The 72,089-nt window shown below is 36.3% G+C and overlaps 1 protein-coding gene and 2 long non-coding RNA genes across 12 annotated transcripts; 1 reads left to right on the plus strand and 2 right to left on the minus strand.

Annotated features, from left to right (window-relative positions):
• Window positions 1-1,708: 1,708 nt before the first annotated feature.
• LOC115714342 (crossover junction endonuclease EME1B) lies at window positions 1,709-20,701 on the minus strand. 10 transcript variants are annotated; one of them, XR_009687348.1, is made up of 16 exons: window positions 20,274-20,635; window positions 20,068-20,184; window positions 19,834-19,974; window positions 19,458-19,622; window positions 19,235-19,314; window positions 18,320-18,499; window positions 18,072-18,225; window positions 17,844-17,953; window positions 17,124-17,299; window positions 16,948-17,011; window positions 16,747-16,865; window positions 15,831-15,920; window positions 15,396-15,510; window positions 11,457-11,653; window positions 2,809-3,003; window positions 1,709-2,096 (listed from the first exon to the last, which is right to left on the minus strand). XR_009687348.1 is itself a non-coding variant. In XM_030643014.2 (15 exons), exons 1-14 carry the CDS (start codon window positions 20,506-20,508, stop codon window positions 11,474-11,476), a joined length of 1,902 nt encoding a protein of 633 aa, XP_030498874.2. In that variant the 5' UTR covers window positions 20,509-20,701; the 3' UTR covers window positions 1,709-2,096; window positions 11,457-11,473. The 10 variants fall into 10 exon arrangements, 9 of the variants coding, with proteins under 9 accessions (XP_030498874.2, XP_060970092.1, XP_060970090.1 ...); XM_030643014.2 differs by lacking the exon at window positions 2,809-3,003 and having other exon boundaries at window positions 19,858-19,974; window positions 20,274-20,701; XM_061114109.1 differs by lacking the exon at window positions 2,809-3,003.
• A 12,173-nt stretch (window positions 20,702-32,874) lies between these two features.
• On the plus strand, window positions 32,875-36,734 carry LOC133036495 (uncharacterized). Its single transcript, XR_009687122.1, has 2 exons — window positions 32,875-32,939; window positions 36,470-36,734. It is a non-coding gene; the product is annotated as an uncharacterized LOC133036495 (long non-coding RNA).
• A 16,691-nt stretch (window positions 36,735-53,425) lies between these two features.
• LOC133036496 (uncharacterized) lies at window positions 53,426-65,619 on the minus strand. Its single transcript, XR_009687123.1, has 3 exons — window positions 65,540-65,619; window positions 53,654-53,694; window positions 53,426-53,574 (listed from the first exon to the last, which is right to left on the minus strand). It is a non-coding gene; the product is annotated as an uncharacterized LOC133036496 (long non-coding RNA).
• Window positions 65,620-72,089: the final 6,470 nt, after the last annotated feature.

Consider the following 72,089-nt stretch of genomic DNA (forward strand, 5'->3'; position numbering starts at 1 on the left):
CTTGTAAATATATCCCAGATTTCAAAAACATAAATACTGCCAAAATCACTCTATAACTTTATCGTTGTAAAAGTTTAAATTCTAATACAATAAATTTGTGAACTAAGATTTTATTAAAAATTTTAACCATGTAAAATTAGTATGTGTTGTCCATTTTCATATTCATTCTCTCTTCTCCGATTTCTAATTTTTAATTTTGTAGAAACCCCAATCAATATTTTAGTATTTTCATTGAGAGTTTGAAGAGAAAATTTTTCATTTACAAGCCACATCTAATAGTGTCTCACCCTTTGGCCCTAAAAATAGATCACTCCATCTAACAGATAATATCCACGTACCCGCGAGAGGCACTGATGTACCACCGCCAACAACTGGAGAAGATGAGATCAATGATGAATACATCTATAAAGGTAACAAATATGGAGGATATAACTATGACTAGGGGGAATGTTATGAAGAACAAGAGAACGAAGAGTCCTTCACTCCCACGCCGCAAGTCATCAACTTGAGAAACTAAGGGGTTGTTTGGCTTCATAACTTAAAAACTATTTTTTTGTTTTAAAAAATAAAAAACAGTTTTTAAAGACTAATAGGAACCAATCTTTTAAAAAATTGAGTTTTAAAAAACTAGAAAACCTGAAAATATTGTTTTCAATTTCCAAAAACAATTTTTTTGTCTAAAATATTATATTTTACATTTTTGCTAACATTCTCGGACGCTAGGCCCGGAACCAGATCCGAACTCGGACCCGAACTCGGACCCCGAACTCAGAACTGGACTCCGGACCCCAAATCCAAAACCCCAGACTCGACCCGGACCCGGACCCCGACCCCAAACCCCAACCCTGGACGCAGACCCAAACCTTGAACCCTGAACGCTAGACCCCGGACTCGAACCCCGACCCCAAAACAAACCTGGACCCAAACCTGGACCCGAACCCAAACTTGGACCCGACTTAGATCCAAATCCTGACCCCGAACCCCAGCCCAGACCTTGGACCCTAGACAACGGACCCAGAGCCGAACCTAGACCTCAGACCCGGACCCCCGACCCCGACCCTGGACCTCAAACCCAGATGCAGACCCAGACTATAGACCACAAACCCTGACCCCAACCCCAACCCGAACTCAAACGCAGACCCCAACCCGAACCCGGACCCCGACCCTCACCCTGACCCGAACTCGGACACGGACTCCAACCTGAACCCGAACCCCGACTTGGACTCGGATCTTGAACCCCGACCTGGACCCAAAGCCCAGACCAAGACTCAAACCCAAACTCCAGACACAGACCCCGACTTAGGCCCAAACCTGAATCCCAAACCCAGATCCTGGACCCAAACCTAGACGTCAGACCCCGGACCCGAATGCCAGACCCCGATCCTGACCCAGATGCCGAACCTCGACCCGGACCCCAGACCTCGGACCCCGAACCCAGACCTGACCAAGGACCTCAGACCTAGCCCCGGGTTTTGGATCCAAATTCGGGTTCGGGTTCAGGGTCCGGGGTCGAGGTCCGAGTCTGGGGTCCAAGTCTAGGTCTGAGGTCCGTAGTTGGGGTCTGGGTCCGAGGTTCGAGTCCAGGGCCCAGAGTATGGTGTTTGGGTTCGAGTTCAGGCTAGGGTCTAAGTTCGGGTCGAGATCGGGGTAGGATGGGTTCATGTCATGGTATGGTGTAGAATATTGAATTTTATTTTAGTAAGAAAAAAATTTAAAATAATTTTAAAAAACTTGTACCAAACACTATTAAATTTTTCAAATGACAATTTTTTTTTTTCTATCCTCACTTTTAAAAACACAATTCTGGAAAATGAAAAGTAAAAACACAGTCTAACTGCCTTCAAGTGGCTACTCGATAGACGGAGTTAGCCACTCAAAAGGACACCTTCAAGATTACAAGAAGTAGTTCGAGCAATACATGCTGCCTTCACCACCCAAGGACTTGAGATAGACCTACAAGCCAACCCTCCGCGATGCTCCCACCTCATGATAACCAACCTCCGAGTGCAACTACATATAGACCCGAAAAGATCCTAGAGAACAGTGAGAACCGTTGAGTTCCCCATAGACAACCTCCACAAGGGGTTCTCATTTCTCTACACAAACAAAAAAAAAAAAACAAAATAACTCATTTTCTAATTAACAATATCAATTACTATACCACTACCATGTACAATTATACATTAGCCCACTATTTCACTACTCCTTAACACTAACTTCAGTTCTCCATATTATCTACTACCAAACCAAATTAACACAAAAGATTAATATCCCAAACTCATAAACCATAATTATTTATTATCATATTAGTTAGAAGGATGTGGATAACATTGTAGTTATGACGCATGGCGACAGCCCTTGTACACTAGAAACAAATTACACATCACAATCTAATCTGATAATACAGGTCAAGGATTATAACTATTGCAAATCCACCTTTTCGAACTTTTATGCCCAGAAAACCAAGCACCAATATTATAAGTCATATCAGTAAGTTAATTCAAACCATTTCAATGTTGGATTGAATTTGAACATTAATACAAGAAATCATAGGCATAAGGAGTCTTAATTCAGGAACCTTGTTTTGGAACATGTTTGGACACTGTAAACTGTACAGAAAACAATGAAATTAACTTTTTCTGATAATCTGGTTCCCAATCTCAAGATCAAGAGAGAAAGAGAGAAGTTAGTTTGCTTCTCTCAATGACAACAATAGCTTTTTGATGAGTTCTTACTCATCATAGTAAGTGCCGACAAACTTGCTCTTGATCCATTTGAAGCTATTGCGCAAAGAGGACTTGAGCTTACCTTCTGTTGCATACATGTTATAAGCTGCAACCCTCTTCCTCCTCTTCATCTCAGGATTACTAGAGGAAGTAGCCAAGTCATCGTCACCATTAAAGCTGTAAGACTTGGACCGTTCCTCGAAATCGAACCGGGCATCTCCATGAAGATTGGAGTAGTGGCTTGGCAATGATTTGCTTCTGTCCATGGTTTATACTTCTAAGGCCCAAAAACAAGTTGAAGGCGTTTTTAAGTTGTGAGAAGAACTAAGAAACATGCATTAATGTTATAGCTAGCTAAAGCGGCACTTGTGTATGGAAAAGCATGCAAAAAACATTTGCAGAGATATGTATATGTTAATGTTAGTGGAGTTTGCATGGGCCACTTGCGTTTGGTGTTGATGAGTAAAGAATTGAATTATCATGATTTTGTGCTCGGTGACTGAATTTGGATAGCAAATTTTTTTATATATTTTTTTTTATGTGGCAGACATGATTTCGGCTTAGGTCACAATTGTTTTGAGTAGTTTTAGGTCATGTCAAAGCATATATATAAATATATATATGGCGCATCAGATAGGGATAAATCATAAATGTAGTTGACATTGATATGTTTATATAAATCTTTTTCCCACTTTACTATAGCACTGTAAATGGTGATCGATTGATGTCATGTATGGCAAAGTTATCAACTTGGTATGGAAAAGGTAACATCAGTCGTGTAAATTGTTAAATTTAGTATATCATTGTTTGAAAATAAGAAAGTATAATTATGTGACAAAATGAAAATTTTTGTTATTGCCATACAGTGGTACGGTAATAAGATTAAACTTGGTTTATGTTGATTTCTCTCAAAAAAACAAAAACTTGGTTATGTTGACATGTGATGTTGCTACTTGCTAAATAGCATTTTTATGCCCTAATAATAAGTTTTTGTTTAATCTTCAAATCTTCTAAAATAATATAAATAAATGAATAAAAACAACAAATGTTCTCAAATTTATTTAGCTGTAGGGGCAGCAGGGCGATTTTAATTAAGAGTTCATAGCAATGGAATAAATGACTGTTTGGCAATTCTGAGATAAAAAAAAATTGGCGATCAAATCTTTGATTTAATAACAGTAACAATTCAGTTTTTTCATTAATTTTGTCACAGAAAATTTAGTTTTTGAATAACTCGCTCAACTAAATAACACAGGAGGCATTGATGGAGAAATGAATTAAGGTGTGTAATGAAGCAATTTTTGTTTAGTTAGGAGGAAAAGAGGCAAAGGAAATGATTATAGATTGCTAATTTCTTAGGCCCACAAAAAATAATCATTCTGGGCAAATTTATTGCACAAAAAAAAAAAAAAATAGAGTACTGTTTTAAATACTTAAAAAGAATAAATTTAAATGTTATTTATTTTCAATTATAATTAACCTTTTTAAGTAGGGTATAACTGGTATAGGATATTTTTTATTTCTAGTACTTAGAAATTGTATTCTATTTTTTTAATGATAATATATATCCTGCTAGTTTTTGGGAAATTCTAGAAAATATACAATGTCAAAAACAAAATTCCAAATAGTCATTACACGAGTGCTAGTGCTACTGCTACTTACTATGTGAATCTGCTTTTGGCACCATAAGTTATTCCAAAAAAAGAAAAAAAAAATCTTACCTACTATAACCATGATGTACATCATATAAAGAAAATTAACTTACAATTCTCACCTAAAATAGGAAATGTCCAGTTGGGGCAAAAATGATGCACAATTTTCTAATAAATATGTACATACATACATATATAAAAGATTATTTTATTTCCTTGCTATTATACCAAACAAAAACAACTCTAAAGAAATCTCAAATCTATCATTCCCTTCACTTTTCCATAACTCATACTTTCATCCGTTTTACCATTAGTTGTGATACCCTCGATAGTATTCATACAAACATTAATCTAATTTTATTTTATTTTTTAGGGAAAAGAGCGACATTAATGTATTTTGAACTTCGCACGTTTTGCTTTTAATTTGAATACTATTATAATTGGGGAATTGAATTGATACAAGAATATAATTACCGTCCCCTTCAGTGAATTTGACATTTGAAATTGAAAGTTCACAGACAAAATACTAGAAGAAAAACATATTCGAGTATCAAAATTTAGGACATTCTGAAAATCAATTCCTAAGATTGAACTTCTATTAAATTCGAGGGAACTTCCTTTCAAAAATAAAATAAAAAAAATTGGAGGGAACCAAATAATATAAATACACTTATATATACGTAATGCGTTTCTTTTCTAACTTATTCCTTAGTGGGGAGTTTGGTGAGGACATCATAGCTGCAATTAGAATAAGGCCTGGCTCATAACGAGGAATCCTGTTGGCAATAGCATCTGAATAATATATTCCTCCCCTTAATAATAATAATAATAAATAATATATTCCTCCACTAAATCAGTATAAATGAGCTACAAAGATTCCATAGATTGGTGGGGCCAAAATATTGTTGTGGGTGAGTGACCCTCAAAGTGATAAGGCACATAATATGACACATCACACAAATTGACCAAAGCACACCACAGCCTATCACCATTTTCACTTAATACGGTTTTTATAAGCTATTGATAAGTTTAATGCATTTCAAATTGAACTCTTTATCTAATAATTTTTAATTTACAGCTGTGATAATGTCAGCAATTTAGAAGTGGAGTATATTCATGCAAAATTTATCTCTGTGATGTCAAACATAAACTGGGTGTGCAAACTTAACTGTTAGTTGACAAAACTCACCCAATAAATAGAAAGTAAATAGATAAAACTTCCACTAGTTTGTTATAATAATAATAATTAGTCCGACGAAAATTAGAAGCAAACACTATAATAAAAACAGTTGTAGAACTTTAAATTGCAAAACATTTGCGAAGGACAAAAGCTTTAGCCCTAACAAAACTTTAACCACTTAAACCTAGCTCAGGTCAGTAAGGATTCTGAGTTCACCTTACCTAAATCATACTAATGTTTATGCAGTGAAGAACATCATTTGAAACAAGAATTCAAACAAATCACTTGCTTAATTATATTAAATGAAGGATGACTATTTTTTAACTCCTTCCCCTAATCCTCTTTGAACACGTTCCGTTTCCAATAATTCTGATAGGCCACCCTTAACTTTTGTGTATGCTAGGAAGAATAGGAAGGGTACTATGGTCAACACCTTAGGGGATTGACTACTGCTGAGGTGGCAAAAAGTGGTTAGCTTGGGTGTTTGTGTGAGTGTTTTCGGGCACAGCTTTGGCTGGAATAAGAGAGGCAGGTTTTGTCTTTTGTGAGTGTGAAAAATATCCATCTTCTTGTAACCATTTTGGGAGAGAACCAGGCTCTCGAATTCCTGGGTATTCAATTGAAGGCTATACTGCCATTTTTCATCTCTTCAACTCCATTTTCTTCTATTTCTTGCTGTTATTTTACTGGTTTGACAGGGAGAACCTATCAAATTGGTATCAGAGCGGTACGATTCACTCATGGGACCTAAGAAGGATGTGGTGCTGGAACAAATGGATGAGTTCATGGAGAACTTACGATCGGAGGTGCACAAGGAAATCGCAGAAGTGCGATCTCAGCTGGGCAAGGAAGTCTCGGAAACAAGAGCTGAAATCCAACGACTGCCGGAGTTGTTGATGACCCAAATGACCCGATTACTTGCAGCGGGCAAAACGCAGATCGAGATACCGGTTGCGGGCGGCGATCGACATCCCCCAGTCATGCCCAGAAATGGTTCGTCTTCGTCGGAGCCAGTAGAACCCGAGATGAGCTTTTCCCACACCCCACCGCAGACGACTTTTCCCCCACAACCTCCGCCCCACCCGAATCCTTATTTTCAAGCTCAAAATCACGGTGCCGATGTCCGGCCGCCGAGAATGGAGCTGCCTGTGTTTTCGGGTTCCAATCCCGAAGGATGGATTTACCGAGCTGAACGGTATTTCCTCATTTTCCGTCTCACTGAACCGTTAATGCTCGAAACAGCCATCATCGGACTGGATGGGGATGCCCTCACCTGGTTCCAATGGGAAAACCAGAGACGGCCCATTACTTCTTGGGAAATTCTCAAACGAATGGTGTTGCAACGGTTTCGCACGGCTCCGATCGGGTCACTGTCTGAGGAGCTGTTATCAGTGACACAAACCACCACCGTGCGCGACTACCGACTTCGATGGGAGGCAGCGGCGTCGCGACTTCCAGGGGTGCCGGAGTATATCCTGGAGGGAAGCTTTGTGAAGGGCCTTAAGGAGGGAATCAAGGGGACTCTCCACATGTTACAACCCGTGGGTTTGACCCACATCATGGATACAGCACAACGAATAGAGGAGGGGAATCAACTAATTCATTTGGGTCAACCAATTCGCTCCACTAAACCCAACTTAAGTCCCATTGTTCCTAATCGCCCAACCCAGAATGTGTTCCACCCAAAACCCCATACAGCCACACTAACATCACCACCTTCGCAAACAACTATGGTGACTTCAACCGGAAAACCTCCTACTGTGCGTAGAATGTCAGAGACCGAGTATCAAGAGAGAAGAGCGAAGGGGCTGTGTTTTCGTTGTGACAAGAAATATCACCGCGGCCATGAATGTGACCAAAAGCTCCTACAAGTGTTGTTGTTCGCTGATGAGGACGAACCTCAACCAGTTGTGGAGTCACCACCACCATCTCCGGCGGCAGAGGAAGCTGAAACTACGGAGGAAACACTGGCGACACTCTCATTGAATTCTCTAGTAGGTATTACTTCAGCTCACACCATGAAACTTGCTGGAAAAATAGGGCAGCAACCTGTAGCAGTGTTAATTGATAGTGGAGCTACACATAATTTCATTTCTCTTGAGGTGGTAGAAGCTACGGGGTTACCAATCACTCAGACAAACGGGTATGGCATTCTTTTGGGTACCGGGGATAAGGTAAAAGCTGAAGGAGTTTGTGCTAATGTGTCCTTGGAGTTGGGAGCTCTTCGAGTAGTCACCGATTTCTTGCCCTTAGAATTGGGAGGTGCGGATGTGATACTAGGAGTGAAATGGTTGGAGACCTTGGGTAATATGCAAGTTAATTGGCGTTCTATGGTGATGAAATTTGAAAGAGATGGAACTTGGGTCACTTTACAAGGAGACCCCAGCCTTTGCAAGTCCCCAATTACCTTAAAAGCAATGGTTCATACGGTGGAACAGGAGGGCTATGGATTTTGGGTTCACTTGGGGTCTATTCATGGGCACGAAAATCAACAAGAGATCAAAGTACCCGCACCGGTGGCTGGTTTGTTAGAAAAGTACAGAGAGGTGTTCAATATGCCCCACGGATTGCCCCCAAAGCGAGACAAGGAGCATCGGATCGTGTTGAAGGAAGGGGTAGGGCCAATCTCGGTCCGTCCCTATAGATATGCTCAGATTCAAAAGGGAGAGATCGAAAAGATGGTGCGAGAAATGCTGGCGTCGGGAATATGTGTGCCGAGTACAAGCCCTTTTTCAAGCCCAGTTCTACTAGTCAAAAAGAAGGACGGTGGTTGGCGGTTTTGTGTTGATTATCGGGCACTGAATCGTGAGACAATAGCGGACAAGTTTCCCATACCCGTGATTGATGAACTCTTAGATGAACTCCATGGAGCCAAGGTATTCTCTAAGATCGACTTGAAGTCCGGATATCACCAAATACGAATGGCTCCTCAAGACGTTGAGAAGACGGCGTTTCGCACCCACGAAGGCCACTATGAGTTCCTTGTCATGCCATTTGGCCTCACCAATGCTCCGGCCACGTTCCAAGCCCTCATGAATACCCTATTTGGGGATCTCCTCCGCAAAAGTGTACTGGTTTTCTTTGACGACATCTTAGTGTACAGCTCCTCTTTGGAGACTCATGTGCAACATTTGGAGGAAGTCTTACGACGGCATAAGAAGCACCAGTTGTACGCCAACCAAAAGAAATGCTTCTTCGGGCAAGATAGTGTTGAGTACTTGGGCCACATCATCTCAGCACAAGGAGTGTCCGCAGACCCTTCAAAAATAACTTCTATGGTACAATGGCCGGTCCCAAAGACTTTAAAGGAGCTCCGAGCCTTTTTGGGATTGACGGGGTACTACCGAAAATTTGTAAGGAACTATGGAACTATTGCTCGGCCACTAACGGACCAACTCAAAAAAGATGCTTTCGGATGGAATCAAGAAGCTCAACATGCGTTCCAACAGCTCCAAGAAGCTATGTGTTCGGTACCGGTTCTAGCTCTTCCAGATTTCTCAAAGCCGTTTGTTGTGGAGACAGATGCCTCGGGGGTTGGGTTAGGAGCGGTGTTAATGCAAAATCAGCAACCCATTGCGTACTTTAGCCAAGCATTGTCTCCAAGGTCGCAAGCCAAATCCGTCTATGAACGTGAACTGATGGCTATTGTGTTGGCTGTCCAAAAATGGCGTCCTTATCTCCTTGGGCGCCGATTCGTGGTCAGAACAGATCAACGAAGCCTAAAGTACCTCCTTGAGCAAAGATTGGTGGCGGACGACCACCAACGGTGGATGACTAAACTCTTGGGTTATGACTTTGAGATCCAATACAAACCCGGTCTAGAGAACAAGGCAAACTCGACGCCCTCTCAAGCAGTCAACAACAAGACGACATTGGCGGCCATTTCGGTCCCTAATATCATCTCCATTCCGGAGTTGCAAGCACAAGTAAAGAAAGATCCCTTGCTGTCCAAGGTTATTTCTGACTTGGAAAAGGGTCATGACGGGGGAGGATACACCTTGATTCAAGGGGTGTTACGTTTTCGGGGCCGACTTGTGTTGCCATCCACTTCACCATGCATTCCATTGTTGTTACAAGAATACCACACCGGTAAGATTTGTGGCCATTCGGGGGTATTTAAAACATTTCAGCGGTTGGCAGCCGATCTTTATTGGCCGGGAATGCGAAAGGCGGTTCAACAATTCGTAGCTGAATGTGCAGTTTGCCAACAGAACAAGTATCTAGCTCAATCCCCTGCGGGGATGCTTCAGCCTTTGCCTATTCCGGAGCAAGTTTGGGAGGACATTTCTATGGATTTCATTGAAGGATTGCCAATGTCTCACGGGTTTGACTCAATCTTTGTGGTGGTGGACCGTTTGACGAAGTATGGCCACTTTATACCTCTACGACACCCGTATTCAGCAGCAACGGTAGCTGAAGTTTTTGTTTCTGAGGTGGTGAAACTTCATGGCTTTCCGCGGTCTATTGTATCGGATCGCGACAAGATCTTTCTAAGTCTCTTTTGGAAAGAACTTTTCCGTTTGCAGGGCACCAACTTGAAGCACAGTACAGCCTACCATCCCCAATCCGATGGCCAAACGGAAGTTGTCAACAGATGCTTAGAGACTTACCTACGTTGCTTTGTTGGTGAGAACCCGAAGAAATGGGTTAAATGGCTCGCTTGGGCAGAATATTGGTATAATACATCATATCATGTGTCGACTGGAATGACACCCTTTAAGGCTCTCTACAATCGTGATCCACCGCCCCTGATACGATTCGAACCAGCTAGCACAAAAGTCTCCGGGGTAGAACAACAGTTGCAAGCTCGTGACGCCACTTTGGTGTTGCTCAAAGAGAACCTTCATCGCGCTCAGCAGAAAATGAAGACTCAAGCAGACAAGAAACGCAGGACACTTGAGTTTAAGGTTGGAGATTCGGTCTATGTCAAGCTAAGACCTTACCGACAGCGTACAGTGGCCAAGCGCGTCAATGAGAAGTTAGCTCCACGGTATTTTGGCCCATATCCAGTGGTAGCTCGTGTTGGTTCAGCTGCCTACCGCCTACAACTCCCTCCTGATGCCACCATACATCCGGTCTTCCATGTGTCTTTACTTCGTGCTGCTCTGGGTCCGCACCAGCAACCAACTCCACTTCCTCCAAGCCTTACAGCTGAGTTAGAGTGGCTGCTCGAACCAGAAACCGTGCTAGCTATACGTCCAGGCACCCATAAAGTACCACCACAAGCCTTGATCAAGTGGCTGCACCTACCAGCTAGTGAAGCAACTTGGGAGGACTTTGCGGTCATCAAAGATCAGTTTCCACACTTTCACCTTGAGGACAAGGTGAGACTCGTTGGGGGGGGTATTGATAGGCCACCCTTAACTTTTGTGTATGCTAGGAAGAATAGGAAGGGTACTATGGTCAACACCTTAGGGGATTGACTACTGCTGAGGTGGCAAAAAGTGGTTAGCTTGGGTGTTTGTGTGAGTGTTTTCGGGCACAGCTTTGGCTGGAATAAGAGAGGCAGGTTTTGTCTTTTGTGAGTGTGAAAAATATCCATCTTCTTGTAACCATTTTGGGAGAGAACCAGGCTCTCGAATTCCTGGGTATTCAATTGAAGGCTATACTGCCATTTTTCATCTCTTCAACTCCATTTTCTTCTATTTCTTGCTGTCATTTTACTGGTTTGACAGGGAGAACCTATCAAATTCTTCCTTGCCAATTAGTAAACATGCCCTTAATGTTGGGATTTTTGATTTAAAATCTACCTATAATAGTTTTACTTGTAGTAATAATAATTTAGAGAAATTTGAACAAGTTAAATAGAAAGACACGGATAAAAGAAAAAGACATTAGCACTTCTCTTGCAATTAAATATGAAGACATGGATAACAAAAAAAGACATGGATTACTTACAACGAAGAATGAACATTTTAGGATGATTGATGTGCAAAAAAAGCAGCACCATTCTCTACATCATCAGTTTTGATAGATCCACTTTGTGCCATAAGAATTCTATACACTCTCTTTGAACAGACCTCACCTAATCTTCTGTCATCACCAATTAATCCTTCAACAGTTAAATCCTTGAGCAGAAATTCCTTTTCATGCACCTGTCATGATAAAACAAGAGTTAATTATTATTATTATGATTATTGTTATTATTATTGTTGTTTCTTTTTCTAAAATATTAATCCCCACTTCAACTTCCGTGTCCAAATGAAAGAAAAAAAGCTATGAAGAGATAGAGACCCAAGGCAATTATTTAAGCAGTCATTGTACACAATTCAAAGTCAAACAAAGAGTAACCCCTAAAGACTTCAACATTCACAATAACATTCACAGTTCCTATTTGATTTACGGATACACTTGTTAAATAAACTAAATTTTCTGAAAATTGATATTTCTTTCTCATAGGTGCTCAACCTTAGTCAAAGTTTAGCAAAGTCAATGTGTTGTTGTGTTAATGGAATCTGATAACACATTACACATACAAGGAACATAAAATCTCTTCAATTTTCTAGCAAACAAAGAACAGACCAAACTATGTTTGGTTAGCTAGAAAATAGGGTCCAATGTTTAAAAAGGCGTTTTTGAGGCGCGCCTTGAGGCGCGCCTCAAGCTGAGGCGTTTGAACAGTGCCTCAAGGCGTGCGCCTTGCTGAGAAGAAGTGAGGCGTACGCCTCATGTGGTGAGGCGTTGAGTTGAGGCGTGAGGCGTTGAGGCGTAAGAGGCGTGCGCCTCAAATTTTGTGTGTGAAATGGGCTATTTCAGCCCTAAAAAAAGGCCCAAATTGGTATTTTAAATTTAGTTTTCTGCTGCATAATTTAAAAGACTTGAAAAACTATAAAAAAGCCCAATAAACATTAATAAAAAAGCCTAATAAAATACTTAAGTGAGCCCAAATAAAACTTAAAAAATAAAACCCTAGTTTTATCTTCTTCATAGCAGCTCATCTCTTTCTTCACAAGAAGACACAAAGTGGCATATTGCTTCAAGTTCAACCCACGAAAAAAAAAGCTTGCTGCTTCTTCTTCCTCTTAGGTGCTCTAAAAGTATTGATTCTATTAATTTTTGAGGCTTACGCCTCGCCTTACAAAAAAAAAACGCCTCAAGGCTCATTTGCGTTTTTTTAAACATTGATAGGGTCAACTGTAATTTTATCATTTCTTATTATCTCTCATACTTTCCTATTTTAGTTTCTCCTAAGTTGTATAAATATATAACATATACATGAATAAGATACACAATTCAATTCACCATTCTCTACATAATATAAGATCAATACTTAAAATTGTGATTCGAAATTCGAAATTAAGGTTCATTAAAAAAAAATTAAGGGTTTGAGTTAAGGGTTCCTTTTTCATAAACCCTAATTGAAGTGCGAGTTTATTCTCACTGCCCAAATAGATAGATTGCCCAGCCGACAACCTGCAAAACCCCGAAGTCCAGCAGTCAGATTCACCACGCATGGACCCCATGCGCCACCATGCCCCAACTCCCGATCAGCGCGTGCGGGCACACCCGACCTCTTTTCCGGTGACGGTCAACGTCCGTCACGCTCCTAGCCCTTCCCTGTCCTCCTTACATCGGTCTCTAACGGTTCTTCTAATTTTGTGGTTTGAAACTTTTGTCTTCTTCGTGTTTGGGTGTTCAATCTTTGGTGTTCACTTTCTTCTTTTTCTCTTTCAATTCTTTTCGGCTTTCGAGAATATGGCAGAGACAAAATCAAATTCAAAATTAGTGAAAAGTTGTTTCTAATGGTGAATAAAATTAGTGGCTTTCGAGAATATGCATTTTAATTGCTTCTCTTGATTTTATCACTATTTTTAAAATTGTTCGTGAAGCAATGTCTCATCCTGGTTGGCTTGCTGCAATGATAAAAGAAATGAATGTTTTAGTTGCATATAGTACTTTAGAAAACGGGTCATAAGGTGCAAATGGGTGTTTACAGTTAAAGTCAATCCAGATAGCACAATTGCTCACTTAAAGGTCATCTTGCTGCCAAGAGTTATGCTTAAACTTATGGAATAGACTATTGTGATACTTTATCTCCTGTTCCTCAAGTCACATCTGTTCGACTGTTTATTTCCATGGCAACTACTTATCATTGGCGTTTGAATCAGCTTGATATTAAAAATACTTTTCTTCATGGAGATCTTGAAGAAGTATATATGGAGCAATCTTCTGGGTTTGTTGCTCAAGGAGAGTTAGGGCAAGTTTGTCGTCTTCACAAATCTTTATTGGTTTGAAACAGAATCCTCAAGCTTAGTTTGGTAAATTTAGTCAGATTGTTGAGAAATATGGTTTGTTGAAAAGTAAGTCAGATCATTCTGTGTTCTATAAAAGATCAACTACTGGTATCATTTTGTTAGTCGTATATGTGGATGACATCGTTATTGCTAAAAATGATATTGAAGGCATGACTTCCCTTAATCATTCTTTCATACCCAATTTCACACGAAGGATTTGGGGGTCTTCAAGTATTTCTTAAGAGTTGAAGTCACTCAGAGCAAACAAGGTATTTTATTGTCACAATAGAAGTATGTACTTGATTTGATAACTGAGACAGGAAAATTAGGAGCAAAACCTAGTAGTGCTCCAATGAATCCAATTGTGCATCTAACACGTGATGGGAAACCATTTAAAGATTCAGAGAAATATCACTGATTAATTGGAAAGTTGAATTATCTTACTGTGACTTGTCTAGATATTGCACTCTCAATTAGTGTTGCCAGTCAGTTTATGTCATCCCCAGCAATTCATCATTGGGCAGCCTTACAGCAAATTTTGTGTTACTTGAAAGGAACACTCGGACAAGGTATTATTTACAAGGATCATGGGCACACCCAGATGGAGTGTTTCTCAAATGCAGATTGGGTTGGTTCTAAGGTGGATAAACGATCCACTTCAGGTTATTGTGTCTTTGTTGGAGGTAATTTAGTCTCTTGGAAGAGTAAGAAACAAAATGTTCTGTCCAGATCAAGTGCTCAATCAGAATATAGGGCTATGACGCAATCTGTGTGTGAAATAATGTGGATAGATTAGCTTTTGGCTGAAATAGGATTTCAAACTTTAGTACCAGCAAAATTATGGTGTGATAATCAAGTTGCTCTTCATATTGCCTCAAATCCTGTGTTTCATGAGCGAACTAAGCACATTGAGATTGATTGTCATTTTGTTCATGAGAAAATTCAACAATGCTTAATCTCTACAGGATATGTGAAAACTAAAGAACAATTAGGAGACATTTTTACGAAGACTTTGAATTGGGTGCAGATTGATTATCTTTGTAACAAGCTAAGCATGATTAACATCTATGCTCCATCTTAAGGGGGAATGTTAGAATATTAGCTGTAATTTAGCTAGAAAATAGGGTCAATTGTAATTATTTCTTTTCCTATTTTCTTTCATACTTTCCTATTTTAGTTTCTCCCTAAGTTGTATAAAATATATGACATTCACATGAATAAGATACACAATTCTATTCACCATTTTCTACACACATAAATAGAAACGGGAATGAGAATAAGAATAGGAATGATAAAATTTAAAATGCATAAAAATAATTCATAAAAGAAATTGTTAAATGTTTTATCATCTTGCATTGGAATAGTTTTTCCTTCCATTTCAAAATGGAATAGTTATTCTATCAAAATGGAAAAGAAATTATTCCATTGAAATGACATTCCAATACTTTAAAATGCAACCAAACAGAGAGATGGAATAAAAACTAATTCCTTTCAATTACATTCTATTTCATTACCTCCAACCAAAAGCAACGCAACCTCAATAGTATGATGAATCAAGAGTGTAAAAGTACCAATGAAAAGAGTTTTGTTTGCCATCACTTACAGATTTACTTGGGTCCATGTATGCAATCAGAAGAGATTTCATGGTGGGGTACTTCTTCCATATAGCAATAGCAAATCGTGGTTGTACCTTTGGGATAGCTACCAAAGCTTTTAACCTGGATGCAACAAATGTCAGTAGAAAAAAGTGATGCTCAGCAGCTCAGTTTTCTGTTCTGTTTTATTTATTAAAAATCGAGATGCTCAAAAAGTTGGTTGAAACAAATGTAAAACTCAACTTTTATTAACAACAAAAAAGTAGTATCCATGACAACTCCCCACACACACCAAATAAATAAATAGAAAATTCTGCGGTAGATATGAAGGAATAGCAAATATAACAGCACAAAGAACACGAGTCAAAACATAGCTAAAAGGAAAGTAATTAACAGTTTAACACCGCATACATCTGAGTTGAAAATTAGAAAGTGTATCATACCACAAGTTCTTTTGTATTAAATTCCTGTCAACAGAATCCTTAGGGATAAGGGAACCATTTGCATTTACAGACAGTCGTGTTAACTTCTTTCTGCAAAATAATAACATAAGAAAATGAAAAAAAAATAGAGGAAGAAAAAAAGTAACAGCAGTGAAAGATTGATTATATGCAAAGCTGCAATAAAACAAATTAAGTACAGTTTTCATTTCTTATTTAGAGTGAACAGAATTTTGGAAGTCCGTTCTAGTTCAAGTAGGGGAATCAATATTATTATTATTAAAACAATTGTTCAATATATGATATGGTTCTTGTAGCATATAGTATGGCAACTCAATCATAACAGAAAATACATTTTGTTTAAGTTGCTAGTTATAAGGACAAATTTGTTTTCTCCTCCAACGATAGTCCTTGCAGAGTCTTGCCCAAAATGCTCCCAAACTAAATAAATCATTGAAAATGTGCTATTTTGTTAAGTTCTGTCAAAAATTTAACATTTTTTTGTCATGTGGCTGGGGCAAATCCAAAGTGCCAATAAATGTTGCACTTCAATTAGAGTTAATTAATTCTATCTTAAAACTATTTTTTTAAAAGAAAATCTTTTATTTTTAAAAATTTAGAACATTTATTTTTGTGCATCAAAATATTTTTTTTCTATTTTAAAATCAATTTAAAATGATTTTTTCAAAAAAATAATTAGCTAGACCATAAAAGTGCAACAGATTGGCACTTTGGATTTGCCAATGTCAACAAGAACCATAAATTTTTTGAAAAAATATAAGAGCACGTTTTCAATAATTCCTTACTTTAGCAGGCATTTTTGCCAGACAAGAAATAGGGGAGGCAAGAGTCGACTAAGACATAGTTCGGGGAAAAAAAACACATATATCATTGTTTCAGAAAGGGTGCATTAAATTACCTAAATTGGCAAGAGGCCAAACTGCTTGTCAAACCAACAATATGTTCAGCTAGCTCAGCCTCATCTACACACTGTCTTGAACGCACTTTAACAAAGTGGGTGGTCAACTTTGCCAGCATCTGTAAGAAACACTCAGCTACTTAAACAACAATAATGAGAAGCTAGAAACCTATCAGAATAATATTTTAGTTTGAAATTCACCTCCTCAACAGGTGGGCGCCGCCAACCATTATGATTTGTTGGGTTCTTGAACTGTTCTTGTTCCCTGAGACAATAAAATGAGTGGTGCATAAATATTATTACCTTTGGATAATAAGCCTCAAATGCAAAATTCTAATACTATTCAGCCTCAACCTATTTAGTTTGTAATCTCTCACCTTTTATTGATAAATGACATTAACCTATTTGTCAAATAACACACTGTATGAGATGGATAACGACTTCGAACCCCAGAAACGTGGTCCAAAAAAGCTTCACTTGTTACAAGGTTACAAAATTCCTCGGCCTCATACACGAGTAATACATATTGAATCTCTATTCCTTCAGGAGAAAGCTGTAAAGATTCATGATTTAGTGTCCGTGAAGAAGTAAATCAGATTGGGTTCAACAATCAGGAAAACATAACATACTTGAATTTAGTAAGAAAAAGACAACAAGCAAGAAGGAAAATGAAACGTTGGCAATACCCCCGCTTCAAAGTTCTTAACAAAAAATTAAGAAAAATCAAATAGGGTACTATCATTAATCATAAAAATGGACAGCCAACCAGTCTAAAGGTGTACAACTACAAACCATAAAGATGCAATACAATAGAACACATCATTTATCATTTTATTGTGTATCATTAATCATAAAAATGGACAGCCAACCAGTCTAAAGCAAAGCCACATATATTTGACCAAGGTGAAAGGCATAAACAACAAACATTGTTATAAAAGTGAGTCAATTAACTAGAAACCACATAGCTTTCCAAAAACAAAACAAAAACTAGAAACCACATAGATCACATAACTTGAAAAGTGACTAAATTGTAATGTAGTTTACTTGGTGACTGCTTCTCATCTTCAGCAGTGAGGAGTCTCGGGACAGTTATTTACCTCGGGTATATGTTCCGGAAATTTCATAGTCCAACAGATAGACTTTTCAATTGGATTTGATGTTATGCGGTATGTAAGCCCCTTTTCGGCAAACCTCGTTAACAAACTTCCTAAAGAAATTGTAAAACAGTTTTCCGTTAAATGAATGGAATGAAGAATAAAGCCATTGTAACATGCATAATATAATAGAAAACTAAAGAAGAGAGCTGAAAAATTAAAATACCCCACCTCCAACTGACCCCATCTCAATTACTTTTGCATCAATCTCTGCTACAATGGATTTTAAGGCGAATTTCCCATTCTCCCACTTTTTCCTTTCTTTCTCTATTTTTTTCAACTCTACAGCTTCAGCTTTAAGAGCTGCTTTTTCAGCTTTTTCTTGCTTCATCATTAATTTAAATATAAGTAAACCTCATAATCATTTGAAAAAAACTATGGGTACATGAATGAACATTCAAATCGCGGGAAACACTTACCAACTTCTTCAATTTTTTCTCTTCTTTTAAGCGAATCTTTTCCTCTTCTGCTATCCCTTTTCTTCTCATTAGTTCTCTTGTACTATTTTTATTCTCAGTATAATCTTTTGTTTTGTTGTTCTGCACAATGTTATCTATCTGGTCTGTGCTAACGTATTCTTTTCCAGGACTCTCACTCACCTGTGAAATGCCATAACAGGGACCACAACCCAACTGATTCAAATTTAAATGTAAACAAGAATACTGTATCTAATGTTTATAAAGATTCTAAATACATAAGAAAACTTTATCTTACATAAAGCAGCTTAAAAGTCACCAGCTCATAAACAACATGATTTTTTTTTTTAATTACTGTGAATCAGATTGAGAATCAGTATGGGATGACAAAAAACACCACTAAGATTTAACTATAACCTTGCTAATCTTGCATTAACATATGCTATTATCAGACAATCAAACTGAAACTTGCTAGATAAAGCAGAGAATAAAGCTCAACTATAATTGACCATCCCTAAAATGATAATATTACTATTAAGAGTGTTAACAGCATTACAAACTCTTTCATCTTTGTATGAACTTTAAAAAGCATATAGCCCAAACTTCTAGAGTTCAATTATATGTCCTTCCAAACTACTCACTACCTCAGAACTCTTTAATCCCTAGAGCCTTTCTATTGAAGGATTGCCACAATATGCTCTATACTTCTCTTTCACATCAATATAATGAGTGCCCGCCTCACTTTCTCAATCCCCAACTAAGGCATTTATGAAGATCATTACAAGACCAAAGTTCAAATTTGTACACTAAAGATGAGCTTTAGAATTCCACAACATAATTTTTCAAAGAACTTGCAAGAGTTTGAAAACAGAGAGAGGATTATATTGTGAAAAGCAACATGAATCAAGATGGAAGCACCTGAGGAATTTCACCTCGTAAGGGGGATAGAACTGGGTTGGAAAATCTGTCTTCAGGAATTTGTGTTTCATCAGCATGGCCTGACAAACATGTCACATAATTACTCTGGGCCATTTAAAAATATCGTAAAAAATATTCCTACTTTGAGGGACATAGTCAACAATGTTACCGGAGAACTGCAAAAAAAAAAGTACAATCTTACTGTTGATCAGCATTAACTTACCAGAAGTAGTACGAGTGGGCAGAACAAATTTAGAATTCCAATCAAAATCCTTCTCTGCATCAAAACCAGAATCCAAAATGTCATCTCCCTTCCACTTTTCCCTTTCATATCCATCTTCCGAGTCATTATCAGACTCCAAACATATCAGTCGATTAATGCCCAAATCTGAAAGAACAAAGATATAGATATACTATAATTCTTTCTGAAAGTACAGTATAGCTGAAAATCTTATGTCAACAAAGATAGATTAAGGAAAAGAAAGCATGATGTATTGTAAAGGAACAAACTAGTTGAAAGAGATTAAGACTTAAATAATTAAACTCTACTAAATAAATCCATCAAACAGGCATTTCCACAAACACAAAACGCGCATTACATTCATTTACAATGTAAAGTCTACCAGAGAATTTGTACTCTGAACTGGACACTGTAGTAGTCTTGGGAACGGATGAAACTCTAGAACATTTAGCGATTGCAGTATCTGACATTGGTGTGTCAGGAATGACTGTAAATTCTTCTACAAAGCAATCCATCAAAGAGACATTTCAACAATCACTTAAAAATAAAAAATTTATGTATTCAGAGTCAATGAATGAGTAACAAAACATACCAGAAAACTTGTTGTTCTGATCAGAAACCTTAGCATGAAAATCGGATGAGGCTTTACTAGAGGAGCACTTGAGGATCGCAATGTCAGACATTGGCGTCTCAGGGATGACGGTACAATCTACAAAAAAAAAATAAACAAAAACACATCACAGAGGCATTTCCACAAACACAACACAGTGCATAAAAATCAGCAGAGAGACATCTTACCAGAAAACTCGTGCTCTGAATTTGAAACCCTAGTCCGGGAGCCAAAGGAGGCTGTATCAAAGGATTTGGGGATTGGCACGTCAGGCTTCTTCGGAGTGGGGTCATCGTCAAGTAGGACGACGGTGGGAGTTGGGTTAAGGATGGATTGAGTCCGACGTTTCTTGGTTTGGATTGGGGTTGAATGGAAAAGGTGGTCTTCCTCGTCGGAGAGAATGATTGGCTGAGACATCATCATTCGCTGCCTTCTCTTTCAAATTTTGCAAGAAGCGCGGGACGATTATTGTCAACGTGTTAACGTCGTTGCTGGCATTGTTAGATCGTCTCCCATTAAATTTGTGTCATATTAACACTTTAATTTATGTAATTTGGGGCTAAACTTAAAGATACGATCAAATCTTTTTAGTAAATTTTTGGGTTAAACTCTCATGGTTTTGTTTTAATCCACATAATAATAATTAGATGATGTTAACTTCAATACATGTTTAATTTTTTTTTAATTATGTAATATAATTTTTTTAATTTTTGAAATGAGGTTTGATATTTTTATCTTTAAGAAAAAAAAAATTAACTATGGCTACATTGGTATGTCATTTGAATGTGATTACATATATACGTATTTTTTTTAAAAAAATTAATTAGGTAACATATCTCATAATGCATATATTGTAATTTACTATTGGTGAGTGATGACGCTTCGGGTCGTCTATCCCTTGCGGCCTGGAACTGCTTTTTGAAGTCCTTGGACAGTTGTTCTCAAGAAGTGATGGAATGATGAGTGAATTTATTGAACCAGCTGCTCGCTGCTCCAACTAGTGAGGTAGGAAACAAAATACAACGTAAATTGTTTGTAACATTGCTAGCTCGCATTATAGTGTTGAAATTATTCAAATGCGAGACCGGATCGGTGGCCCCATCATATGACGAGATGTGGGGGGTTTTAAATCCTTGAGGAAAAGGAGTATCCATGATATCTAGATGATATGGTTCGAGCTCCTCGTCCGAGTCATATCCAGATTGTTTTCCTAACTCCCCTACTTGATACTTTCTGAACTTATCCTCCAACTCATATATTCGTAATTGGATGGGATCCTCTTGCTTTGGACCGAGTTGTTGGCGAAGATCAGATTTTTTCTGGTTCAAGTGCTCTCGCAGATCCGGTTGGTTATAGTTGTTGGGTTTTATGCCCTAAATAAAACTCATTTCAATATAATCAGATTTACTTATTAATATAGATCAGAAATAACATTTAATGTTGCATGGTTCACATGATTTATTTCATGATTATATATACATAATGTATAAATTCATCTGAAACCCTTTTCACATACTTGATCCTGTTTATTGTGCCGTCAACACATTGGAAAGTAAACATGACTATGTGAATAAAGTTTCCTAGATTTATCAGACATAGGGTTTTACTGATATGATAATCTACAACAAGAGTTTACTTGTATTTGGAGAAATACTATGTTCTTTCCAGAACATTGGTTAAAGTAAAGCTCAGGTTGGATGCATGGAGTATGCATCGGAAGGGACCGATATTGAACTTTGACTTAGATTTATTAAACTTACCGTAATATCTATTCAAGTTGATATCGCCTAGTTGATCCTAGATCAAATGTTCTTAATCCTGTTATGATTAGGCTCAATCTTGAAAGGCTATTCGTGTTCTTTGATTTGTTAGTTAAGCCTACTTTTAGGTCAGGGTGATACGTACATTTCGGGAACACGGTAGTGCAATTGAGTGGGAGCGCTATCATAAACATGGAATCTATAGCTTCTATCTGGCAAATAGTAAGCAAAGGATGATCTCCTTCGAGCTTGACCAAACGAACATAAATGGTGGAGTACTCATTTCACATAAGCTGAAATATCATTTATACGGGGTCAAGTGTTTTAAGGAATAAATACATTGTAGGGTGTAACGGTAATTTAATCCCTTTACAGTGTAGATCATTCATATAGAGGATCATTGATCACATTAGGATTATAACAATGGATAACTAATGATGTGTCTATATGGTGGAACATATAGAGCATTCTATATACTGAGAGTGCAATTCTAAGTTCTATGCGTGGATTCAACGAAGAATTAATAAGTTAGTGAATTTTAGTGCTAAATTCTTGATCTACTTATTGGAAGCTCGGTTATATAGACCCATGGTCCCCCCACTAGTTGAGATAATATTGCTTGTAAGACTCATGTAATTGGTTTTGATTAATCAATTATAATTCACAAGTTAGACTATGTCTATTTGTGAAATTTTCACTAAGTAAGGGCGAAATTGTAAAGAAAGAGTTTATAGGGGCATATTTGTTAATTATGATACTTTGTATGGTTCAATTAATAAATATGATAAATGACAATATTATTTAATAATTATTTATAGTTATTAAATAGTTAGAATTGGCATTTAAATGTTTGAATTAGGAAATTGGCATTTTTGAGAAAATCAGATACAAAAGGTGTTAAAATTGCAAAATTGCAAAGCCCAAGGCCCAAAATTGCAAAAATCAACTTATCACAAGCCATAGGTTTAGATAAACTCAAACCTATAATACTAGGAACAGGAAGTTTGTTAAGTCCATTGAATAGACATATAAACTAAAATTTCCTTTTATGTCCTTGTAATAGAAAACTTTAGGTCATTCCATGTGAATGGATTAAACCATAGTTCTATTGGCTTTCTTCTTAGTTTCTTATCTTGACAATCCATTACTTGTTTAAACTCACAATGGATTTTAATCACTAGTGTCTCCCAAGTCATAAGAAGGTGAGTTCCTAGAAACTCTCCCACTACGACAAGGTACCGTGAATTATGTCGAAGAAAACTAAATGGTATTAACCTCTTTGGTTGTGACAAAACAACAGAGGCAGTGGGATCATCATATGTTATATAAGATGATAGAACACTTTTGGAATCAAGAATTAAATATCTCCTTTATTTGCTACTTGTTTTTCAGACTTAGTCATTTTCTTAGAAAAGTAGTATTTGTTTGAACAAACACTTTCTTATCTATTGACAATGGGATGGTCCACCCCTAATCACTTAGAATAGCTAACAAACCATGGTTAACAGTTCTAGCTTTTCTTAAGATTTTGATTAGGTCATCCATGAATCTAGTAATGATTTACATTAAGTATACAACCATTACATCATTCTGAAACTGTATTACCATAGAAGGATTTAGGCAACGACTAGTAACTAATCATCAACATGCAACTCGAAATTTCTGGGGAGGTAAGTTTGGATATAATTCAAAAATCAATTTAATGATCTTTGAACTGCATATCTACTAACTATTTCTCCACCCCTATCAGTTTGCAAGATCTTTAACCACTTACCTTAATGGTTTTAACCATTGCTAGAAATTAATGAAATTTTTCAAACATTTCAAATTTCTTGCTAAAAGGTATAATCTAGAGTTATCGTTTGAAGAATACAACGAAAAACTCATATCCACCCCTGAATGTACATCCATCTGCGAATGAGATGAACTTACTTTCACTGGATATAGGCATATTAACTCTTTGCAGAGATTGATCTTGTCAAATCCACTATGAACAAGATACAAATGCCATAGATTAAAAAAAAAATATGTGGTAGTGTCTTTTGATGACTTAGATTTAGTTACATCAAAGAATTCTTAGAATAGTGCAAGTGGATCCTGGTCACAGAATACCTAACTCATATTCCATACAGTTTGAATCCATTAATAGAAGATGGATATTGAACACTTGGAAATTGTAACTGTATTGCTTCCTGGAATGAGTAATTCTATCTTGGACCAGCACTACTAATACAAACTCTAAGTCAGATTTGCCCATACAAGTAGGAGATTTCTAAGATTGAGGATTTATATCAATTGGGAATAGAATTTCAGGATTATAATCATATGCGTCATATAAAATGACATGAAATGATTTATAGACCATTCATCCAATGATATGTTTTTAAAGCTAATTCGAAATGAATAAGCTAAGAGGAATTAGGATAATTTCGTTTAAAATAAGAATCCAACGATGCTTCGATTAGCGAAAGTCAAAGTAATCTTATTTATACAATCTTCTTGTTTCATATCGGAAAAATACTAGTATAAGGTGTCATCAATTGATGAACAGCTAGATGTCGCATGTACAATATTTATCTTTCGAGATCTAACACTATTATGTATGTCTAATGGTGAAAATCCATTAGGGATTTATCTCATTAGAAAAACAAACATGTTAGACCAACAATGAAGATTCAAAATTAAACTACAACTTAATAACAAAAAATAACATGGTTCAATATAAATTCATACACAATTCAGAAATTATATGCATATAGCAAGTAGGAATGACAAGTGAAAATACTAAAACTTACAATCCTAAATAATTTCCAAGGTTTTTCAACAAACTGATACAGTGTCCCGTTTAGGCGAGAGTCAAAGCATCGTCCATTGAATAGAGTTGTCAGCTCATCTAAAATGATAACCATTCTAGCAACCTTTTATTCGATCAAGATTGGAATTCAACGTTGTCCCGTTTAGGCGAGAGTCAAGGCAATTCTATCTTATGAGCTTCCACCATTGTTTCATAATTTGCAAGTCAAGTATGGTCGCCACCATTAGGGTGATCTATACCATACAAAACACTTACAAACTACTTATCATGCGAGGTTAAACGGTGCGAAATTGCTAATGAACGTTCCTCCATTAGGGAGGATTACTCACTAAAACAAACGCGGTGTAAAACCCACAATGGAGATCGAATGTCTTAATAATAATCAAGCTCATTATTTAAAGTGAGTTGTATTTTCTTTGATTCTCTTTATTTAATTTATTTATTTTAAATATATATTTATTTAAAATTTCCAATTTAGAATGAAAAATTCTTAATATAAATTTTAATTTAATATTTATAAATTTTACTTAGATGGATATGAAAATAACATGAATTATTTTTATCTTAGTAATAATTTCCAATAAATATTTAGAAAAATATTCAATTTAAGTTGTTACAAAATTAATATAAATTAATTTACAACTCAAATTTAATTTTCTATAAATATATATTGCATTTCGAAAAATTAAAGTATTTAAGAATACAATTTTCGAAAATACATGTTAAAATAAAAAATTAATCGTGGAAAAATTATTCTAATTTAATATTGGCCCAAAATTAATTAATAAAATTAATTTACAACAAAAAATATAATTTTCCTATTTAATTAAATATATAAGAAAAATTTCAAATATTTAAGTGTGATGATGAAAATCAACTTAAATATTAATTTTCTATTTAATTAAATACACTAGAAAAATACTTCAAGCAAAAAATATCATCTATCTAGATTTTCCTTTGACTAATTAATTCAATTTCTAATAATATACTTTAATTCAATTTATTTTAAATTAATCAATAAATGAAAAAATCATTGATTTAAGTTGATCCAAGAATTAATTAAAATAAATAATTAATTTACAACTTAATCTATTTTTCAAGATAAAATTCGAAATTCTAGCATTTAAGAAATGCAATTTCGAAAATTGATTAATAAAATAAAGAAAAAAAAATATTTTGAAAATTATTTTAATTTAGTTGAAAAAATAAATTTCAACTAAAAATAATTTTCTATTTAATTAAATGTCATGAAAAAGAAATATTTAAGTATGATGATAAAAATCAACTTAGATATTTAATTTTCAAATTAATTAAATGTATTAAATTCAAGAAATAAATAATTAAGTGTAGAGAAGGCTTAATTATTAATTTCTAGTTTAATACTAGGAAAAAAAAATACTTAAAATAAATTGTACCAAAATTAATTAATCAATAATTAATTTCACAATTTATAATATTTTCCTATTTAATATTAGAAATATTAAGTAGTCTAGAAATAACTATCTAGAAAATATCTTATTTAACTAAGTATCTTTTCCACAAAATTTGAAAAAATATCTAATTTAAGTTGTATTAGAAAAAATCTAGAACTTAAATATTTTCAAATTTAAATTTAATTAAATATCAAAAATTAAGTTGTAACCACTTAATTTGAAAATATTCCATTTTAAGTTAATATTCGAAAAGATATTAACTTAAAAAATATCTAAAGAATCTTAATAACCAATGCCTAAAATTTCTCAACTTAATTTTGAAATTTGAAATTCAAAAGATATTCAGATTTAAGTTGGTTAGTTGTAGATAACTAAATATCAACTTAAATAGGAATATTTAATGAAAAATTTAAATTAAGCTCCAGAAAGAATCTAGATGGTTATAATTCTATATTTAATTAAATACAAGAAAATACATATAGTTTAGCTTAGAATAAAGAATTCTTTAAACTATAATTTTCTTAAATTAATTTCAAAATAAATGAAATTAATTATGTTGCTAATCAATTTTTAATTAGGTTAAACTAGTGTAATTAACCTAGTACAGTCATTCAAATCAGGCAAATGGGCCTTCACAATTGGGGTGGTTTATGTGAGGGGGTGCTGGGTTCAGTATGTCGTACCCACTTCTATGGCTCCCAACTCTCACACAAGGCCCAAAAGAGAGGAATTTAACCTTAATAAGAACAACTGTTATTAACTGAATAGGCCCAAAAACTAAATGGGCCTAAATAAATTCTATCAAGAACTATGATAATTTATTTTAGCAACAACAACCTATATGCATCTATAATAAAATTAAACACATAGGCTCACACAGGCACACTTTGGATGGGTCCTATCATGTTGCTAGGTCATACACAGATGAAAGAAGATTGTAAATTATACCTGTTACAAATTATTATCTTGACCAAGGGAGCCATCAGATCATTAGATCTGGCAAAAGGTAACCATAGCTATTTGCAATCAAGTAATAATAGGTTTTGAAAACTTACACACAAGTTAAAACACATACTCCTGCAACAAGGTTAGTTGGATAGTTGGATAGTTGATTTATTTAATTTTAAATTAAATATTTAATTTCGAAAATAATTAATTAAATAAAAAAAATTTTGAAAATTTAAAAAAAAAATTGAAAAAATTCGAAATTTTAAATAAAAATTTAAAATTAAACCTACAATTTTTGAAAAAATTAGGTTTCAACCAACCTAAATATCATTTCAAAAATTTGCTAACTACTTTTAAATTTTAAATGTTATTTTATAAATAAAAATTAAATAAAAAATTAGAAAAGATAAATAAATATCTTTTTCAAATTTTAAATGTAATTTAAATAAATAAAATAATAAAATTTAAAAAATTAGCAAAATATCTTATATCATTTAAAAATTACATGATTATAAATATCTTATTTTTAAATTTAAAATAAGATAAGATATAATCAAATTTTAAAATAAGATAGATTTTTTAAGCAAGAAGATTGATACTAATTCTATTCAAATTCAAATTACACTAATATCTTGAATTAAATTTAAAAAATATTAAATTAATTCAAAAATGATAATTAGAATTGAATTAGGAATAGTAATAGTATAAATACAAAACTATACCAAAAATCGGAAGTTAATTCCATGAAAAAGCATGAAAAATCGAAGAAAAACAAAAAAAAATGTGAACTGTACGGACAGATTTGCGATCGCAAGAAAATATCAGCACATCCCCGATTTTTTCAAATCTTCAAAAAATCATAACTAATTCAAATAAAATCCAAATTAAGTTCTGTAAAAGGCTAACCTGCTTAATTTTTTCCATAGTATCCAATAAAAATAATTCCAGAGATAAAATCGCAATTATTTTTCACGAAAATTTTACAAACATCAATCAATCATCAAATAACACTCAATACAACATGATACCATCCAAAGAACATACAAACAATCGTTTTAAAGTCCAAATTTCTTGCAAGTAAATCAATTACCATGGCTCTGATACCAGTTGTTGGAAATTATTTTACCAGGATCTTAGATCTACTCACAAGTATGTTTATTAACATCCTAAATAAGAACTTTCTAAAACGATGAAATAAACACATATAAAGTTTAGGAAACCTTACATTGGGTGCAGCGGAATAATATGACTCCTTCCGTTCAGATATCTAGCCCTTGATTCCTTTCTGTAGCAGAGCATTATCTATATCAGAACCTGGATCTCTTTCTCTGAATCTTTGATGCTGAAACTCCTTTGCTGATGATCTTTCTTCACGATCTTTCTCACTATGATTGAGGTATCACTTGATGTGTGTGGGCACTACTCTAATCACTAAGGATTTCGAAATTCAAAGGAAGAAGAAAGAAGAAGTGGTAGCTAAAGATAGGGAGAGAGAAGGCTCAGTTTTTCTGAATCAGAAGAAGTGTTTTTCCTGAAGCCTTCACTATCTATTTATAGCATTCCACTAGGGTTAGATTTGAATTATATGGCATTGAAATAATGAAAAAATCAACTTAAAATACCTACATAGGTGGCCGGCCATACACTTAGTGGATTGGGCCTTGCTTTTTGCACTTTTAACACCTTTTGTATCTGATTTTCTCAAAAATGCCAATTTCCTAATTCAACCATTTAAATGCCAATTCTAACTATTTAATAACTATAAATAATTATTAAATAATATTGTCATTTATCATATTTATTAATTGAACCATACAAAGTATCATAATTAACAAATATGCCCCTATAAACTCTTTCTTTACAATTTCGCCCTTACTTAGTGAAAAATTCACAAATAGACATAGTCTAATTTGAGAATTATAATTGATTAATCAAAACCAATTACATGAGTCTTACAAGCAATATTATCTCAACTAGTGGGGGGACCACGGGTCTATATAACCGAGCTTCCAATAAGTAGATCAAGAATTTAACACTAAAATTCACTAACTTATTAATTCTTCGTTGAATCCACGCATAGAACTTAGAATTGCACTCTCAGTATATAGAATGCTCTATATGTTCCACCATATAGACACATCATTAGTTATCCATTGTTATAATCCTAATTTGATCAATTATTCTCTATATGAATGATCTACACAGTAAAGGGATTAGATTACCGTAACACCCTACTATGTATTTTATCCTTAAAACACTTGACCCCGTATAAATGATATTTCAGCTTATGTGAAATGAGATCTCCACCATTTATTTTCGTTTGGTCAAGCTCGAAGGTGATCATCCTTTGCTTACTATTCGCCAGATAGAAGCTATAGATTCCATGTTTATGCTAGCGCTCCCACTCAATTGCACTACCGTGTTCCCAAAAAGTACGCATCACCCTGACTTAAAAGTAGGCTTAACTAACAATTCAAGGGACACGAATAGCCTTTCAAGATTGAGCCTAATCATAACAGGATTAAGATCATTTGATCTAGGATCAAATAGGCGATATTGACTTGAATAGATTTTACGGTAAGTTTAATTAAATCTAAGTCAAAGTTCAATATCGGTCCCTTCCGATGCATACTCCATGCATCCAACCTGAGCTTTACTTTAACCAATGTTCTGGAAAGAACATAGTATTTCTCCAAATACAAGTAAACTCTTGTTGTAGATTATCATATCAGTAAAACCCCGTGTACCGATAAATCTAGGAAACTTTATTCACATAGTCATGTTTACTTTCCAATGTGTTGACGGCACAATAAACAGGATCAAGTATGTGAAAAGGGTTTCAGATGAATCTATACATTATGTACATATAATCATGAAATAAATCATGTGAACCATGCAACATTAAATGTTATTTCTGATCTATATTAATAAGTAAATCTGATTATATTGAAATGAGTTTTATTTAGGGCATAAAACCCAACAGGGTCAACCTGGAACGAGTGGTCCGTTTAGATTGTGAGTTGGAAGGCCTCTTGGAGCCCATTGGCTCTTTTCTAGGTTGGTGAGGGGTTTCTTCATGTGGTGTGTCAACATTCTCTCCGTTGCCAGCCATGAAGAAAATTATTTTTTGTATGTAAGGAGGTTTTTTTTTCTGAGCTTTTTTCACGAAGGCTCTTATCACATTTGAGCCTAAATAGTGATAGATTTGCAAAGAAAATAAAAGCAATAAAAGAAATATATGAACACAAAGGTTTTTACTGTTGGGCTTGTGCCCTAAATAAAACTCTATTTCAATGTAATCTCTACCGTTTAATTATCAATAAAGAGACAGAAGTATTTTCATCACTTATTTAGTGTGTCATTTGGTTCATGTTGTCATTTATATGTTTATTTGATTTATAAATTCATCCAAACCCTTATCACATTAATATTCTTATTTATTGTGTCGTCATCACAGTGGAAAGTAATCAAGATTGTGTGATTAAATATATATTCCTAGATTTACCAGTACACAGGATTTTAACTGATATGATAATCTACAACATAGTTTACTTACACCTTGGATAAGTGCTATGTCCTTTCCAGGGCATTGGTTAAAGTAAAGCTTGGGTTGGATGCATGAAGTATGCATTGGAAGGGACCAATATTGAACTTGGATCAGATATGATAAATTTACCGTAATATCTATTCAATTCAATATCACCTAGTTGATCCTAGATCAAATGATCTTAATCCTGACATGGTTAGGTTCGATCTCAAGAGTATTATTCATGTTCTTTGATTTGTTAGTTAAGCCTACTTTTTGGTCAGGGTGATACGTACATTTTGGGAACATGGTAGTGCAATTGAATGGGAGCGCTAATCATAGATATGAAATCTATAGCTTTTATCAGGACATAGAAGTGAAATGATGATTTCCTTCGAGCTTGGCTAAACATAGATAAATGGTTGAGTACTCATTTCAAATTTCAGTGATTATATTAGTTCACTGAAATATCATTTATAGGTGGCTAAGTTTTTAAGGATAAAATACATTGAAGAGTGTAACGGTAAATTAATCCCTATACAATGTAAATCATCTATAGAGGATCATTGATTGTTGGGATTATAACAATGGATAACTAATAGTGTATCTATATCGTGAAACACATAGAGCGTTCGATATAACTGAGTGTGCAATTCCAAGTTCTATGGTGGATGCAACGAGGAATTAATAAGTCAGTGAATTTACTTCGTGAATTCTAGATCTGCTTATTGGAAGCTTAGATATATAGGCCCATGGTCCTCATACTAGTTGAGACAATACTTGTAATACCCAGAATTAAGAAATGGATTAGCAAAACCCTAACTAGATAATTATGTATAATGGAGGAATTATATTATTATATAGTTCAATATATGTGATTTATATGAATTTTAATATATTAAAGACCCCGTTGGTGAGCCAGGGGCATTTTAGTAATTATGACCCGAGAAGGGTAAAATGATGAAATTAATTTGATTACGTGCTTAATGGAACTATATTATTATATAGTATACCAGTGTTGTCTTTTCAAGTGTGTTCTGACAGGTTAGTGCGGTATAGTCACAACCGGGAATTTCAGGTCGAACCGGGTTCGGGCCCGAAATGTAAATTGGATTGATAATTTGGCATTTTATTTGATGAATGATAATCTGAAATTTATTTGAAATTAATTGAGTATTGAAATGACTTATTTACCCTTGTGAGGGTGTAGGTGTGAATAATAAGCCATGAGGGCATTTTGGTCATTTGACCCCTATTTACTATGTTTGATTAAAATTGATTTTTGATGAAATGAAATGCAAATTTCTGGTTTTACTTTCACTCTTGGCCGACCCCCTCTCTCTCCCAAACCCTCTTATTATTTCAAGTTGAATTTGAAGAAAAGCTTGGTTCTTAGCTTGTTTTGGAGCTTTGAAGTTGTGAATTCTTGAGCTTGGAGTTGAGGTAGATTCTTGCTAAGTTTATGTGAAATTTATGGTTGAATTTTTGCTGAAATTATTGTGGAAAAAGCATGCTTTAAGTTGTTTGATCTTGGTTTGCATGTTTAGGGAAATGGATGTTTAATCTTGATAATTTGTGTGTTAATCTCTTGATTTGTGTTTGATTGGGCTTAGAGTACAATTCAAGGATGTTTTACATGCTTAACCTAAATTTTTATCTATTGTTTTACTGCTGGAAATTGAATAAGTATGTGTTGGGTTAAAGTTCAAGTTCTTGAACTTGGAGTTTTGCTAGTTGAAGCATGATTTGTGATTATTGTGCAATCTGAAATTATGGGGTTTATTGTTGGATTTTGATACATAATTATGTGTTTTAGACCCTATAATATTTGCTAGCTGCTGTAAGTGGATTAATTGTGATTTTGGATGTGAAAAGCAAGCTTGAGTTCATGGAACTCAAGCTTGGTGCTTTAATGGCACTTTTTGATTTTTAGTGCAATTGTTGGGTTTAAGTTGTGGAATATGTTTATTATGACATATATTGATGCTCTGGAAAGTTTGGGAATGTTTGGGGATGATTTGAGTGAGTTTTGGGGGTTTAAAGATTGAGAAATTTCGTGTTCTCTGCCCAGACAACCGGAATTCCGGTTGGTACATCCGGAATTCCGGTTGGAGTTCATCGGGAAATGCTGAATTTTGTTTCGGCCATAACTTTTAACTCAGGACTCCGTTTGGGACGTTCTTTATACCGTTGGAAAGCTCTTTTTGAGCTCTATGTGATTATCTGTATTTGAAATGCCATGAATTTATTTTATGAATATGAAATCAGGGGTTAACCCTATTTGTGAAAATCCCGAATTGTGTGGCTAGGATTACCGGCACCTGGTCAGGAGCACCCGGGGATTCGGAATCTCTGCCTTTGCGGGACAACAGGTAAGACAGTAGTTGCACGTAGAGATATGCACGGTGGTGCTTATATTGAATATTATATTGGTGATAATTAGAAACCGAGATTAGGGTTATTACCCTAAAGTGAGCTGTAAAGCCCGCTTAGTTTAATTTGGAAATTAGCAGTTAATTATGATTAATTATGAAAATTATTTATAGCTATTTAAATAATTTATTATACTGTTATTTATGGAATTCAGAAATGCATTTTTATGTCATTCAGTAGTTTTCATATTTTGCATTTCCGGTGCCCGGTATTTTGGAACCCGGCGTTTGGCTCAGTAGAAATCACAACTTAGTATGTTAGTAGTTTGGGACGGTTTGTTAGACATTGGGAATGTCGGGAATGGCCGGGAATTTAGAATTTCCCAAAATACCCCTTTAGTGTTAATTATGTGGTTTTAGTGTGGAGGGGCAAAATGGTCTTTTTGCCCCAAAGAGATTTTGTCTTTTAGTGATTTTATTATTTGAAAATAAATGTTTATTTTATATGTTTGTTGGCTGAAATAAAATGATATAGGTGGCTTTATTTCATTCTTTTCTTTTTACAAAAAATACAAAGTTTAAAAAATAGAAAATTGGAAAAAATCTCTCAACCTCTCTCTCTCTCTCTCCTTTCGGCCCTCATTGAGCAGCAAGGAAGTGAAGTTTTCCTTGGTGTTTCAAGCTCATTTTGAATAGATTTTGTGATCTCTAGTTGCTAGTAAGTCTTCTTCATCCTTTCTTAATGTTCTTGAAGTTTTTAAGATGAAAATGGTAGGTTGCATGTTAGTTTTGTATGGCTGATTGTTGCTGTGTTTATTTGTTGATTTCAGAAGCTTAATTAGGTTTAAAATGAATGGATTATCTAGGTTTTAATGCATGCTTGCTATCTTGTTTAAAGTTATGATTTTTCTAAGCTAAATATATGATTTTTGAAAGAAATTGTATAATCTGTTGCTGTGATGTTGCTGGATGTTTTTAGTTGTTTTCAGAGGTTTAGATATGCTTGTTTAAGTAGATTCAAGCTAGTTTGAATGCATGTTAGGTGGTTTTGCTCAAGTTTGAGTTTAGAACTCAAAGCTTGAGCTCCAATGGCATTTTTCGTATCTGTGGTTTCTGGGTTGTTTTAATGCCTTGGAAATGTTCTAGGGGAGGTATAGAACAGGTCTGGAAGGTTTGAATCAATTTGGGGTTGATTTGTACAAGTTATGAAATTTTGGGTTTGCTGCCTGCGAGGAACCGGGATTCCGGTTGTGCATCCAGAATTCCGGATGAGGGTTCTGAATTTTCCAGAACCGGAATTCCGGTTGGGCAACCTGGCTCACCTAGGTGGGGAAAATTCAGGAACCATAGTTTTCCTCGTTTTTATGTTTTAGGGGGTATTGCCATGCTTTTTATCGATAGGGAAACTTTTAGTTCCTAGTTTAAGTCCCCGGGAAGTGATTTAGCGTGTCACTTATAGTGTTGTGATTTTTATGGTTTAGGAGCCTGTAATCCGCCGCTCAGCTAAAGTTCCAGTCAGGTTGACCGGCACACCTGAATTCGGAATCCAGGTAAGATTAGTATAACAGTATGCATATGTAGATTACATGTTTAGCGTGCATGTAGGAAGCCTATTAGATTACATTAGTTATGTATGTTGGCTTCAAACCATCCAACCCTGTCACGTCGTCACAGGCTGGAGTATGACCAGCAGCCGGAGTATGACCGGTTCGACCGATCAGGCTGACACTTGGTTGGTGGTTCCGTACTGTTGACGTATCTCGTCGGTACAGGCTGGAGTATGACCAACAGCCGGAGTATGACCGGTTCGACCGATCAGGAGGATATAGTAACACGTCGGTACAGGCTGGAGTATGACCAGCAGCCGGAGTATGACCGGTTCGACCGATCAGGTTGTTACGTGTCAATAGTACCGTCCCTATGAACATTCAGAACTCAGTACCATGTTGGACATGGCAGTAGTGGCTCAGTACCGTGTTGGACACGACAGTAGCGGGACTCAGTATCGTGTTGGACACGGCAGTTAGGGTTATGATCACGGGTATGGGCGTCTGATCATAACCGGGATTATGTATGAGTATTATTATGCTTTTCTTACTGAGTCTGTCGACTCACAGTTCTACGTTTATGTGTAGGTAAAGGCAAGGCTAAAGCTGATGGACCGTGAGCGAGCTTGTGAAGATTGTACATGTCGGGGCGGTTAGGCCTGGAGAGTACGATCCTCGGGACAGCGAGGCTGATTTTGTAACTGGTCGCTAGGCGACATTTATTTTGTGTATCAGTTAAACAGTTAAATCTTTTTGTAAATGATTTTATAATCGGGATCCCGAGTCTTTTGTAATAATATTTTATAAGTTTAATTAAAAAGCAAAATTTTTAATTAATCACGTTTTCCATAAACCTCGTTGATTAGCAACGAGCTGCACAGCATGTTTAAAAATCACGTAATACGCCTATGTTAGTTAGGGTGTTACATGAGCGGTTTAATGGCCTAGGGTTATTACCCTAGTAATTATTAATGTGTAAATGCTATGCCATGCTAAATATATTGTAATAAAGAATTATGCGCACAAGGCATAATTAAGTTAGACTCGGTAAATTAGTACCTTGAGTTTGATAGTAATGCGGTCTAGGGTTATTACCCCAGAAGTTATGTGAAGGTAAGAAAGTCATGATGTACAATAATATTGTTAATCAAGTGAAAGCATGAATTAGGGTTATAAATCTCTATAAGTGTTATTTTGAGCATGCAATGATATGTTATATGAGAGACTATTTTGTATGTAATTTAGGGTTATTACCCTAAGATTCTATATGTTTTGTTATCTATTGAATACATACATATATTTCAAGAGTTATGTGCATAAGACATAACTTGGTTAGACCTAGTATATTACTAGGATAAACCACTGAAAGAACGTAATGTATGAATTACGTAAATATATATGAATAGGGTTATGTGAGCAAGGCATAACCAGGTTAGACTCGGTAATTATAATCGAGATAAACCTTACTAAGGCCTTATTGTAACTAGACGTGTGAGCGTAACACGTAGGTGTATGCTACATAGACATATATAGACGTGTGGGAGCAACACGTAGGTCTATGCTACATAGACATATATAGACGTGTGAGCGTAACACGCAGGTCTATAGCAAATAGAAAAATAGTGCAGTGGCACCAATAATTATATGATAAATATATATGTTGAGACTAAGGGTTATGCGCTTAAGGCATAACCAGGTTGGACTCAGTAACAAGAACCGAGATGAACTGATCTAAGGCCTTATTGTAAATAGACGTGTGAGAGCAACACGTGGGTCTACGCCACGTAGACATAAATAGACGTGTGAGCGCAACACGTAGGTCTACGCCACGTAGACATAAATAGGCATGTGAGCGTAACATGCAGATCTGTGTCACACAGACAAATTTGAATAGCATTGTTGTTTATATTGTATGATGAGCATATTATTGATATGATTTATATTGTCTTCTTGGGCTTGGCTCACGGGTGCTCTACTGTGCAGGAAAGGGTAAGTCAGTGGCTGATCAACCATGAGTTTGAGGAGCAAGATGAAGAATGTACATGTTCAAGCCATATCAGACCAAGCGGGTTAAGGGTCTATCAGTGATGAACTTTTGAATTCTATTTTGCCGTTTAGGTCGGCTAGAAATAAATGACTTGTAATAGCGTTTGTAAATATTTTTGGGATCCCAACTATTTTAAAAGTTTTAAATATATTACAAGTTTATTTTCTTTCTGTTTAATATAAAAGTTTAAATTCTGCGCTATTTTGATTAGTAATCCCGTTTAGTGGATTAGGGTTTCATAAGTATTTTGGGTAGCGTGCCTAATTATTTAGGGCGTTACAATTTGGTATCAGAGCGCCAAGGTTTTTTAAACTTCCTGTAGACCGGCCGAACATGTACATTCGTCGTCAGAGATAAGCTCGACTCATGGTGTAGTAAGTATTGAGAGTAAATACTTGACTGTATGTGTGATCATCTGTTTACTGCTTTCCATTTTAGGCAGTATGCAAGCATCTAGAGTATGTATGTGTTATGTGATGCCATGCTATAAATGCTAATTGTTTATGTAAATATGTATGAGGTAAATAGATGAGTTAGGGTTTAAGGCATTAAGTGCGTAAGTGTGGTATTGGTGCTTAATTCGCTGGGGTTGTTGATTACACGGGTACTAGTAGTGGACCCTCTTTAATCATCTAGACCACAGGGCGAGTTAGTAGAGCTTGGTGTAGACCAAACCAATTCACCGCTGCCCCCACCTCCGCGGAATTAGGGGAATTAATGCGGAGGTTGGCAATGCTAATCCTCCTGCTGAATGGCAGCAGATGTTTCAAGAAATGCGAAGTGTCATACTTCGTCAAGAAGAAGAGTTGCGACGATTAAGGTAACCGGCTGCCCCTGTTGATCAAGTGTTACCACCAGCACCTGTGCCAGTGGTGGGTAACAAGGGGTTTGTTATGCCGCATTGAGACTCGTTGTTTGAGCGGTTCGTGAAGCTGCAACCTCCGACTTTTCTAGGAGGTATTGACATAATTAAGGCCAAGCAGTGGATGAAGAGAGGACTGAATGCCACAATCAATCGGGACTTGAAGGTTACCACTTCATATGACACTTTGTACAAGAAAGTAATAGAGCTAGCCCTAATTGTTGAGGAGGCTGAATAATCTGTAATAAATGAGCAGACCGCAAAGGATGCCGTCATGACATCGAATCCGCCTGCTAGTGGTAACGTCAGTAAGGGGAACGGCAGTGGCAACCCTGATTACAAACGGAAGGCTGAGGCTTTCGAAGTATCAGGGAGTAATAGAAAGTATCGGGGAAATTGAGGTGACCGTCAAGGTCACGAATCCTCTTTCAAGTCATATCTTGAATGTCCGAAATGTAAGAATCACCATCAGAGTGAAAGATGGGCCAAAGCTACGTAGTATACTTGATATAGATTATATGAATCGGACGTTCCAAGATTACCTGATTAGATGTGTGATCGTGTTTGTCGATAACATCTTGGTGTAATCTGAAACAGATAAAGAACATGAATTGCATCTCAGATCAGTTTCACAATGATTACGGGACAATAAGTTGTATGCTAAATTCAAGAAGTGTGAGTTTTGGTTATCCAGTGTCTCATTTTTGGGGCACATAGTGGATAAAGATGGGATCATGGTGGATCCCGCTAAAATTGAAGCTGTACGGGATTAGCCAGTACCGAAGTCAGCTACAGAGGTCAGAAGTTTTCTGGGTTTGGCTGGTTATTATCGTCGGTTCGTTGAGGGATTTTCATAGATTGTTGTACCCTTAACGGAGCTGACCCGAAAGAACCAGAAGTTTGTTTGGACTGATCGGTGTGAGAAAAGTTTCCTAGAGTTAAAGCAACGCTTGATTACCGCTCCTGTACTAACTCTTCCTTTAGATAAGGAAAAGTTTGTGGTACATTGTGATGCCTCGAGACAGGGTCTCGGCTGTGTGCTTATGCAGGCTGGGAGGGTAATAGCTTATGCTTCTCGGCAGTTAAAGGAGTACGAGCAGAGGTACCCTACTCACGATTTAGAACTCACAGCAGTGGTATTTGCGCTAAAGATTTGGCGGCATTACCTTTATGGCGAGAAATGTGAGATATACACTGATCATAAAAGTCTAAAATACTACTTCACCCAGAAGGACTTGAATATGAGACAAAGGTGTTGGCTAGAATTGGTGAAGGATTATGATTGTGAGATCCTTTATCATCCTGGTAAGGCCAATGTGGTTGCTGACGCTTTGAGTAGAAAAGGTCAGAGTCAGTTGAGTACTATGAAGTAAATCTCCCGACAGCTAGCAAATGAAATGACTCGAGCTCAGATTGAGTTGGTTGTAGGGCAACTGGCTAATATTACCCTGCAATCCACTCTTCTTGAGAGAATTAAAGAAGCACAAAAGCAAGATTCAGAGTTGATAAAAACCCGAGCTTGGGTTTCAGCTGGGAAGGCTAGTGATTTCTCAGTAGAGGAAACGGGAATGTTGAGATTTGGAAGTCGAGTTTGTGTGCCTATGGATGAAAACATCAAGAAAGAGATCATGGATGAGTCTCACACGACTCCTTATTCAGTTCATCCAGGGTCGACAAAGATGTACCAAGACTTGAAAGCCATGTTTTGGTGGCCAGGCATGAAGAATGACATCGCTGAGTATGTTGCAAAGTGCCTTACATGTCAGCAAGTGAAAGCTGAACACCAGCGACCTGCAGGGTTGCTGCAACCACTGAAAATACCAGAATGGAAATGGGAAGATATAGCTATGGACTTCGTGGTAGGTATGCCTAGAACCACGGGACAATTTGACTCTGTGTGGGTCATAGTGGATAGGTTTACAAAGTCTACTCACTTTTTACCTGTTCGGACGAATTTCTCCATTGATCAGTATGCTGAGTTATATGTTAGAGAAATTGTGCGTCTACATGGTGTCCCAAAGCCCATTGTGTCGGATAGAGATCCGAAGTTTACATCGAGATTCTGGGAGAGTCTGCATCGAGCTATGGGTACTCAGTTAAAGTTCAGCACAGCTTTTCATCCTCAGACGAATGGACAATCCGAGAGGACCATTCAGATTTTAGAGGACATGCTACAGGCATGTGTGCTTGACTTTGAGGGATCATGGGTAAAGTACCTTCCCCTGATCGAGTTTTCTTATAATAACAGTTATCAGGCAACAATCAGGATGGCTCCTTATGAACTTTTATATGGAAAAAAATGTAGATCACCCACACACTGGGATGAAGTGGGTGAAAGAAAGTTCTTGGGTCCCGAAGCTGTTCAGAAAACAAGTGAGGCAGTTGATAAGATTAGAGCGCGAATGCTCGCAGCTCAGAGTAGGCAGAAGAGTTATGTTAATCCAAAGCGTCGAGATATTGATTTTCATGTCGGGGACATGGTATTTCTCCGAATATCTCCGATGAAAGGCATAAAATGCTTTGGGAAGAAAGGAAAGCTTAGCCCGAGGTTCATTGGACCTTTTTAAAATCCTTGAGAGGATAGGGCAAGTAGCGTACAGGTTGGCTATGCCCCTAGCGCTGGCAACTGTACATAATGTGTTTCATGTTTCAATGCTTTGGAAATATGTCTCAGACTCGTCCCATGTTCTGAGTTATGAAGCATTGGAACTTCAGCCGGACTTGTCATACGAGGAACAACCAGTGCAGATACTTGATAGAAGAGAAAAAAGTCTTGAGAAGCAAGACAGTGGCACTGGTGAAAGTACTGTGGAGGAACAGTAAAGTAGAAGAGGCAACCTGGGAACTCGAGACGGATATGCAGCAGAAATATCCGGAGTTGTTCAGGTAAATTTCGGGACGAAATTTCTATAAGGAGGGGGTAATTGTAATACCCAGAATTAAGAAATGGATTAGCAAAACCCTAACTAGATAATTATGTATAATGGAGGAATTATATTATTATATAGTTCAATATATGTGATTTATATGAATTTTAATATATTAAAGACCCCGTTGGTGAGCCAGGGGCATTTTAGTAATTATGACCCGAGAAGGGTAAAATGATGAAATTAATTTGATTACGTGCTTAATGGAACTATATTATTATATAGTATACCTGTGTTGTCTTTTCAGGTGTGTTCTGACAGGTTAGCGCGGTATAGTCACAACTGGGAATTTCAGGCCGAACCGGGTTCGGGCCCGAAATGTAAATTGGATTGATAATTTGGCATTTTATTTGATGAATGATAATCTGAAATTTATTTGAAATTAATTGAGTATTGAAATGACTTATTTACCCTTGTGAGGGTGTAGGTGTGAATAATAAGCCATGAGGGCATTTTGGTCATTTGACCCCTATTTACTATGTTTAATTAAAATTGATTTTTGATGAAATAAAATGCAAATTTCTGGTTTTACTTTCACTCTTGGCCGAGCCCCTCTCTCTCCCAAACCCTCTTATTATTTCAAGTTGAATTTGAAGAAAAGCTTGGTTCTTAGCTTGTTTTGGAGCTTTGAAGTTGTGAATTCTTGAGCTTGGAGTTGAGGTAGATTCTTGCTAAGTTTATGTGAAATTTATGGTTGAATTCTTGCTGAAATTATTGTGGAAAAAGCATGCTTTAAGTTGTTTGATCTTGGTTTGCATGTTTAGGGAAATGGATGTTTAATCTTAATAATTTGTGTGTTAATCTCTTGATTTGTGTTTGATTGGGCTTAGAGTACAATTCAAGGATGTTTTACATGCTTAACCTAAATTTTTATCTATTGTTTTACTGCTGGAAATTGAATAAGTATGTGTTGGGTTAAAGTTCAAGTTCTTGAACTTGGAGTTTTGCTAGTTGAAGCATGATTTGTGATTATTGTGCAATCTGAAATTATGGGGTTTATTATTGGATTTTGATGCATAATTAAGTGTTTTAGACCCTATAATATTTGCTAGCTGCTGTAAGTGGATTAATTGTGATTTTGGATGTGAAAAGCAAGCTTGAGTTCATGGAACTCAAGCTTGGTGCTTTAATGGCACTTTTTGATTTTTAGTGCAATTGTTGGGTTTAAGTTGTGGAATATGTTTATTATGACATATATTGATGCTCTGGAAAGTTTGGGAATGTTTGGGGATGATTTGAGTGAGTTTTGGGGGTTTAAAGATTGAGAAATTTCGTGTTCTCTGCCCAGACAACCGGAATTCCGGTTGGTACATCCGGAATTCCGGTTGGAGTTCATCGGGAAATGCTGAATTTTGTTTCGGCCATAACTTTTGACTCGGGACTCCGTTTGGGACGTTCTTTATACCGTTGGAAAGCTCTTTTTGAGCTCTAAGTGATTATCTATATTTGAAATGCCATGAATTTATTTTATGAATATGAAATCAGGGGTTAACCCTATTTGTGAAAATCCCGGATTGTGTGACTAGGATTACTGGCACCTGGTCAGGAGCACCCGGTGATTCGGAATCTCTGCCTTTGCGGGACAACAGGTAAGACAGTAGTTGCACGTAGAGATATGCACGGTGGTGCTTATATTGAATATTATATTGGTGATAATTAGAAACCGAGATTAGGGTTATTACCCTAAAGTGAGCGGTTTAATGGCCTAGGGTTATTACCCTAGTAATTATTAATGTGTAAATGCTATGCCATGCTAAATATATTGTAATAAAGAATTATGCGCACAAGGCATAATTAAGTTAGACTCGGTAAATTAGTACCTTGAGTTTGATAGTAATGCGGTCTAGGTTATTACCCTAGAAGTTATGTGAAGGTAAGAAAGTCATGATGTACAATAATATTGTTAATCAAGTTAAAACATGAATTAGGGTTATAAATCTCTATAAGTGTTATTTTGAGCATGCAATGATATGTTATATGAGAGACTATTTGGTATGTAATTTAGGGTTATTACCCTAAGATTCTATATGTTTTGTTATCTATTGAATACATACATATATTTCAAGAGTTATGTGCATAAGACATAACTTGGTTAGACCTAGTATATTACTAGGATAAACCACTGAAAGAACGTAATGTATGAATTACGTAAATATATATGAATAGGGTTATGTGAGCAAGGCATAACCAGGTTAGACTCGGTAATTATAATCGAGATAAACCTTACTAAGGCCTTATTGTAAATAGACGTGTGAGCGTAACACGTAGGTGTATGCTACATAGACATATATAGACGTGTGGGAGCAACACGTAGGTCTATGCTACATAGACATATATAGACGTGTGAGCGTAACACGCAGGTCTATAGCAAATAGACAAATAGTGCAGTGGCACCAATAATTATATGATAAATATATATGTTGAGACTAAGGGTTATGCGCTTAAGGCATAACCAGGTTGGACTCGGTAACAAGAACTGAGATGAACTGATCTAAGGCCTTATTGTAAATAGACGTGTGAGAGCAACACGTGGGTCTACGCCACGTAGACATAAATAGACATGTGAGCGCAACACGTAGGTCTACGCCACGTAGACATAAATAGGCATGTGAGCGTAACATGCAGGTTTGTGTCACACAGACAAATTTGAATAGCATTGTTGTTTATATTGTATGATGAGCATATTATTGATATGATTTATACTGTCTTGCTGGGCTTGGCTCACGGGTGCTCTACTGTGCAGGAAAGGGTAAGTCAGTGGCTGATCAACCATGAGTTTGAGGAGCAAGATGAAGAATGTACATGTTCAAGCCATATCAGACCAAGCGGGTTAAGGGTCTATTAGTGATGAACTTTTGAATTCTATTTTGCCGTTTAGGTCGGCTAGAAATAAATGACTTGTAATAGCGTTTGTAAATATTTTTGGGATCCCAACTATTTTAAAAGTTTTAAATATATTACAAGTTTATTTTCTTTCTGTTTAATATAAAAGTTTAAATTCTGCGCTATTTTGATTAGTAATCCCGTTTAGTGGATTAGGGTTTCATAAGTATTTTGGGTAGCGTGCCTAATTATTTAGGGCGTTACAATACTAGTTGTAAGACTTAGTTAATTGATTTTGATTAATCAAATATAATTCTATAATTAGACTATGTTTAGTTTATGAATTTTCACTAAGCAAGGGCTTAATTGTGAAGAAAAGAGATTCTAGGGTTTATTTGTTAATTAAGAGACTTTGTTGCGTCTAATTAATAAATATATTAAATGACAATATTATTTAATAATTAATTTTTAGTTATTAAATAATTAGAATTGGCATTTAAGTAGTTAAATCGGAAAAATAGTATTTTTGAGAAAATGACATGAAAAATGGCAAAATTACAAAGTGGGGCCCACAATCCATGGCCGGCCACTTGGGATGGATTTTGCCTCTTTATTTTTCATTATTTTAATGCTAATTAAATCTAACTTAACCCTAAGTAGTTTCCTATAAATAGGTAGTGATGGCTAAAGGGAAAAGATGATGCATCTCATTCCTACAGTAAAAATTTGAGCCTCTTCTCCTATACCAAAACTGAAACCCTATCTCTCTCTTCCTATCTTCAAAACCGAAGCCACACAGTAACAAGAGTGAGTGCCCACACACATCAAGTGGTACTCAATCATAGTGTGTAAGGCTGTGAAGAATCCAGTTTCAAGAGAAGGAGATTCGGACTCAGATCTTGGTGATACCCTGCTACAGAAAGGATACAAGGGTTAGAGATCTAAGTGGAAGGAGACATTATATTCCGCTGCAACCACTGTAAGGTTCTTGACATGTTTATTTCATATCGTTTTAGAAGTTCATGTTTAGGATGTTAATAACATACTTGTTAGTAAATCTAGATCCTGGTAAAATAATTCCAACATTTACGTGGTTTTCAGTTAAAATTTTGCATAGTCCACAAGTCAATCTTATTAGATTCTTGATACAACTCTCAGGCTTTTTTTCTCTAATGATCTTTTTTTGTCTTTTTTCAGTGTAACTTGCCTCAATTTATAATTACATAGAAAGGCAGTTAATTACATAGTTGACTGATATCTTACAACAATTATCCCCTAAAATCGTGGAGTTTGATTACATACCACGTAAAATAAATGTGGTTAATATTTGAAAATCACACAACTGTGATTGGTCTGCTTTTTTATCGGGTCAAGGTAAACGTGTATTAAATATGTTATAAACCGTAACATTATGGGATACCTCGTTGGGAACACGATAACAATAGCCTTGGTAGCGAGCTAGAACTTTTCCCATGTCTTTCAGAGATTGATGATGTAAGCCTCGTCGTTCATGCGCTTGAAGACATAATACTCCATTTGAAAATTACAGTTCTTGGGGACAAGGTGGACCTTAGCAGTCAACATCATTTGTATGTCAACTTCTATCTGAGAGAGCTGACTCGACGGAGCGGTGAACCCCATTGAGAGGTGTCTGGAGTTGATTAATGAAGGTATCATGAGCACGCCTTCCTATAGTGAGATGGGTGCCTCGCTAATAGTTGTTTAGATTTACCCGGCTGTTATACTTAGTTTGTATAAGGTGTATTATACACTAAGTGTCTTACCAGTCACCATGTCTCGTCTTCTAATGCGTAGCGAGGTTGATGCCTCGCCTTGTACATCTAAAGTCGTATGGTTTCTCGTTAATGTACGAGGCAACAGTTGGTGTATCTTTATCTTGCACAAGACCTTTCAGTTAGCAAGTTGTAAATATACTCTGTCAATTGCGCATTAATGAGTTATTCTATTTTCAAATATAATTACCGTTACATTCATTGATTCGTATTCTTCCTAATTTGACATGTAACCTCCTTTGAAATGATAGCCAAATTTTGGGTATAACACTATGAAATTACTTTAAAGTTTGATGGCACATTGCATGTAACTTCCAATAATTTTTATCATGAGATTTGTGAAATTCATAGTTAATTGAGTGATTTGGCAGCTAGTAATCATCCTTTGCTATCCACCATGGCCACTAATATGAAAGGGAAGTATGACAAATATTGGGGCGATGCGGATAACATAAATCCCTTGTTGTTTTTGGCTATGGTGGTTGATCCAAGGTACAAGATGAAATATTTGCTAAGATATGTGTTAAGGTGGAACAAATCCTTCATAGGATGTTCACTTGTTATAATTCGATGTATGGGGATAATGATGATAAGGTTAGTTGCTAATTTTTTCTATTATTATAAGTGATTTTTGTTAGTAATATTTTACCAAGATCTAGATTTACTAACAAGTATGTTGATTAACATCCTAAATATTAATTCTCTAAAACAATAAAATAAACACATAAGGGTTTAAGAAAACCTTACATTGATTGCAGCAGAATATAATGACTCCTTCCGTTCAAGATCTCTAGCCCTTGATTCCTTTCTGTAGCAGAGCATTATCAAGATCTGAACTTGGATCTCTTTCTCTCCTTCGGGTTTGGTTACCATCGTCTTACTCACTATGATTAAGTACTTGACTTGCTATGTGTGTTGGGTTTTATGCCCTAAATAAAACTCATTTCAATATAATCAGATTTACTTATTAATATAGATCAGAAATAACATTTAATGTTGCATGGTTCACATGATTTATTTCATGATTATATGTACATAATGTATAAATTCATCTGAAACCCTTTTCACATACTTGATCCTGTTTATTGTGCCGTCAACACATTGGAAAGTAAACATGACTATGTGAATAAAGTTTCCTAGATTTATCAGACACAGGGTTTTACTGATATGATAATCTACAACAAGAGTTTACTTGTATTTGGAGAAATACTATGTTCTTTCCAGAACATTGGTTAAAGTAAAGCTCAGGTTGGATGCATGGAGTATGCATCGGAAGGGACCGATATTGAACTTTGACTTAGATTTATTAAACTTACCGTAATATCTATTCATGTCAATATCGCCTAGTTGATCCTATATCAAATGATCTTAATCCTGTTATGATTAGGCTCAATCTTGAAAGGCTATTCGTGTTCTTTGATTTGTTAGTTAAGCCTACTTTTAGGTCAGGGTGATACGTACATTTTGGGAACACGGTAGTGCAATTGAGTGGGAGCGCTATCATAAACATGGAATCTATAGCTTCTATCTGGCGAATAGTAAGCAAAGGATGATCTCCTTCGAGCTTGACCAAACGAACATAAATGGTGGAGTACTCATTTCACATAAGCTGAAATATCATTTATACGGGGTCAAGTGTTTTAAGGAATAAATACATTGTAGGGTGTAACGGTAATTTAATCCCTTTACAATGTAGATCATTCATATAGAGGATCATTGATCACATTAGGATTATAACAATGGATAACTAATGATGTGTCTATATGGTGGAACATATAGAGCATTCTATATACTGAGAGTGCAATTCTAAGTTCTATGCGTGGATTCAACGAAGAATTAATAAGTTAGTGAATTTTAGTGCTAAATTCTTGATCTACTTATTGGAAGCTCGGTTATATAGACCCATGGTCCCCCCACTAGTTGAGATAATGTTGCTTGTAAGACTCATGTAATTGGTTTTGATTAATCAATTATAATTCTCAAATTAGACTATGTCTATTTGTGAATTTTTCACTAAGAAAGGGCAAAATTGTAAAGAAAGAGTTTATAGGGGCATATTTGTTAATTATGATACTTTGTATGGTTCAATTAATAAATATGATAAATGACAATATTATTTAATAATTATTTATAGTTATTAAATAGTTAGAATTGGCATTTAAATGATTGAATTAGGAAATTGGCATTTTTTGAGAAAATCAGATACAAAAGGTGGTAAAATTGCAAAATTGCAAAACCCAAGGCCCAATCCACTTATGTATGGCCGGCCACCTATATGTATATTTTAAATTAATTTTTTCATTATTTTAATGCCATATAATTCAAATCTAACCCTAGTGGAATGCTATAAATAGATAGTGAAGGCTTCAGGAAAATTACACTTTTCTTCAGACTTTCTGATTCAGAAAAACTGAGCCTTCTCTCTCCCTATCTTTAGCTGACCACTCTCTCTCTTCTTACTTTAAATTTCGAAATTACTTTAGTGTATTAGTAGTGCCCACACACATCAAGTGATACCTCAATCATAGTGAGGAAGATCGTGAAGAAAGATCATCAGCAAAGGAGTTTCAGCATCAAAGATTCAGAGAAAGAGATCCAAGTTCAGATATTGATAATGCTCTGCTACGGAAAGGAATCAAGGGCTAGATATCTGAACGGAAGGAGTCATTATATTCCGCTGCACCCAATGTAAGGTTTCCTAAACTTTATATGTGTTTATTTCATCGTTTTAGAAAGTTCTTATTTAGGATGTTAATAAACATACTTGTGAGTAGATCTAAGATCCTGGTAAAATAATTTCAACAATGTGTGGGCATGGCACTCATCACTAAGGGTTCGAATAAGTGAAGAACAATGAAGGAGGTAAAATCTCTATAGAAGGAACTCTCTCATCTAAGTTTGGTTGAATAGTCAAGTTCACATTAATTGGATGAGTGACAGTATCATGTTCCTTTTATAGTGTTTCAACTAGGGCTTAGGGTTGAATTATATGTATTAAAAAAGAATAAAATATTGGGCGAAAAAACAACTATGGTCGTACACAATAAGTGGACCAATTTCTAGTTACAATCAACCACTTATTCTTCTTTTCAATAATACCATATTTTCCAATTCAACCTAATAAATGTCAAAACTATTTATTTAATAATTATAATTAATTACTAAATAAAATTACCATTTATGTAATTTATTAATTAGACCATACAAAGTCTCTTAATTAACAAATTGACCCCAAAACCTCTTTTCTTCACAATTAAGCCCTTGCTTAGTGAAAATTCTTAAATAAGACATAGTCTAATTTTAGAATTATAATTGATTAATTAAAATCATTTGACTGAAGTCTGCAAGCAGTATTATCTCAACTAGTGAGAGGACCATGGGCCTATATAACCGAGCTTTCAATAAGTAGATCTAGAATTCACTAAGTAAATTCTCAACTTATTAATTCCTCAATAAACCACTATAGAACTTGGAATTGAATGCACTCTCAGTTATATAGAACGCTCTATATATACTACGATATATATATACATTATGATTATCCATTGTTACAATCCTAATAGTCAAGGATCCTCTATAGATGATCTACATTGAATAGGGACAAATTTACCGTTCTACCCTTCAATGTATTTTATCCTTAAAATACTTAGCTACCTATAAATGATATTTCAATAAACTAATATAATTACTGAAATGAGATCTCAATCATTTATCTCTATTCAGCCAAGCTCGAAGGAAATCATCGTTTCACTTCTAAAAATTTATAGAAGCTATAGATTCCATATCTATGATTAGCGCTCCCACTCAATTGTACTATCATGTTCCCAAAATGTACGTATCACCCAGACCAAAAGGTAGGCTTAACTAACAAATCAAAGAACACAAATAACACTCTTGAGATCGAACCTAACCATGTCAGGATTAAGACCCATAGACCTAAGATCAACCATTGATATTGACTTAGAAAGATATAACGGTAAGTTTATGATATCTTGTCTACGATCAATATCAGTCCCTTCCAATGTATACTCCATAAATCCGATACTAGTAAATTTTGTCAATGCCCTGGAAAGGACATAACACTTATCTAAGGTGTAAGTATACCTATCGCTGATTATCATGCCAGTCTAAATCCAGTGAACTGACAAATTAGGGAATTAAACTTTTGAACATATAATCATGATTATATTCCACTGTGCTGACAACACTATAATCATGAACAAATATATATATATGTTCTGGACTTAATAGAATTTATACATTAAACATAATCGTGAAATAAATCATGTGAACCATGCAACATAGAATGCGATTTCTGATCTTTATTAATTAGTAAATCTGATTATATTGAAATGAGTTTTATTTAGGGCACAAAACCCAACAATTTTGATATGTTATTAATTGTTTGCTAATAATATTGTTTTTTCTCTATGTGTGGTAAGGACTGTAATTGCAGAGTTCTTGATCATAGGTATGATTTAAGGGGATATTGTCACAATTAATGCATATGTATATTTTACAACTCAATGCTTTTCCGCAGTTTCTTAGGAGAATGTTCAAAATGCCCTCATAATTTTGTTAGACATTTTTGTTGGTAGAATAAAGTGAGTATCATTTACCAAAAAAAATAAAGTGAGTATCCAATTCATATTCTTTTATTATCTCATTTCTGTTTTGTGGCAAGGTCTGTTTAGGTGCTAATATGAAATCTTACTCTTGCAAGTTTATTGCTACACCTATACAAACATATGTGAATTAAGACCTTGGGAAAAGGACGATGATGTTGCTTCACCTATAAATGTTGTACATTTTTTTAACATAATTTAGTTGATGAAGAAATGCTACACATAATTTAATTATATACAAAACTTGCATTGAAGAAGAATTTTTTAAGTTTTTCTTTTTGAATGATTTGTTGTACAAAATTTTTAAGATTAAGTATTAGAGAACCACCAAAGTATTTTGGAAGTTTTTGTTGTATTGTCAATTTCTATAAACTAAATGTTAGCTCATTAAACTCACATTTATATATATATTTTTTTTGAAAGAACCATGAGTTCATTAATTAAGAAAATTGATGGGAATCACCGGGGGATTGCCCTCCCCTTGATACAAAATTGCCAAATCACTAGAAATTCTAGCGTATTTAGCTACACCATCAGCCAAAGCATTACAACTACGCTTATAAAGGAAAAACAACATAAACGAAACTTTTTAGCCAAGTTTAAAGATAAATAAAACACACTAGCTACTCTCCAGTCAGGAAGAGAATTGGTTGATAAAGCCTGAACTGCAATTTTAGAGTCCGACAGAACATACACTTCCTTCCACCCTGCATCACATGCCCTGTTCAGAGCAAGAATTATAGCTGAAAATTCAGCTTCCAAAGCCGACTCCACCCGTATCTTTTGCGCATTGACAAACCAACATCTTGTTGACACATCCACACTAATAGCAGCTACACCAGCAGTACCCTTCACCCATAATGCATCAGTGAAGACACAATTGCAAGAACCATAAGATAAGTTGTTGAGCATCGTGCCATTGAACTCTCCCAATCCATGCCTTCCCACACCATCTGAAAATCCATCATTGCGGCTGGGAGTTGCAGACATTTTAGGCATCAACTCCTCTGCCTTCTTTTCGATTTTTGCCAAAGCCATCTGCACATTAACAACTTGGCTCTTAATGCAGAAGGAGTTTCTCAGGTGCCAACTTGGCTCTTAATGCAGATATATATATATATCTGATTTTGAATGTTTGTATGTATACTACGTGCTAGTCTTGCAAGGCCAAGTGGTATTTGACAAACCTTATAAAATTATTAAGTAAATTCCGGCTTAAATTTGTGTTTAAGAAACTGAAAAATCAAAGCTTTGTTTGTGAATTGTTAATTTTTTTTGCTTTTTGATTTTGTGGGGATCAGCTTGGCCATTGGGTTTTCACATGAAACACTGCTCTATGTTATGAAATTGAATGCTGGAAGATCATTCCTTCTTGTTTAAAGTTGGGACAAAGGTTTGTTTTGGGTGATTAAACTTAAAGTATTGTGCACAAATTCAATTCATTGAGCTGAAGGACCTTTAGTCACTTGAATATGATTTTAAGAAGTTTTCCATTATTTGTTTTGCTTTGGAAGGATCATATTATGTTATGTTTTTATATCAAAATATTATACTATATTTTTTCTCATATGCCTTTTAAGCCTCCTAGCTAGTCCCCTTTAACCTATTATGTTTTATCAATTTTTGAATGGTTAAGATACACCATTAGAAGTATTGAGCCAAAGCTATTATGTGGCAACTCAAGAATCCTTTGTTCATATTCAAGTAGTCATTATAATATTCACTCTTGTTAAGTGAAGCTTACTAGGATATTTATTTTTTCTACTGTTCTCACTCTATAGATGTTCCCTTTATTCTTTAATGTTTTTACTTTTTTGGTCTCTTACGCATCATTTGAAGCTCCTTTATTGAGCTAAACAAATGACTCAATCATTACCAAAATACATGTATATCTATATAAATTAGGGGTGTTCATCCGATTCAATCCGCATTTTTTTGATCAAACAACATTCAATCCGCACTAAGTGCGGATTTCATATTTGGATCCAATCCAATCCGCATAAGAGTTTAAATCCAATCCAATCCATTCCGCAATAGTGCGGATTGGATCGGTTATTTTTTTTAATAATAAATTATTTAATATTTTGTGAAAAAAAAATTAAAAAAAGACTATTGTTTCTTGATCTCCAATAATAATCTATTTCCATCTCTATTTATATACAAATTAAACCAATATACATATATATCAATATATATATACTTGTCTTTAGATTTACACTAAAGTATATATGTATAATTACTAAAATAAATAAGCTAGTATATATATTTAAACTTTATGTGTATGTGTTTATGTGAATAAGAATTATTTTTCTTGTGTCTTTTATTACAAAATAAATAAAATGCACCAACTCAATATATTACTAAAAAAAATTAAGAAATTAGAAGTTTGTGTCTTTTTTTAATTAATATATATTACATATTATAATTTTTTTAAAAATATATATAATTAAGTGCGGATTGGATTGGATCGGTTACTTTTTGAGGTCAAACAACATCCAATCCGCACAAGTGCGGATGTTAGATTTTTCAATCCAATCCAATCCGCACAAGTGCGGATATCCACATTTTGCGGATTGGATTGGATTAGATCGTGCAGATTGGATTGGATCGGATACTTTGTGAACACCCCTAATATAAATGAGAAGCATCAGTTTGAGAATTTTTTTTTTTCAATAGTTCTCTTAAGTTCCTTTTCTATATATGATAGATCTAGTGTTACCTTGTAGGGACCTCAAATTTTTAGTACTATTATTTTTTGTAGAAACCTTTGGTCAAGACTTCAGTATTCTTCATGGAAGTCTTTTTATTCTTAACTAATTTATTTTCGAAAAAATAATCTTCTCTTATATAGTGTCTTTGAAGCCGAAAGACCAGGATGTAGAAAACTTTGGTCAAGACCAAGATTTTTAATACTATTGTTGTATGGATCAGTTGGATTTGGATGTGGTCTTATTGGCCAAGACATTGCAAACATGATCATGAATGCTAAAAGGTATGTTCTTGTCATGTATTTCTAATATGAACCAAATAGATATACATAAATACTTGCATATGCATTTTCTTCTGTAAATGTAATTATTGGAACTTAGAACTCATAAATCATTTAGAAATGAAGAACAAAATTGTGCTATTACATAAATACGTGGATTTCTTATTTTATGATTAGAACTAAGAAACATTTGGACTACTAATGGATTTTTCTCTTGTACTATCAGGAGCATAAAGAAATCCGAAGAGGATATACCTGTTCCTCCTCTGCTTGGAAGTGCTGCACTTTGGGGTAAGTATTGCTCTATCCTTCAAATATTTTTGAATGGTTCTATGCTCAGATATTATTGGTACAAATATATTCTATGCAAGCCCATTTCCTTTTTTGGTCTCTTAGCTGATTGTATATACTACTACAAAAATCCCCTTTTAAGTCCATCAAAGTTGGACTTAGGAATGTTAAATGGGGCGGGTCTGCCCCGACCCGCCCCGATTACCTGAAATTTTTAATTGGGTCTGACCCGACCCGACACAACTGGGTCGGGTTTGACCCGATTTTTTTTTTTTTTGCAAATTTATTTATTCAAATCTATGTCTTTTATTTTATAAGTGACTTTTATATAGAATATATGTATAAGTTCGAAAAGTAGTACTAAGTTATAACAAGTAAATTTGAAGAAGTAAAAGGTAAAGAAATTTATTTGTATTATTGAGAGCACTACCAACTAATGTTCTAAACTAATATTTCTTTCAAAATTCCTTTTGCATATCTTGGTTTTTTTTTTTATGAGAAACATCTCTTGGATTCATAAAGACATGCTTAAAAATAAATTTCTAAAGATGTTCATATTAAAATTAAACAATACCCAAAAAATAAAGTTATAAACAAATATCCTAATTATAATTTGAGTTGAGTTGAAATATCAATTACATTCATATAACTAATAACAAAGTACATTAATAATAAAAACTAACAATAAAACAACATATATTCTAATCATCAAGATCAACAAAGTAAGGCTCCTGAAAAAAAAATAAAGAAAAATATTAATAATAAAAATTAATAATTTATTTGATAAATTACGAAAACTAAACTAGTTACCATTGTTGGATCAACATCAATATCTTCATCATTTATTGTTACTGTAAAAAGACAAAACAAAATCAATACTAATTATGAAACATATACACAAATATATATAATTATTTATTTAATGATATTTACCTTTTTTGTCAGTCATCAACCAATTCTGTGTGCATACTAATGCTTCTAATGTAGAAGGATGAAGTCTCGATCGATGAAGACTCACGTGTCTACCACCAGTGCTGAATGTAGATTCTGATGCAACAGTGCTAACAGGCACAACAAACACATCCTTAGCAATCATACTCAACAAAGGGTATTTGAGGCCCGTCACCTTCCAATAATTGCATATATCAAATGACTCTTCAGTCCTAGGTACCAAGTTCTCGTCCAAATATAAATCTAGTTCAGACTTCATATTTTCTACCCGATAGGAAGCTCTAACATATCTGTCAAAGTTAGAAAGAGCATCTATTCGCCGTGTCGAAGAAGATGATACATTATCTACCTAAACCCTTCTCTCTCTCAAATCAGGAAACTTGACCCGTACTCCTCCAGTAACTCGCAACAAAGCTCACGAATATTTGCAATTTAAGTTACATATTGCTCATCTCCATATATTACAGGGAAATAGTATTCGAGCAACATAAACTTGTATCTCGAGTCTAAAACAACCGCCACACACATAAGCCCATGAATCTCTTTCCAATATTTTTGAAACTTAGACATCATTTGAGTTGCCATGTCCTTAATAATAGGCACATCTGATGACATCCATGAGTCAATGTTTGTCTTAATTTTACAAATTTTAGGGAAACAAATATTGGCGGTAGGGTACTTTGTTCCAGAGAATAACTCTGTCACTTCATGAAACACCTCTAATTTATCACATAATTGTTGAGCATTTTGCCAATCAATTTCCGAAAGGGCACACCTCAATCTCAACTCACATAACCTTGCACGTTCAAATACTGTCTTGTACGATAAAGTTGTGCTAAGCATTAGAAAAGTGGAATTCCACCTTGTTACACAATCAAGTGATGTTTTTTTAGTGTATGGTACTCCAAGTTGACGAGCAGTGTCCTCAAATTTTTCATGTCTTTTTGGTGTGCCCGACCAATAAGCAACACTGTCTTGAATTTTGTCAACACTATCACTAATGACAGATAAGCCATTCTTGACAATTAGATTTAAAATATGTGCACAATAACGCACATGTAGCAACTTTCCCTTCAAAATAAAACTGTCAGGCTCAAATTGTCATTTCAAAAGGTCAATAGCATCATTTGCACTATAATTATCGAGAGTCACTGTACTGATCTTGTCTTCTATTTTCCATTCATTAAGACAAGATCTTAGTGCCTCAAGTAGTGCTAGAGCATCGTGAGGGCATGGAACATACTTAAAACTCAGAATCTGATTGTGCAAGTTCCAAGAATCATCAATAAAATGAGCTGTTACAGCCATATTGTAATACCCGGGATTAAGAAAAGGACTAGCAAAACCCTAATTAGATAATTATGAGTTAATTGAGGAATTATATTATTATATAATTCAATATATGTGAAATTATATGCAATTTAACATGTTAAAGACCCCGTTGGTGAGCCAGGGGCATTTTGGTAATTATGACCCGAGAAGGGTAAATTGTTGAGATTAATTTAATTACGTGCTTAATATAATTATATTATTATATAGTATGCCTGTGTTGTCTTTTCAGGTGTGTTCTGACAGGTTGGCGCGGTATAGTCACACCCGGGAATTTCGGGCCGAACCGGGTTCGGGCCCGAAATGTAAATCGAATTGATTATTTGGCATTTTATTTGATATGTGATAATCTGAAATTTAATTGGCAATATTTGGGTGTGAAATGGCATTTATGCCCTTGAAAATGAATATGTGTGTGTTAAGCCTTAGGGGCAAAATGGTCTTTTGACCTTTATTGATTTACTTTGATAAAAATGGTATTTTGAGGAAAAAACAAATTAATTTTCTGGTGATTGTTTCCTCCTTGGATGAACCCTTCCCCTCTCTCAAACCCTCTCTTATTTCCTCTTTGATTTGGTGAGAAATTGGTGGGATTTGAAGCTTAATCTTGGTGGATCTTTGTGCTAACATTTGAATTGAATTTTGAGGTAAACTTTGAAGCTTAAATCCTTGTTATCCTTGCTGAATTTATTGTGGAAAAGCATGATTTTGTTGAAGATGGTAATATGTTGCATGATTGTGAGTTCTTGTTTAATTTGAGTATGTTTGTGCTTGAATCATTGTTGTGGTGTGTGATTGAGCTTTAGTTGAAATTCTAGGTTTTTTTCTTAACCTAAATCTCATGTTGTTGTGGTTGTTTGCTGCTGGAATTATTTGGTTTGGTTTGAGGTCAAGCTCAAGTTTTGAGCTTGAGTTCTTGTTGGAGAAGTTTGATTGTTGTGTTGTTGAATAATTTGAAATTAGGGGTTTACATGTTGGAATTGTTGTTTTAGCTTTCTGTTGTGATGATTCTTATCTTTAAGAAGTTAATTTTGGGTATGGATGGATTAAGGTTCGAATATATGGTAAAGTGGGCATGTTTAGACCTTAAAATGCGGTTTTCCGGGTTTTTCGAACCCGGTGGCTGCGGCCGGATCTATGGTCGCCGCGGCCATAAAACTGGCAGAGAGCCATCTTTTTCCCCGAATTTGTTTTGGCCATAACTTTTGACTCGGGACTCCGTTTGGGACGTTCTTTATACCGTTGGAAAGCTCTTTTCGAGCTCTATGTGATTATCTGTATTTGAAATGCCATGAATTTATTTTATGAATGTGAAATCAGGGGTTAACCCTATTTGTGAAAATCCCGGATTGTGTGTGACTAGGATTACGGCACACAGTCGGGAGCACCGGGGATTTGGAATCTCTACTATTGCGGGACAACAGGTAAGACAGTGATTAGCACGTAGAGTATGCGCAGTGGCGCTTATGTTGAGAATGATATGCATGAATGTTAAGTAACCGGGATTAGGGTTATTACCCTAATAGGAACGGTCTAATAGCCTAGGGTTATTACCCTAGTGATATATGTGTATAAATGCCATGCCATGTTAATTGAAATGAGATTTAAGGATTATGTGCTCAAGGCATAATCAGGTTGGACTCGGTACTCATAACCGAGATGAACCGCTTCTAAGGCCTTAATGTATTTAGACGTGTGAGAGTAACACGTGGGTCTACGTCACGTAGATTTAATTAGATGTGTGAGCGCAACACATAGGTCTACGCCACGTAGACATAATTGGGCATGATGAAATAATGATCAGGTCTGTGCTATACAAACATATGTGAATGAGCATAATATATTTGTTATGATTTATACTGTCTTGCTGGGCTTGGCTCACGGGTGCTCTCTCTTGTGCGGGGAAAGGGTAAGGCATTAGCCGATCGGCCATGAGTTTCGGGGAGCGGGCGAAGAATGTACATGTTCATGCCACTTCAGACCAAGCGGGTTATGGGTCTAATAGTGTTGACTTTTGTATTCTGTTTTGCCGCTTAGGTCGGCTAGTAAGAAAGAACTTGTAATAAGTTTGTAAATATTTTTGGGATCCCAACTATTTTGAAAAGTTTAAATATATTACAAGTTTATTTTCAGTCTGTTTAATATAAAAGTTTAAGTTCTGCGCTATTTTAATTAGTAATCCCGGTTAGGGGATTAGGACTTTATAAGTAATTTTGGGTAGCGTGCCTAATTATTTAGGGCGTTTCAATTTGGTATCAGAGCGCCAAGGTTTTTTAAACTTCCTGTAGACCGGCCGAACATGTACATTCGTCGTCAAAGATAAGCTCGACTCATGGTGCAGTAAGTATTGAGAGTAAATACTTGACTGTATGTGTGATCATATGTTTACCGCTTTCCATTTTAGGCATTGTGCAAGCATCTAGAGTATGTATGTGTTATGTGATGCCATGCTATAAATGTTATTTGTTTATGTAAATATGTATGAGGTAAATAGATGAGTTAGGGTTTGAGGCATTAAGTGCGTAAGTGTGGTATCGGTGCTTAACTCGCTGGGGTTGTTGATTTCAGGGGTACTAGTAATGGACCCTCCGCAATCATCTAGACCACAGGGCGAGCAAGTAGAGCCCGGGGCTACCCGAACCGATCCACGACCTTTGCCTCCACCTCCGCAAAATCCGGGGGATAATGCGGGGGCGTTAATGCTAATCCTCCTGGCCGGCGCGGCGGATGTTTCATGAAATGCGAAGTGTCATACTTCGTCAAGAGGAAGAGTTGCAACGTTTAAGGCAACAGGCTGCCCCAGTGAATCAAGGGTTACCACCAGCTCCTGTGCCAGTGGTGGGTAACCAAGGGTATATTATGCCGCACCGGGACTCTGTGTTCGAGCGGTTTGTGAAGCTGCAACCTCCGGCTTTTCTGGGAGGCATTGATATTATTAAGGCCGATCAATGGATGAGCACTGTTACCCGTATCCTCGATAACATGGGGGTGACGGGAACTGAGAGGGTGAATTGTGCGGCCTTTATGTTTCAAGATCATGCCCGCGTATGGTGGGATATAGTGAATCAGACTCGAGATGTCAGTGTGATGACATGGGAAGAGTTCAAGAAACTTTTTGAAGAAAAGTTTTATAACGTTGCAGTGAGGACTTCACACCAAGAAGATTTTGTGAAGTTGACTCAGGGGAAAATGTCTGTGGCCGAATATACTCTGGAATTCGATCGGTTATCTAAATTTCTTTGGTGATGCGGTGCCTACGGATTTTACCGAAAGCAGAAATATGTTCGAGGACTAAATGCTACAATTAGTCGGGACTTGAAGATTACCACATCACATGACACTCTGTATAAGAGAGTGGTAGACCTGGCCTTAATTGCTGAGGAGGCCGAGCAGCAAGTAATGAAGGAGCAGGCTGCAAAGGATGCCGCCATGGCATCAAACCCTCCTACTGGTGGTAATATCAGTAAGGGGACCGACAGTGGCAACCCTGAGCACAAACGGAAGGCTGAGGCTTCCGGAGCTTCAGGGGGAAATAGAAAATTTCGGGGAAACAGAGGTGGCCGTCAGGGTCGCGGGTCGTCATTTCGATCATATCCAGAATGTCCTAAATGCAAGAAGCACCATCCTGGTGAGTGCCGAGCCAAGGCATGTTTCCAGTGTGGCCTGGTGGGCCACTTTATCAGAGATTGTCCCCAAGCCAGGAAAGAAGAGCCTAAGAAGAATGTTGCTCAGAACCCGGGGCGACTTTTCACTATAACTCAGGCAGATGCTGATGCTAGTCCGTCAGTTGTGACAGGTCAGTTATCTATTAATGGTTGTGCTTATACTGTGTTATTTGATTCGGGAGCTACTCATTCATATGTATCGAGTAGGGTGATAGAAAGTTTACATAAGCCATGTGATATATATGCTTCGGGGTTTGGAACCCTGTTACCCTTGGGAGACCTGATAGTATCCACAAGGTGGATTCGGTCCTTGTCTTTTTGGATTGACGGTTGTGAATTGACCGCCAATCTAATTGAACTGCAATTATCTGATTTTGACATAATCCTGGGAATGGATTTTCTGTCTAAGTATGGAGCAATGATTGATTGTAAACGGAAGACGGTGGTGTTTGAGCCCGAGAGTGCTAACCCAGCGGTGTTCGTGGGTAAAGTTCAGGGGGCGCGCATACCGAGAATATCGTTGTTGAAAGTTAAAGACCTGATGGGTAGAGGTTGTCTAGGGTTCATAGTCACTGCAGTGGACACTAGCCAACCTGTGACATCAGGGCCTGAGAATACGAAATTGGTATGTGAGTTCCTTGATGTCTTTCCAGAAGATTTGCCGGGATTGCCACCTGTCCGGGAGATTGAATTTGTTATTGAACTGGCTCCGGGAGTGGATCCAGTGTCTAAAGCACCGTATCGAATGGCTCCAGCTGAGTTGAAGGAATTGAAGATACAATTGCAAGAGTTACTGAATCTGGGATTCATCAGACCGAGTTACTCACCTTGGGGTGCTCCGGTTTTGTTTGTAAAGAAGAAAGACGGAACCCTGCGAATGTGTATTGACTACCGGGAGTTGAACAAGCTTACCATTAAGAACAAGTATCCTTTACCTCGGATAGATGATCTGTTTGATCAACTGAAGGGGAAGACGGTCTTTTCCAAGATCGATCTTCGCTCAGGCTATCATCAGCTGAGAATTCGAGAGGAAGATATCCGCCGCGTTCCGTACTCGGTATGGACACTATGAATTTCTTGTGATGTCTTTTGGACTCACTAATGCCCCGGCGGCATTCATGGATTTGATGAACCGAGTGTTTAAGGATTATCTGGATAGGTTCGTGATTGTATTTATTGACGACATTTTGGTGTACTCTGAGACAGAAGAAGAGCATGAATTGCATCTCAGAGCAGTTTTACAAAGGTTACGGGATCACAAGCTTTATGCCAAGTTTAAAAACTGTGAGTTCTGGTTATCTCGTGTCTCATTCTTGGGGCACATAGTGGATAAAGATGGGATTATGGTGGATCCGGCCAAAATTGAAGCTGTTCGGGATTGGCCAGTACCAAAATCGGCTACAGAGGTTAGAAGTTTTCTGGGTTTGGCTGGTTATTACCGTCGGTTCGTTGAGAGTTTTTCAAAGATTGCTGTGCCCTTAACGGAGCGGCCGGAAGAATCGAAATTTGTTTGGGCCGATCGGTGTGAGAAAAGTTTCTGGAGTTAAAGCAACGCTTGATTACCGCTCTGTACTAACTCTTCCTTCGGATAAGGAAAAGTTTGTAGTATATTGTGATGCCTCGAGACGGGGTCTCGGTTGTGTGCTTATGCGAGTTTGGGAGGGTAATAGCGTATGCTTCTCGGCAGTTAAAGGAGTACGAGCAGAGGTACCCTACTCATGATTTAGAACTCGCAGCGGTGGTATTTGCGCTAAAGATTTGGCGGCATTACCTTTATGGCGAGAAATGTGAGATATACACTGATCATAAAAGTCTGAAATATTTCTTCACCCAGAAAGATTTGAATATGAGGCAGAGGCGTTGGCTAGAATTGGTGAAGGATTATGATTGTGAGATCCTTTATCACCCTGGTAAAGCCAACGTGGTTGCTGATGCGCTGAGTAGAAAAGGTCAGAATCAGTTGAATTCTATGAAGCAAATCTCCCAACAGCTGGCAAATGAAATGACTCGAGCTCAAATTGAGTTGGTTGTGGGGCAATTGGCTAATATTACCCTGCAACCCACTCTTCTTGAGAGAATTAAAGAAGCGCAAAAGCAGGATTCAGAATTGATAAAAACCCGAGCTAGGGTTTCGGCTGGGAAAGCTAGTGATTTTTCAGTGGATGAAACAGGAATGTTGAGATTTGGGAATCGAGTTTGTGTGCCTATGGATGAGAACATCAAGAAAGAGATCATGGATGAGTCTCACACGACTCCTTATTCAGTTCATCCAGGGTCGACAAAGATGTACCAAGACCTGAAAGCCATGTTTTGGTGGCCCGGCATGAAGAATGACATCGCTGAGTATGTTGCAAAGTGCCTTACGTGTCAGCAAGTAAAAGCTGAACACCAGCGACCTGCAGGGTTGTTGCAGCCGCTGAAAATACCAGAATGGAAATGGGAAGATATAGCTATGGACTTCGTGGTAGGTATGCCTAGAACCACGGGACAATTTGACTCTGTGTGGGTCATAGTAGACAGGTTTACAAAGTCTGCTCACTTTTTACCTGTTCGAACGAATTTCTCCATTGATCAGTATGCTGAGTTATATGTTAGAGAAATTGTTCGTCTGCATGGTGTCCCAAAGTCCATTGTGTCGGATAGAGATCCGAAGTTTACATCAAGATTCTGGGAAAGTCTGCATCGAGCTATGGGAACTCAGTTAAAGTTCAGCACAGCTTTTCATCCTCAGACGGATGGGCAATCCGAGAGGACCATTCAGATTTTAGAAGACATGCTACGGGCATGCGTGCTTGACTTTGAAGGATCATGGGTAAAGTACCTTCCCCTGATCGAGTTTTCTTATAATAACAGCTATCAGGCAACAATCGGGATGGCTCCTTATGAACTTTTATATGGAAGAAAATGTAGATCACCTATTCACTGGGATGAAGTAGGTGAAAGAAAGTTCTTGGGTCCCGAAGCTGTCCAGAAAACAAGTGAGGCAGTTGACAAAATTAGAGCGCGAATGCTCGCGGCTCAGAGTAGGCAAAAGAGTTATGCCGATCCAAAGCGTCGAGATATTGATTTTCAGGTCGGGGACATGGTATTTCTCCGAATATCTCCGATGAAAGGCATAAAACGCTTTGGGAAGAAAGGAAAACTTAGCCCGAGGTTCATTGGACCTTTTGAAATCCTAGAAAGGATAGGGCAAGTAGCGTACAGGTTGGCTATGCCCCCAGCGCTGGCAGCTGTACATAATGTGTTTCATGTTTCAATGCTTCGGAAGTATGTCTCAGACTCGTCCCACGTTCTGAGTTATGAAGCATTGGAACTTCAGCCAGACTTGTCATACGAGGAACAACCAGTGCAGATACTTGATAGAAGAGAGAAAGTCTTGAGAAGCAAGACTGTGGCACTGGTGAAAGTACTGTGGAGGGACAGTAAAGTAGAAGAGGCAACCTGGGAGCTCGAGACGGATATGCAGCAGAAATATCCGGAGTTGTTCAGGTAAATTTCGGGACGAAATTTCTATAAGGAGGGGGTAATTGTAATACCCGGGATTAAGAAAAGGATTAGCAAAACCCTAATTAGATAATTATGAGTTAATTGAGGAATTATATTATTATATAATTCAATATATGTGAAATTATATGCAATTTAACATGTTAAAGACCCCGTTGGTGAGCCAGGGGCATTTTGGTAATTATGACCCGAGAAGGGTAAATTGTTGAGATTAATTTAATTACGTGCTTAATATAATTATATTATTATATAGTATGCCTGTGTTGTCTTTTCAGGTGTGTTCTGACAGGTTGGCGCGGTATAGTCACACCCGGGAATTTCGGGCCGAACCGGGTTCGGGCCCGAAATGTAAATCGAATTGATTATTTGGCATTTTATTTGATATGTGATAATCTGAAATTTAATTGGCAATATTTGGGTGTGAAATGGCATTTATGCCCTTGAAAATGAATATGTGTGTGTTAAGCCTTAGGGGCAAAATGGTCTTTTGACCTTTATTGATTTACTTTGATAAAAATGGTATTTTGAGGAAAAAACAAATTAATTTTCTGGTGATTGTTTCCTCCTTGGATGAACCCTTCCCCTCTCTCAAACCCTCTCTTATTTCCTCTTTGATTTGGTGAGAAATTGGTGGGATTTGAAGCTTAATCTTGGTGGATCTTTGTGCTAACATTTGAATTGAATTTTGAGGTAAACTTTGAAGCTTAAATCCTTGTTATCCTTGCTGAATTTATTGTGGAAAAGCATGATTTTGTTGAAGATGGTAATATGTTGCATGATTGTGAGTTCTTGTTTAATTTGAGTATGTTTGTGCTTGAATCATTGTTGTGGTGTGTGATTGAGCTTTAGTTGAAATTCTAGGTTTTTTTTCTTAACCTAAATCTCATGTTGTTGTGGTTGTTTGCTGCTGGAATTATTTGGTTTGGTTTGAGGTCAAGCTCAAGTTTTGAGCTTGAGTTCTTGTTGGAGAAGTTTGATTGTTGTGTTGTTGAATAATTTGAAATTAGGGGTTTACATGTTGGAATTGTTGTTTTAGCTTTCTGTTGTGATGATTCTTATCTTTAAGAAGTTAATTTTGGGTATGGATGGATTAAGGTTCGAATATATGGTAAAGTGGGCATGTTTAGACCTTAAAATCTGGTTTTCTGGGTTTTTCGAACCCAGTGGCCGCGGCCAGATCTATGGTCGCCGCGGCCATAAAACCTGGCAGAGAGCCATCTTTTTCCTGAATTTGTTTTGGCCATAACTTTTGACTCGGGACTCCGTTTGGGACGTTCTTTATACCGTTGGAAAGCTCTTTTCGAGCTCTATGTGATTATCTGTATTTGAAATGCCATGAATTTATTTTATGAATGTGAAATCAGGGGTTAACCCTATTTGTGAAAATCCCGGATTGTGTGTGACTAGGATTACCGGCACCTGGTCAGGAGCACCCGGGGATTTGGAATCTCTACTATTGCGGGACAACAGGTAAGACAGTGATTAGCACGTAGAGTATGCGCAGTGGCGCTTATGTTGAGAATGATATGCATGAATGTTAAGTAACCGAGATTAGGGTTATTACCCTAATAGGAACGGTCTAATAGCCTAGGGTTATTACCCTAGTGATATATGTGTATAAATGCCATGCCATGTTAATTGAAATGAGATTTAAGGATTATGTGCTCAAGGCATAATCAGGTTGGACTCGGTACTCATAACCGAGATGAACCGCTTCTAAGGCCTTAATGTATTTAGACGTGTGAGAGTAACACGTGGGTCTACGTCACGTAGATTTAATTAGATGTGTGAGCGCAACACATAGGTCTACGCCACGTAGACATAATTGGGCATGATGAAATAATGATCAGGTCTGTGCTATACAAACATATGTGAATGAGCATAATATATTTGTTATGATTTATACTGTCTTGCTGGGCTTGGCTCACGGGTGCTCTACTGTGCAGGAAAGGGTAAGGCATTAGCTGATCAGCCATGAGTTTCAGGAGCAGGGCGAAGAATGTACATGTTCATGCCACTTCAGACCAAGCGGGTTATGGGTCTAATAGTGTTGACTTTTGTATTCTGTTTTGCCGCTTAGGTCGGCTAGTAAGAAAGAACTTGTAATAAGTTTGTAAATATTTTTGGGATCCCAACTATTTTGAAAAGTTTAAATATATTACAAGTTTATTTTCAGTCTGTTTAATATAAAAGTTTAAGTTCTGCGCTATTTTAATTAGTAATCCCGGTTAGGGGATTAGGGCTTTATAAGTAATTTTGGGTAGCGTGCCTAATTATTTAGGGCGTTTCACATATATCCCCTCTTTTGATGATTAGCAGTCCACATGTCACTGGTTATGGCTATTCTACTCCTACTTTTTTCCAAACTTTGCCTACATTTTTCTTTCTCAGCTTTATACATTTTAATGATGTCAGACCTAACCGTATTCCTTGACACCATTTGAAATGTAGGACACAAAGTACTTGAATATTCGATGAACCCGCTATGCTCAACCATCGATAATGGATACTCATGCTTAACGATCATTTGAGCCAATTTGATCCTTGCTACATCAGGATCAAAATTGAAAGGAACTGAAGGACTTGTAGTTGGATTAGCAGCAAGTTGTGCCTTTCTAACTGGACACCTCTTCACGTGAGTATTTAAATGCGTAGTCCCCGCAATACTTCCTCCCACTAACTTACGCCCGCAGTGATTACAAACCGCTTTAATTTTACCATCAATTTCTTGTCGAGTAAAATGATCCCATGCACGAGAAGTTCTTTTTCTCCCTGTATTCTGATTTTCATCTAATGTATTACTAACATATTGTATTTCTTAAACATTAGTTGATGGCACAAAATCAACATCATCCTCCGAATTAGAACCGATTTGACCAGACATTATTCTTTAATCAACCTACAATAACATCATATTCTCATGTCTATCAATGCACACTACTACTTAAAAAATATGATAAATATATTTTTAAAAAAATCGGACAGCATTTCCCCTATTTTATTGACCTAACCATCTGTCAATTTCAATCACAAACAATCAGATAATACACACAAGTTTTCATCCTTATATCACCGCAACACATAAATTTCACAGATCCTACTTCACTAAAATAGGCAAGTTATCAGCCTTCAATTATCACCGCAACACACAAAATCTCAGAACCTACTTCTCTATGGATGAATATATAAGATATTCAAACTTTTCTATTAAATTATGAGAAAGAATGTTATATCATAGTAAAAGTACCTTAAGCTCATCCACAAGCTCTTGAGGTGCAACCTTGGTGTTCAAGAACTCATCAACTTGTTTTAGAATTTCTTCCTATCTTGTAAATCCAAGTTTTTAGTTCTCTATCCATTTATTCACACACAAATATATTATACATATGAATTAATAAAAGAGATAGCTTTTTCATTGTAAGTACCTATGTTCATAGCAGGTGGTACTACAAATTGTAAAAGAAGAACAAACTGGTACAATGGTTCTTGTTGCACCAACTGCCCCCTTAACAATTGAGCAATTTCTTCTGATTTCACAGCTTCAGAAGATGAAGATTCCTGCAAAATTAAACAAATAAATTACAATATATCAATTTTACTTGGATGAGGAAACAGATTTTCCATCAACATGGAGTGATACATAGGGACTTGAAACCAGAGAATTTCTTGTTTAAAGATAGCAATGAAACTTCTCAACTTAAGGCAATTGATTTTGGACTCTCTGTATTCTTTGATTCCGGTAATTATACTTTAGAAATTGAACAAATATCCAATTTGGCTTCTTACTTCCAATTAATTATCATTTAATTAATCTATGTTTGATGTTATAATTAAAACAAACAACACATGTGACATGTAAGACAATCATTTAAAATTGTGGACCAACCACTTAAAGAGAATAAGCACAAAAGAAAAAAGACCAGACCAAACAAAACACAAATACCTTACTGTTAATTAATTTTGCTTTTTCTATTTTATTTATTTATTTTGGATTAGTTGTAACTATAAATAGAAATTCTTAGAAAGACAATCAAAGCTTTCAGGTTGTAAACAGCAACATAATAAATGTTTTTTTTTTGGAAGTCATAACCTGAAAAAAAAATCATAACAGTAAATAATAACCCTTGTAAGTTGTATACAAACGTTATTAACTAAAGAGATGAAGGCATATAGGATTAGATTTTAATCATAAAAACAAAGATTTTGCAAATGAATCAACAAACCGAATTATGGGTACTAAACAAAGAAAGTGAATATATAAATATAACATATATTCCAAGTTCCAACCTTGTGAATGAAAGAGAGGAATATAATAGGACTCTTAAATGAAAACACAACATATACATATATAATTAAATAAATACATAGAGATAAGTTCGAATTGAATAAATCAAAATGAAAAGTAAAAGTTATAGTGACGTACAGAACCAATAATACCCAGATGTTGAAATGAAAACCAAATCAAAAAAATAATTGGCGAGGGAAGAGTGGAGATTCATACCTCTGCAGTCGTCGACAAAAATAGAGAGTGAGGCCGGAGGCTCGGAGATGGGTGTGACAACTGGCGAGGGAAGAGTAGACGTAAAGACCGCTTAGTTTAATTTAGAAATTAGCAGTTAATCATGTTTAATTATGAAATTATTTATAGCTATTTAAATAATTATTATACTGTTATTATTGAATTCTGAGATGCATTTTATGTCATTTAGTAGTTTTCATAATTTTGCATTTCTGGTGCCCGGTAACATGGAACTCGGTGTTTGGCTCAGTAAAATCACAACTTGGTATGTTAGTAGTTGGGACGGTTTATTAGACATTGGGAATGTCGGGAATGGCCGGGAATTTAGAATTTCCCAAAAATACCCCTTTAGTGTTATTTATGTGATTTTAGTGTGAAGGGGCAAAATGGTCATTTTGCCCCATTGTTAGTTTGTCTTTTTGTGGCTTAATAATTGAAAAATATATGTTTATTTGGTTATTATTTTGGCTGAAGTAAAAGGAGTAAGTAGCACTTAAATTTCATTTCATTTCAAAACTTAGAAAAAATAGAAAATTTTTAAAAAAGGCTCTCTCTTTTCCTCTCTCTCTCTCTAGGGCTGGATTTCCTTTGATTTTTCAAGCTATTTTCCTACAATCTAAGTGTTCTTCAAGCTTTGGTAAAGTTTCTAAACGTTTCCCTTTTGAAATTTATAGAAAATGTTGAAAAGGATGAGGTTGCATGCATAGTTTAAATGGTTGTTGCTGCTGTGATTTTATTGTTGTTTTCAAAGATTTAAGCATGTTAAATTGAGAATATTTGAGCTGTTAGTAATGCATGATAGTTAGGTTGCTTGAGTTATGGGTTTTTCTATGCAAAAGCTTGAGTTTTCAAAGTGGATTTGTGAGTTTTGTTGCTGTGTTTGTTGAGGTCGAATTCTTGTGTTTTCAGAGGCTTTTATATGCATGTTTAAGTAGGTTTGATTTGATTTGGATGCATGTTACTTGAATTTAACCAAGTTTGAGTTTGAACTCAAAGCTTGGAGCTTTAATGGCACTTTTTGTTTCTGTGCATTCTGGGTGATTTTATTGCTTTAGAATTGTTATTTGGGTCATATAGAACAGGTCTGGAAGGTTTGAGGTTGTTTGGATTAGATTTGAGCATTGTGTGAATTTTTGAATTTCTGCCTGTGAGGAACCGAAATTCCGGTTGTGCATCCAGAATTCCAGATGGGTTTTGAAAATTCCCAGAACCGAAATTCCAGTTGGACAACCGGTCTACCGGTTGGGGAAATTTCAGAAACCCTAGTTTTCCTCGTTTTTATGTTTTTTGGGGTATTGCCATGCTTTTTATCGATAGGGAAACTTTTAGTTCCTAGTTTAAGTCCTCGGGAAGTGATTTAGCGTGTCACTTATAGTGTTGTGATTTTTATGATTTAGGAGCCTGTAATAGGCCGCGCAGATAGTTCCAGTCAGGTTGACCGGCACACCTGAATTCAGAATCCAGGTAAGATTAGTATTAACAGTATGCATATGTAGATTACATGTTTAGCGTGCATGTAGGAAGCCTGTTAGATTACATTAGATATGTATGTTGGCTTCGAACCATCCGACTGTGTCACGTCGGTACAGGCTGGAGTATGACCAGCAGTTGGAGTATGACCAGTTCGACCGATTAGGCTGACACTGTATCACGTCGGTATAGGCTGGAGTATGACCAGCAGCCGGAGTATGACCGGTTCGACCGATTAGGCTGATACTTAGGTTGGTGGTTCCGTACTATTTGACGTATCACGTCGGTACAAGATGGAGTTGTTGGGTTTTATGCCCTAAATAAAACTCATTTCAATATAATCGGATTTACTTATCAATATAGATCAAAAATAACATTTAATGTTGCATGGTTCACATGATTTATTTCATGATTATATGTACATAATGTATAAATTCATCTGAAACCCTTTTCACATACTTGATCCTGTTTATTGTGCCGTCAACACATTGGAAAGTAAACATGACTATGTGAATAAAGTTTCCTAGATTTATCAGACACAGGGTTTTACTGATATGATAATCTACAACAGAGTTTACTTGTATTTGGAGAAATACTATGTTCTTTCCAGAACATTGGTTAAAGTAAAGCTCAGGTTGGATGCATGGAGTATGCATCGGAAGGGACCGATATTGAACTTTGACTTAGATTTATTAAACTTACCGTAATATCTATTCAAGTCAATATCGCCTAGTTGATCCTAGATCAAATGATCTTAATCCTGTTATGATTAGGCTCAATCTTGAAAGGCTATTCGTGTTCCTTGAATTGTTAGTTAAGCCTACCTTTTGGTCAGGGTGATACGTACTTTTTGGGAACACGGTAGTGCAATTGAGTGGGAGCGCTATCATAAACATGGAATCTATAGCTTCTATCTGGCGAATAGTAAGCAAAGGATGATCTCCTTCGAGCTTGACCAAACGAACATAAATGGTGGAGTACTCATTTCACATAAGCTGAAATATCATTTATACGGGGTCAAGTGTTTTAAGGAATAAATACATTGTAGGGTGTTACGGTAATTTAATCCCTTTACAGTGTAGATCATTCATATAGAGGATCATTGATCACATTAGGATTATAACAATGGATAACTAATGATGTGTCTATATGGTGGAACATATAGAGCATTCTATATACTGAGAGTGCAATTCTAAGTTCTATGCGTGGATTCAACGAAGAATTAATAAGTTAGTGAATTTTAGTGCTAAATTCTTGATCTACTTATTGGAAGCTCGGTTATATAGACCCATGGTCCCCCTACTAGTTGAGATAATATTGCTTGTAAGACTCATGTAATTGGTTTTGATTAATCAATTATAATTCACGAATTAGACTATGTCTATTTGTGAAATTTTCACTAAGTAAGGGCGAAATTGTAAAGAAAGAGTTTATAGGGGCATATTTGTTAATTATGATACTTTGTATGGTTCAATTAATAAATATGATAAATGACAATATTATTTAATAATTATTTATAGTTATTAAATAGTTAGAATTGGCATTTAAATGGTTGAATTAGGAAATTGGCATTTTTGAGAAAATCAGATACAAAAGGTGTTAAAATTGCAAAATTGCAAAACCCAAGGCCCAATCCACTAATGCTTGGCCGGCCACCTTTGTGGCTATTTTAAGTTGATTTTTTCATTATTTTAATGCCATATAATTCAAATCTAACCCTAGTGGAATGCTATAAATAGATAGTGAAGGCTTCAGGAAAATTACACTTTTTCTTCTGACTTCTTCTGATTCAGAAAAACTGAGCCTTCTCTCTCCCTATCTTTAGCTGACCACTCTCTCTCTTCTTCTTCAATATTTCGAAATCCTTAGTGATTAGAGTAGTGCCCACACACATCAAGTTATACCTCAATCATAGTGAGGAAGATCGTGAAGAAAGATCATCAGCAAAGGAGATTCAGCATCAAGGATTCAGAGAAAGAGATCCAGGTTCAGATATTGATAATGCTCTGCTACAGAAAGGAATCAAGAACTAGATATCTGAACGGAAGGAGTCATTATATTCCGCTGCACCCAATGTAAGGTTTCTTTAACTTTATATGTGTTTATTTCATCGTTTTAGAAAGTTCTTATTTAGGATGTTAATAAACATACTCTTGAGTAGATCTAAGATCCTGGTAAAATAAATTTCCAACAGGAGTATGACCAGCAGCTGGAGTATGACCAGTTCGACCGATTAGGCTGATACTGTAACACGTCGGTACAGGCTGGAGTATGACCAGCAGCCGGAGTATGACCAGTTCGACCGATTAGGCTGTTACTTATCAATAGTACCGTCCCTATGAACATTCAGAACTCAGTACCGTGTTGGACAGGGCAGTTACGGAGACTCAGTATCGTGTTGGACACAACATTTAGGGTTATGGTCAGGGGTATGGGCGTCTGATCATGACCGGGATTTATGTATGAGTATTTTTATGCTTTTCTTACTGAGTCTGTCGACTCACAGTGCTATGTTTATGTGTAGGTAAGGGCAAGGCTAGAGCTGATGGACCGTGAACGAGCCTATGGAGATTGTACATGTCGGGGCGGTTAGGCCTGGAGCGTACGATCATCGGGATAGCGAGGCTATTTTTGTAACTAGTCGCTAGGCGACAAATATTTTGTATAGACAGTAAACTTTTGTAAATGATTTTGTAATCGGGATCCCAAGTATTTTGTATAAATATTTTACAAGTTTAATTAAAAAGCAAAAAAATTTAATTAATCACGTTTTCCATAAACCTCGTTGATTAGCAACGAGCTGCACAACATGTTTAAAAATCACGTAATACGCCTATGCTAGTTAGGGTGTTACAATTTGGTATCAGAGCCGCCAGGTTGTCTTCCGAAGATCGTCATGACATGTACAATCATCATCAGCAGTTAGCTCGTTCCACGGTTCAGTAAGCTTTTATTGCTTTAGTAGTTTATTTATTTATTTATGAATAAGAAAAGCCTGACAGGAAGCATGTTAGTAGCCTGATAGTAGAATAGGCGCATGTTCGTTTTTAATTTCCAAATTAAGCCGCATTAGTAAGCTCTCCTTGAACACGACCTGATATGCCAACTCTTGGTTTCACAGGCGGTTCCGACTAGATGGATGCCAGACGGACTACCAGGAGCCAGGGCAATTCGGTAGGGTCGAATCAAGGTCAGGGAGCTCAGTTGCCCCCGCCAGCTAGGGGCCGAGGTAGAGGTCCCTAGGGCAGGGCTCGTGGTCGGGGTGATGAGAACCCGCCACAGGCTGCCCAGGCTCCCCAAGCCAATCAGGGAGCCCAGAATTGGGAGGTTAGGTTTGCTGAAATGTAAGCCAGAATTGAAGAGCAAGACCTCGAGATTCAGAGATTGAGGCAGCAGAGCGCTCCTGCAGTGCCTGTGCCAGTAGTTTCAGCGGCACCCGCCCCTGCTGCTCAGGCCGAAATAGTGGTGGCGGCCAACAGAATGGAACCTTTGTATGAACGGTTCCGAAAGCAAGCACCTCCAGTCTTTCTGGGAGGTCCAGATGTACTGAAGGCCGAACAGTGGCTGGCGGTGATCACCAAAATTTTGAACTTTATGGGTGTCACCGGTAATGACAGAGTGGTGTGTGCCACTTTTCAGTTCCAGGAAGACGCTCTGGTCTGGTGGGACATGGTGTCTCAGATCCATGACGTCACCACCATGACCTGGGAAAGGTTCCAGGAACTCTTTAACGCCAAGTATTATAACGAGGCGGTCAGAAGCGCCAAGAGGAAAGAGTTCGCTCACCTGACCCAACGAGAGAATATGA

Source organism: Cannabis sativa, chromosome 4 (genome assembly GCF_029168945.1).
Source record: "Cannabis sativa cultivar Pink pepper isolate KNU-18-1 chromosome 4, ASM2916894v1, whole genome shotgun sequence".
Lineage (NCBI taxonomy): Eukaryota > Viridiplantae > Streptophyta > Magnoliopsida > Rosales > Cannabaceae > Cannabis > Cannabis sativa.

What these genes read in the sequence shown, in the direction of transcription:
- LOC115714342 (XM_061114109.1), bottom strand. Translation starts at nt 20,508, where the DNA reads ATGATGATGTCTCAGCCAATCATTCTCTCCGACGAGGAAGACCACCTT. An exon ending in TCAGAACAACAAGTTTTCTG is followed by an intron (nt 19,975 to 20,067) that starts GTATGTTTTGTT and finishes ATTGCTTTGTAG; the next exon opens with AAGAATTTACAGTCATTCCT. An exon ending in ATGTCATTTATCAATAAAAG is followed by an intron (nt 17,012 to 17,123) that starts GTGAGAGATTAC and finishes TTATTGTCTCAG; the next exon opens with GGAACAAGAACAGTTCAAGA.